Source organism: Coffea arabica, chromosome 11c (assembly GCF_036785885.1).
Source record: "Coffea arabica cultivar ET-39 chromosome 11c, Coffea Arabica ET-39 HiFi, whole genome shotgun sequence".
NCBI lineage: Eukaryota > Viridiplantae > Streptophyta > Magnoliopsida > Gentianales > Rubiaceae > Coffea > Coffea arabica.
The window spans coordinates 27,316,458-27,388,546 of NC_092330.1; the positions used below are offsets into that span (position 1 = coordinate 27,316,458).

The window sequence follows — 72,089 nt, forward strand, 5'->3', positions numbered from 1 at the left end:
CCTTCTTTCTTCTTCATCACTGGACAGTCACTTGCATAGTGTCCAGGCTGTCCACATTCGTAGCATTTGTCCAATTGTTTCTTGTTGAATTCTTGTTTTCCTTTGTACCTTGCGTTTGAAGACTGATTCTGGAATTGATTGCTAGGTCCTCCCCTTCTAAACTTCCTTTTATTCAAGATTCTCTTGAAGCTTTTTGTGATGAGAGCAAGATCGTTGTCATCACAATCCGAGTCTTCATCATCCAACAGAGCTTGATCATCTTCACTTTGAGTTGCCTTTAGAGCTATGTTTCTCTTTGCTCTAGCGTCCTCTTCCTCCTGCACTTTAGTTTTCAACTTCAACTCATAAGAAGTTAGTGAGTTAATGAGAGATTCAATAGGCACAGAATTTAAATCCTTAGCCTCCTCTATTGCAGTTACTTTATTTTCCCATTCTTTGCCCAATGCATTGAGAATTTTCCTGTTCTTCTCTCCCAAGGTGTACTCTTTGCCCAACACCTCGAGATCTTTGATCAAGTCATTGAACCTGCAATACATTTTGTCAATATCCTCAAGAGGTTCAATTTTAAATGATTCATACTTTGTGACCAAGATAGCTTTTTTCTGTTCTCTCACGTTGTCACCACCCTCATGGGTTTCTCTTAACTTATCCCACATTTCTTTGGCCGATTTACAGCCTTTTACTCTAATTGATTCATTTGAATCTAAGGCACTATAAAGAACATTCATGGCTTTGGCATTCAATGTGAGATTAGTCCTATCTTGAGCATTCATTTCAGCTCTCGTTTTTTGCCGAAACAAACCTGTATCTGTATCAAGAAAGTTAGCTTCATGCGGTCCTTCACTCACAATAAACCATAACTCAATATCAATAGATTGTAAAAAAATAATTATCCTTTCTTTCCAGCTAACATAATTGGAGCCACTAAACATGGGAGGCCTAATAACAGATTGCCCCTCAACAAACATAGCATGACTGGTTGTCATCTTTACTCCAAAGCCGATTGAGCTTAATCTCAAGGAGACCAAGCTCTGATACCAATTGTAAGGCCCAAAACAACCAATGCAAAGATCATAAACGAAACAATAAGTAAATAAAAAGGAAAGGATTGCAAACCAATTAACTACCCAACTCCTCTTGAGCTTGTAGATTAATTGAAACAAGCTACTTCAAGTTGATGAATTACAATCACTCTTGTGTACAAAGGAAGGTTCACCTCCTCCTTGCCCCAAGCAGCACTCGGTCAAACCAGGACGTTTTACTATCCCTCAGGACAACCCTCACAGAGCTACACTCATGAAAGATTCACTCACAAATGAAAAGCTTACAATGAACCTCACACCACTAAGACTACAAATATTTTTTTTGGAGTATTTTCTCACTAAAATCTCTCTAGATCTTTTGTATCTTCAGTGTGCCAAAGTTGTTTGAAGTATCTGACCAACCACTATTTATATAGGACCAAGAAAGAGCCTCATTAAAGCTTCCAACGGATAGAAAGTAGCTGAACAGTCAACTAGCCGTTGGTAGTGTCGGACGTCCGATAGCACTGTTTTATGCGTCCGACAGCAGGTAGTGAGTTTGAGAAATTTTCTTCAATTCTTTCGGACGTCCGATAGGCTGGTTTTCTGCGTCCGAAGATATGATGTAAAACTGAGAATTTTTCTTCAATTCCTTAGGACGTCCGATAGGCTGGTTTTCTGCGTCCGAAGATACTCAATGGTTGTCGGACGTCCGATGCAGTCTTTTTGAGCGTCCGACAGCTTCAGCATACTTTGTCTTCTTCCAATTACACTTGTTCATGGAATCAAATAATTTCATAACTGAAAATATATCTTGAAGAAATATTAGTATCATCCATTTGTTTTGTAAACATCAAAAGATAGGGATCAAGATCAACAGTTTTTCTACTTAATCTAATTGGCTTAAATATCCTAAGTGATTATTTATGTTAGTTATTTCATTAACAAAGTTTAGTTCTTCATCTGAACAATCTGTTTCCAAGTCTTCTATATATATAATGCTATATATACTTTTGGAATCAGACATGTATTCATCTATATTTAAGATATCTTCATTAACACATTCTACTAATACTGTTTGTTTATTATAGATGTTATTTTTCTACGGCAATCTCTTGCTAAATGATTTGGTTGACAACAAGTATAGCATTCTAGTTTATTCTTATGTAATCTTTTTTTGTCAAAATTCCTAACATGTCTTTGTTTAAATATGGCTTTTTGACAGAAGATTTTTCTAAGATAATATTTCTTTTTTAAAAATTTTCTTTTTAGACTTTTTATATTGGTTTCTAACCTTTTTTATTTCTATATTGTTTTGGTGTATATATAGTACTACAAAAACTATATTTTCCTTTAAGCTATTTTTGAATTTTTACAAATGAGCATTTATCCACAAGATTGGCTACTATTAACTTTATACAAGTTGCTACGTTTTTTGCATATACTGTATTCTATTCTATTTTTTAATAAGTATTATATATTTATTTTCATAATTCTCCTGGGAGTTTTAAAAATAACTTTTCTAAGATTAATTCTTCATAAAAACATCCTACTAGTGTTGTATAATAATAAAAATCTTGTTAGAAGGCTTTTATATATCTCCATTTTTTAATTGTTAATTGTTCTAATTTCCTAATTGCATCCTCTTGTTGCATTCTAGTTCCACAATTAGGACTTTGAATTGTTAATATAAATTATATTTTATTAGTAAAGTTATGAGAATTAGCTCCTATTACTATATCTTTTACTACTTCCTCAGGAAATTTCTCTTTATATTTTTTCCATGCTCCTCTAGCAGTTTCTCCTAAGTATGTTTCTAAATATGTATACATTTCTTGTGCTGTATGTTCAAACCCTTGTTGTATATAATGTTGAACTACTTTATATTTCGGTACATCTATTACACTATCCCATAGCTGTGAATCATGGGCTGCCAAATTTAACACTCTACCATTATCTATTAAATTATTATCTATTAAATTTTTACTGTCTATAACTTCTAATGGTTGTCTTTTGTCTCTAACCATTAAATTTTTTTCATTATCTCTATAGTCATTATACGTTACTCTAGGAATATTGCCAGGTGAATAATTTCTAATTTCTGAAGATGGAAGGTTACCAGTATTTGAACTACTATCCATGTATTCTATTTGTTTGTCAATTTTTTCAATATTAATTTTTGCTCGTACCCTTATATTCCTATCTTCATTACAATATAAATATTCATTATCCTCTATTTGTCCCTTTTGTTCTAATTCAAATTCTAACAATATTAATCCCTTTTCTGTTAATGTTAATTCTAATTCTCTTGGATATATAATCCTATTTTCTATATTTGTTAATTCTATATAAACATTTTCTATGTGTGCTTCTAATTATTCATTATCTTCTGTGCCAGTATTTATCTTGGAATAATTTAGGAATCTGAAATTAGTTTCTCCTTTTTATTTTGATATACTATACTATATCTCAGTATTAAAAGCCTACTTTTTTCTAAAAATTTACTAAGATTTCACTCTTCTCATATCTAGAAAGATTGTACTTTTTTCACATTGTTTGCATGGTCTAGAAGATAAGCAGTATAATAGTTTGGTTGATTTCATTATAAGTTTGGGAGAAATTTACATTAGAAAAAGTACAAGTTCTCATAGAAGTGCAACGTTCAAAGTAAGAAAATATAGTGAGATAGTAAGGGGAAAATGTAGAATGGTAATAAATTATAAAAGATTTAATCATAATACATTAGAAGATAGTTATAATATTCCAAATACAGATCAATTAATAAATAGAATACAAGAATATTATATATTTAGCAAATTTGACTGTAAATCAGGATTCTGACAAATTAGAATCCTTCCGGATAGCATAGAATGGACAACATTTAGTTGTCCTTTGGGATATTTTGAATGGTTGATAATGTCATTTTGGACTAAAAAATGCATCATCAGTATTTCAATGTAAAATGGATAATATTTTTGAAAAAATATAGATAATTTGTTCTAGTATACATAGATGATATGTAAAGAACACATTAATCATTTTAAAATAGTATTATTAGAATTTTTAAAACATGGTATAATAATAAGTTGCAAAAAGGCCTTGTTTTTTAAAACTAACATAGAATTTTTAAAACTGAAATAAAATAAGGTAGAATAAAATTACAATCACATATTAGTAAAAAGGTTTTAGAATTTCCAGATAAAATAGAATCATCATCACATTACCTTGATACAGAATATAGGGATGATGCACTAGATGACGATTTGGGAGATGAAAAATATGTCAATCTTATAAATGCTATAGAAGGATAAAAAGGAACTAACTTTTGTCAGCCATCTCAAAAAAGGTGACGAGACATAAAGAGATGTTTTTGGGATTTGTCAAAAAACTTGTAAATACTTAGTTTATAAAAAGTCCAAAAAAATTATAGAATATTTCTTAAGTCCAAAGATTCATATTTGGACTTCCCATCTATAAATACTATTGTGCCAGACCTATTGGACACAATGGTAGAAACTAGCATTCTGAAAACTATTCAAGGAAAATAAAAATTTTCTTCATTCAAAAATTTTTTTATCCACTTCTAAATAACCAACCTTGGACTTTTGCTAAAGAGAGAGTGGAAGTTTTAGTAACCCAACGAAAAGAATCAAAGCACCTATCCAGCCGTTCAACCATGAAGAAGAGGCATTAAGGCACTAAGGGGAAGAGGTGTGAGGCAACTCCGGTGAATTAACCCAGTAACATAATATGTTTCAAAGAACATTTCACTAGAATTGGAACATCTTTATTGTTGACCACGATCTTTGAGTCGGCAAACTACTTCTTTTTATTCCACAGTCTCACAATTCATTTGTTGTACTTATATTCAATTGAAAAGGAGCAGACAAAAAAGTACTCATGGCATTTTAGTTTTTGGATCTGAGATAGTAGCGGTATGTTGATGTTTAAATGTTTAGTTAGATCCAATCACATCCTTCAAATGCTGGCATTTTCTATGGATATTTTAAGATACAAAGCAATATGATTAGGACCTTTTTGTTAAAAAGCAATGCCTCTTTTCATTGCCTATAATGTGTTTGTGATAGGTGATACTTCATGGATTAGGCATGCATTCACAAAAGATACTATTTTATTGTACTTTGGGTTTATAATGTTTTCATTAGACTTTCTTTCTACATTTTAGCAATTCTAATTCTAACCACCCGTTTGGTTGGGAGGTTTTGCACTCCTCAATGGAATATAAGGGTAGTGATTCCTTTTGGTTCTGTGTTTGGTACATCACTAAGGGATTCTTGGTTATCTACTTTTGGGTCATTCAAACCCCAAAAGCCATTCCCTCATAAATTTGGTACTATCACCTCCATTACCCACCTTCTAGAAGAAGTTGAAAAACAAAACCAAATTCAACTTAGAAAAATCAAAGAAGAGTCACTACTTTTCCACCTCCTTCCACTGCTATCTCCTCCTCCATCCCCACCCAACTCTTACCACCACATTCCTCCTTTATTCCTTGAAACTCTTTCCTTCTACCACCTCCTCTCGTCTGTCTCTTTCTCCCATTCTACTTCATCTCCTTTTCTTCCCCAAGCTTTCTCATCTTTTAATCTCCACCTCAATCTTGATTCATGGGGCATTATGGTTCTTGGCACATTGAGATTGGGGGTATTTCGATTATGGTGTTTTGAGTTTCTTTTACACAAAAGTTGACGAATTCATCATGGCTTATGGTCGAGTTAGGGATTTTGATAAAAATTTGATTGTTATGAACAAAATCCAAATTTAGAAACCCAAGAAGAAAATTTGGTGCTCTATTTTACTGTCGTAATAGCGGTTGGCCTTTAGGGGTTGAAGATTGGTTGTTAGCTTTAGTGTCTTAGTGAGTATAGATGAAAGATGGATGAAGAAGAAACAGGAGAGATGAGATGCAAGGAAAAAGGGAAAAAAGCGAAAAAGAGGAAAAAAAAAAAAAAAAATTGATTCCCATCCCACCACCAATACCAAGTACAAGCTTTTACAAAAGGAATTTTGATAAATCTATTATCATTGAGGGGTCTTCCATAATGATTGTCATTGCCATTACATAGTGGAACCAAACGGATGGTAGATGTTTTGCTATAATAACTTTTATTGATAACACATATATATTATATAAGGGATTAGTAAAGATTTTTTTACACAAGTAGGTTTAATGTACGTCACATTATCACTGTCCAAATTTTAAATTTACTTTTGTCCATGTGTCATTTTTTTGCACCAACAATTGTGTTTGGATAGGAGATTATTTAAAATATTATTTGAAATAATTTCTGTAGCACTTTTTGTGATGTGATGAATGTGAAATAAAAAAGTAATTAGGAAGATAAAAATGTGTGTTGGAAATTATATTTGTGATGTAAACAAATAAATTTTGACCATTATTTGACTATCCAAACACGCTCATTAATGTATATAAGATTAGTTCATAATATAAATGATTATGCACAGATACACACAAATATAAAGTACATATTAGAAATGAAGGTAAATGGACACAAAAACAAGAACAAGAGAAGAGCTCCAGCATAATTTCTGTTTTTTTTGTAATAAAAAGTTTGAGTAGGTTCGGTTTCAGTTACCACCAGGAATTAGGGTATGCTTTTGGACTGATCATAGGTTGTTTAAAGAGGTTTATACATATTGCTTATCAATACAACTCTTACTTAGATAACAGAATCTTTTGTGACAAACCGTTCTTCCTAATTGAGCCAAGTTGCGTTGAGCCCGTTGGCAATGTGTTTGCTTGGGTACCATGTATGGTTGGTTGCCTGCGGCCTCTACAAACGGTCAATTCTCTAGTAATTGTATATATGGTCATTCCCTTGTACAAAATTTCGTTTCAACATTTCTTTGTATTCTGTAGAATGATTACTTGGTCATCTACTGAATGAGAATACTACACGGAAAGAAGAAGAAGAATCTCCAAATTATCTTATCTACCAGAAATGAAGAATTCTCCTGTAGAGTCAACGTCATCATCGTCGTCTACAGCTGATAATCTTCTTCTGGAAGACTTCGGGCAGAAGGTGGATCTGACCCGCAGAATTCGCGAGGTTTTGTTGAATTACCCGGAGGGAACGACGGTGTTGAAGGAACTTATACAGAACGCCGACGATGCCGGAGCTACTAAGGTCTCTTTGTGCCTCGATCGCCGTTCGCACGGCACCCAATCCTTGCTCTCGGATAAGCTTGCGCAGTGGCAGGGCCCTGCATTGCTTGCTTACAACGACGCCGTTTTCTCCGAGGATGATTTTGTTAGTATTTCCAGGATTGGGGGGAGTTCTAAACATGGACAGGCTTGGAAAACTGGTCGCTTTGGGTAATTTCTATGGTTCTACATTTTTCTAGCAGTTCTTAGTAGCTATATTTCGTTTTATGTTATTGCATTTAATTTTTTTTTGGTATCCTGTAGTGGTTTAGTACATATTATCACTATTTTACTGCATGATTATCTTGACTTAATGATTTGATGCCGGAAAATGTGTAAAATTTAGTTAAATATTTTAAGTAGTTGTTGTTAGTTGAATGTATTTGTATGGTAATGTGTTAGATTGAGATAGGAGAGAAATTGAGTAGAGTACTAGTTGATTGAGTGTAAGCTTACATAAAAAATTGGCTATAAACCGCGTCTCAATGTTTCATTTTGCCCGTTTTTAAGACTTTTATTTTACAGCACTTTTTTTGATGAAAAAAGTAAAAAAGTTTACTGCAGGCGGTGCTCTCTTTAGTCATCCGAACGGCCCTGTATGGCATAGATCTCTCTTTCCGGCCATGTTTATCCACATTTTTTAAGTTTGTGAATGAATTTACCTTCATTGATTTAATGCACATTTTTCTTTTCTTTTTGCTCCTTGTTTCCTTCTTTTTATTCTTCTCAACCAATGTGCTCCCAAGAAACCTAAGACTACACAATCCTCTACTCCCACTACTTGTGCTACTTGCCACTACTCTTACCAGCAGCTCTTCTCAATGAAATCACAATACTCAACTCACTTGTTTTGTTTCTTTTCTTTTTTTTGGGCATGAAATTTTCTGTAAACCATCAGATAAACAAAAGATTAACCACAAATGTGCAACAGCAATCATCATTGGAACTAGTGCCCTGAAGAACTAATGTTCTTAAAAAACAGATAACAAGGGGAAGAAGTACCTTTAGGAAAATGAGAGGACATTTGTCCTCATGATATTAAAGTTTGGGTGTGTTAAAAAGCAGTAAGGTTCAAGGATTTAGTAATATTGACAAAGTTCTGATTTAAATATTTTAGGGGCAAATTCAATCTTGGACCTAATTGCATGAAATTCAACATAATTTACCCTGTACATTACCAAATTGAGTTTATTGGTTGAATTTTTGAGTTGAGATGAAGTTTAATGTAATTTATCCTCCATTTTGAAGGATAAAATGCTCTTCTAGTTTGTCTAACACTCGTTTCTTTGCATAAATCATTCCATGTTGGAAAAGATCAAGCTTTAGACTTGATAATTCTAGTTAGAGCAGATTAGAGAAAGTATATAAAGCTGTTATGCTATCCTATCCTGACTGCTGATCATCTGCACTTAGCACAACTCCTATAGTAATTTTGACTGTTTTATTGAATTGTGATGAACTGTTTGGGATAAAGTTTAGGCTTCCAACCTCTATCTATCAGCCCTCTGAAGATCAGTAAGGAGATCTGTGCCCATATTAATATAGTTATCCATTGAAGTATTCTCTTTTCAATGTGATCTTCTTTATCGTACAGTAAAAAAGTATGTTTAATCCTTTGATCTATTCCTTCCTTTTTGGCTTGTGAATTTATTATATAGCTTGGATCAAGGATGCTCTGACATGCTGTTGGCTATGTTTGAAGAACTAATAGGGTGTAGTTCAAGAATTGAAAGTTGATATAGGTGCCAGTATAATTCTTAGTGGTAGAAGTTTCGAGGATCAGTAACAGGAAAGTGCAGAATTAGAACTTTAAAAAGAGAAAGCAAGAAGGAACAGGAAGAGAAGAATGGAAAGCATGACCTTGAGAAATCTTGTCTGAATTTCCTTCGAATGATTTCAAAGAAAGCCCAGCATATTCAAATCTCAGCTCAACATAAATTCTTTCATGCCATCCTTTTCATATATTTATTCCAACTGATTGGTATATAAGAAACAGAGTTACAGGTTAAGAAATTTAATTGCTGGATGAATATTTATACCTAAGCAAACCTAACAACTAAGAAAGCTAAAAGTTGAAAGATTTAGAAACGGAATTGGGCTTGATCTTGCAAAATTAGTTTAGGCAGCCAAATCTGACTAACTCCTAAATTTTGACTGAACTGGATAATTAAACCTCATGGTACTCGGGCACTTTACACAATCCTGAAGCACCCAATTTTACAGGATATGACATGGTAGGTGGAATGGGCTATGTGTCAAGATAATCTGGTCAAACATTAGTCGTGTCAATGTTTTGACTTAAGCTGGGACTTTGGGACTTTACTAAATCGCTGCCAAGAACTACTTTATAGCGTAAGTGTTTATTTGAGACATTATAGTTTTAAACTTCAAATAGTAAAGGACATTACAATGCTGCAAGTATGGCATGGTATGTCATAGGCGATTAGCTTTTTGGTCAATGAAATACTTAATTTAGCCATGATGAATGAGATATTACAATATGCACATAAGATGTTTCTTCTGTAAGCGTATTGATTGAAATGTACTTTGCATCATATTCTAGTGCATGTTCTAAAACCTTTTCCCTGTCTTAGTATCTTCCAGGTTAGAGACGGCAATGTAATACCTTGAGATATGCATGAAAATGATAGTCACACAATATTTTAGCACTTGGTGAAAATACAATAATGCCTTATAGCCCTAAAAACCTTACAAGATAAGTCTCAAATGTTATTAAATTCTGAAACCTATTGGGTTTGGAAGTATTGAATGCCCATTTTCTTGTCTAAGCCTTACAATATATTAGATGTATATATCCACATATTATGCCCTAATATTTTTCAGGAGAATATGCAGGACTTATTTCTGTTCTCTCCTGACCATAAATGGCCCCAAAATGTTTGGAAAATTTTTAACTATTTCTTATTTTTTAATAAAAAATGGAACTTTTCTTAGATGTTCATAAAAAAAATGGAAATTTGAAGTTTAGTTACCATTTATTATTGTACTGTAACTTCTCCCCATAATACTTCTCCTCAAGTTGGATTGTATTTATTATAAGCTCCTGAATTGTAACAAATGCATTTTACTTGTGAACCTCCCAGTCTGTTACAAAAAAATCAGCTTGTTGATCTATAGATCTTACATGGTATCAAAATTGAACTTTGGTTATTTAAGTTATTTAACTCATCAACTCCCATTCAAGGTCCATATATGACTCACTTTTTTGCTTGCTTGCTTTAGTTTCATAGGCACACGAAGCCTTTTCCTAATTAATGTGTTCTTGTCAATTCCATATCGTGTGTCAGGTGGGTGTCAAGGGACTAAAGCCTGCATTGGTTTTTTGAAGGATTCCATTCAAGTAAATAAAATTTTGGGCCTGTTGTTGCTAATTGGTTTTGAGTTTGATGACTAGGTTCCATCTTAAACTATTGTGAACCTTTAAAAGTGGAATTTTTTTTGGGGGGAGACCTAAAGTAGATCATTACGTCTTACAATTTATTTTACTTTGTTTCAACTATTCAATAGATTTTTCTTTCATAAGTGTAGCAAATGCCTAGTTTGATTTGTGGATGTGGACCCGTCTAATTGTTTTTGTGCCTGTGAACAGTGTCGTTGGGGAATGACTCCATTGTATTTGAAATTTCTCAAACAACTGGTCCCCAGTCCCCACCTCTTTCAAAGGTTTTGTAGTTCTGAAAGTGTTCGCTTGTAATATAGGATACATTTTGTTAACGAAATGATTCAATACACCAAATTTTGGCAAATTTTGGCAAATGTACCCATTTGCTTTCAACAGCAATTTTGCTTTAAGATCTTGCCATCCTGCATTTCTGACCTGAATATAATTTTTTTTGTAAATTTCATGTATTTTTTCTCCTAGAGTTTATGGTTTGTGCCTATTTTGCTGCTGCTTCATTATATGATTATAACGTGAAAAATTCATTGATTTTGGAAGTCAACATATTTGTTCCCCATTTTTTTGTTCAATTCCAAATGTTTGGCAATTTTTGATTTCAGTTTTGTCATTGTTTTTTATCAACTTATATTGCAGCCCTGAAAAGCATCAGAGTTGTTCTATTTTGTGTTTGCAGCTACCTGAGATTTTAGTGGTTGTTTTCTGATATGGAAGAGTTTTCTTGTAGCACCTATGGGTGTTTGACTCACAGATGATGCTTTCTCTTCCAGGGTTGGCTTCAATTCGGTGTACCATCTCACTGACTTGCCCTCTTTTATAAGTGGCAAATATGTGGTAATATTTGATCCTCAAGGAGTTTACCTCCCAAATATCTCCGCTGCAAATCCTGGAAAGAGAATTGAGTTTGTTAGTTCTTCAGCCATCTTCATGTACAAAGACCAGTTTTCTCCATATTGTGGTTATGGTTGCGATATGAAAAACCCTTTCCGTGGAACTTTTTTTCGTTTCCCTTTGAGAAATGCTGATCAGGCAGCCAATAGTAAGCTCTCCAAGCAATCATACAGTGAAGATGACATCAGTTTGATGTTTGATCAACTATATGAGGAAGGAGTCTTCTCACTACTTTTTCTTAAAAGTATACTGTCAATAGAAATGTGTGTTTGGGATGATGACATGCCTGAGCCTAGGAAGATATATTCTTGCTCCATCAACTCAGTGACAAAAGATATAATTTGGCACCGCCAGGCACTACTGAGACTGTCAAATCCAACAGACTCCCACGACTCTGAAATGGATGCATTTTCACTGGAGTTCTTAAGTGAGGCAATGCAGGGGAATCATTCTGACAAGAGAACTGACACTTACCATATAGTGCAAACAATGGCATCAACATCCAGTAGGATAGGTTCTTTTGCTGCAACTGCAGCAAAGGATTTTGACATTCACCTGTTGCCTTGGGCATCTGTTGCTGCATGTGTTTCAGATGATTCATCTAATGTAACTTCTTGTTCTTATGCTTAGATTGTCCTTGCTTCCTTGAATTACCATTCCTTTTCTGGTTTTGATAAGTGCTCATCCTGAGAATGTGCCCTACCTCTGCCATATCCCATGCTTTGAGTATTTCCTTATAAATAAAGAGAAGGAAATATGAATGAATTTAGAGTTTTTTAATCAGATGAGCTTTCACTTTAATGTCAATGCCTTTTTTCTTCTTTTCATATGATATATAGAAACATATCTTGTTAATTTTTCAAGTTTTACTATTTTGTGAACACTTGCCTGCCTCTTGGAATATCTTGACTGTGTATAAAGTGCAAATTACTGAATCAAGTTTGATGTAGTGCTTATACTAATGGAATCATGCATTGGTTCTTGCATTAAAGGATCATAATTTTTGATCAAAGGCAGGCTATACTGGTAGCTGATCTATTTGACACATAAGTTATACTATGTAGTTAGGTATGCTTATGCGGATACTATGTGTGCATCCAGTGTGACAGGAGGAATGCCTTTCTGCATCTGTGACTTGCAATCTCGACAGTGGTTAATTTTTATTTCTCTTTCCCCATTTCCTGTAACCCTTCCGCCCCCAAAGGAGAAAAAAGAGACATTTTTCTGTTGCTCTCATGATTTTTGATGTTCTTTTGACTTTGTATCTCTCAGGATAATGTTTCTAAAGTGGGCCAGGCATTCTGTTTCCTCCCTTTACCTGTCAAAACTGGATTAAATGTGCAAATTAATGGATACTTTGAGGTGTCGTCTAATCGTCGTGGGATTTGGTATGGAGCTGACATGGACAGGTCTGGGAGAATACGTTCGGTCTGGAATAGGCTTCTCTTAGAGGATGTTATAGCTCCTACTTTTTCTTATTTATTGCTTGGTGTGCGGCACTTACTTGGGCCAACAAACTCGTATTACTCATTGTGGCCAACTGGTTCTTTCCAAGAGCCATGGAATATTTTAGTTGAGTGCATTTATAGAAGTATCAGTGACTCTCCTGTGATGTACTCAGAGGTTCAAGGAGGGACATGGATTTCACCAGCTGGAGCTTTTCTTCATGATGTGGAATTTTCAAGTAAAAGTAAGCAAATCAGCGAGGCTCTTGTACAGCTAGGAATGCCTGTGGTTCAGTTGCCAAATAGCCTATTCAATATGTTCTTAAATTCTGCTTCTGGCGTACAGCATAGAGTGGTTACTCCTGATTCAGTACGCAACTTTCTTAGAGGTAGAAGTTCTACAAGTGTAATCGACAGATCCTCTAACCTTATGTTGTTGGAGTATTGCCTTGAGGACCTGGTTGATGATGATGTTGGTAAACATGCACTAAACTTGCCTCTGCTTCCTTTGGCAAATGGTGACTTTGGATCATTGTCCGAAGCTTCAAAGGGTATCTCTTACTTTATTTGCAATGACTTGGAACATTTGCTGCTTCAACAAATCTCAGAAAGATTGATTGATAAGAATATCCCTCCCAACATATTGAGCAGATTGTTAGCTATTGCAAGGGTTTCTGGAGCAAATATAAAAGTATTCAATCTGAATGAGTTTCTTTTATTATTTTGTAAATTTGTGCCTGCTGGATGGAAATATCAAATGGAAGTCCATTGGGATCCAAGTACAAACTCCAATCATCCAGCTACATCATGGTTTGTGCTGTTGTGGCGCTATCTTAAGGATCAATGTGAAAAGTTGTCCTTATTTGGTGAGTGGCCAATCTTGCCATCACTTTCTGGGCATTTGTATCGACCATGTAGGGAGATAAAATTATTGTGTGTAGACAAATTGTCTGAGAAGATGCAAAATCTCCTCGTTAAGATAGGATGTAAGATACTAAACAGCAATTATGGCATTGATCATCCTGATTTATTTCACTATATGTATGATGCTGATGGAGTTGGTGTTTTGAAGTCTATATTTGATGTGTTTACTTCAAGTGACAGCATTGAACAAGTATTCCTCCAGTGTTTGACAGCAGAAGAGAGAGATGAACTACGCCATTTTCTTCTGGATCCAAAATGGTACATTGGTAACTTTATGGATGATTCTGACATATTGGATTGCAAGAGGTTGCCTATATACAGTATGCATGGTCAAGGATCCACTGAAAATCTTCAGTATTCAAACCTGCTGAATCCTCAAAAGTACTTGCCCCCTTTGGATTGTCCTGAGAACCTCCTTTCTAATGAATTTGTCTCTAGTTTGTCAAGTACCGAAGAGGAGGTGCTGAATAGATATCATGGTATTCAAAGAATGAGCAAGGCACAGTTTTATAGCCAACACGTGCTAAACAGGGTAAGGGAGTTGGAAACTGATGTGCGTGACAGCATTATGCTTTCAATTCTCAAACAGCTGCCTCAATTGGGTGTAGAAGATGCATCTTTTAGGGAACATCTTAGCAATTTGGAATTCCTTCCTACATCTAGTGGTTCTTTGCGAAGTCCATCCGTGTTGTATGATCCCAGGAATGAAGAGTTATATGCTTTATTGGATGACTCTGAGAGCTTTCCATGTGGTGTTTTTCAGGAATCAGATGTTTTAGATATGCTGCAAAGTTTGGGTCTTAAGACAACTATTTCTACTGAGACGATATTACGAAGTGCTAGGCAAATTGAACGGTCAATGCATAGCAGTCCACAAAGTGCTCATTCAAAAGGTAAAGTGCTTCTTTCATATCTAGAAGTGCATGCCATGAAATGGTTACCTGAGTCGACCAAGAATGACCAACGAACCGTAAATAGAATTTTGTCAAGAGCTACAAGTGCATTTAAACATCGTCATGCCACATCTGACTTTGAAAAATTCTGGAATGATCTCCGAATGATTTGCTGGTGCCCAGTTCTTGTCTCTTCTCCATATCAGTCTTTACCATGGCCTGCTGTCTCATCTATGGTTGCCCCTCCTAAGCTTGTAAGGCTTTACTCAGATTTGTGGCTTGTTTCTGCTAGCATGCGGATATTGGATGGAGAGTGCTCTTCCTCAGCATTATCACAATATCTTGGTTGGTCTTCTCCACCTGGGGGAAGTGTAATTGCTGCACAATTGCTTGAGCTTGGGAAAAATAATGAACTTGTTACTGATCTGGTGCTTCGGCAGGAATTGGCCTTGGCAATGCCTAGAATATCCTCAATATTAAGTGGCATGATTGGTTCAGAGGAAATGGACATTGTAAAGGCTATTCTAGAAGGTAGCCGATGGGTTTGGGTTGGAGATGGCTTTGCGACCTTGGATGAGGTTGTGCTTGATGGTCCTCTTCATTTGGCTCCTTATATACGAATAATTCCTTGTGACTTGGCTGTTTTCAGGGACCTATTTTTGGAGCTTGGCATTCGAGAATTCTTGAACCCCAGTGATTATGCTCATATTTTGTTTAGGATGGCCACTAGGAAGGAGTCCTCCCCTCTTGATCCCCAGGAGATAAGGGCTGCCATTCTCATAGCGCAACATCTGGCTGATAGTCAGTCTTATGATGATCATATTAAGATCTATCTTCCGGATATGTCATGCAGACTTTTTAATGCTGCAGATTTGGTCTATAATGATGCTCCATGGTTACTGGACTCAGAGGATTCTGAGAGATCTATGGGTAACACAACAAATATGTCTTTACATGTAAAACAAATTGTTCAAAAGTTTGTGCATAGGAGCATATCTAATGATGTAGCAGAGAGGCTTGGTGTGCGCTCTCTTCGGAGAATGGTGCTTGCAGAGAGTGCTGACTCTATGAATTTGAGTTTGTCTGGTGCTGCTGAAGCATTCGGGCAGCATGAAGCGCTAACAACCAGGCTTAGACATATACTGGAAATGTATGCTGATGGGCCTGGTATTTTGTTTGAGCTGGTTCAGAATGCAGAAGATGCAAGAGCTTCCCAAGTGACTTTTTTGTTGGATAAAACTCAATATGCAACTTCATCTGTTCTTTCTCCTGAAATGGCTGATTGGCAGGGCCCTGCTTTGTATTGTTTCAATGACTCTGTTTTCAGTCCTCAAGATTTGTATGCAATTTCACGTATTGGTCAAGAGAGTAAGCTGGAGAAGCCATTTGCAATTGGAAGGTTTGGACTTGGATTTAATTGTGTTTATCACTTTACAGATGTTCCATCTTTTGTTTCAGGGGAAAATATTGTCATGTTTGATCCTCATGCCTGTAATTTACCTGGAATTTCTCCTTCGCACCCTGGGCTGCGGATTAAGTTTGTTGGTAGAAGGGTTTTGGAACAATTTCCTGATCAATTTTCTCCATTTCTACATTTTGGTTGTGATTTGAAGCAATCATTTCCCGGCACTCTGTTCCGCTTTCCTCTGAGGAGTGCTACCATGGCTTCCAGAAGCCAAATAAAGAAAGAAGACTACACGCCAAATGATGTATTGTCGCTCTTTTCTTCTTTCTCAGAAGTTGTTTCTGAGACTTTGGTTTTTCTACGCAATGTGAAGACAATATCCATTTTTGTCAGAGAAGGGTCTGGTACTGAAATGCAATTACTGCATTGTGTTCGCAAGCATCATGTGAGTGAGTCTGACGCTGAAAGCAGTCAAATTTTTAATGTTATGTATGGAAATCAGCAAAACTTATTTGATAGAGGTCAGTTCCTTGACAAATTGAGCAAGTCCATAGGAGCTGAGTTGCCATGGAAGTATCAGAAGATTGTCATTTCAGAACAGAGCACATCTTCTCGAAAGTCACATTTGTGGCTAACTTGTGAATGCTTGGCTAGTATTCATGGAAATAATAACTCTTCAACCTCTGATATGAAGTTTCATAAGTATGTTCCCTGGGCTTGTGTTGCTTCTCATTTGAAAAGTGTAAACATTGAGAGAGAGTTGAGTGAAAATGCCATAGATCCTGGTGAGATTTTTCACATTACTCCTGACTTAATTCAGGTACCAATAAGTACAACACAGGACAGAAAAATTTTTGATGGTCGTGCCTTCTGTTTCTTGCCACTTCCAATAAATACTGGTCTTCCTGTGCATGTCAATGCATATTTTGAATTGTCTTCAAATAGAAGGGACATATGGTTTGGAAATGACATGGCAGGGGGTGGAAAGAAACGGTCTGATTGGAACATGCATCTCCTTGAAGATGTGGCGGCCCCAGCTTATGGTCGGTTACTTGAAATAGTTGCACAAGAAATTGGCCCTTGTGATTTGTATTTTTCATTTTGGCCAACAGCGGTAGGAGTTGAACCTTGGGGACTACTGGTCCGGCGGCTTTATGACTTTATTTCAGAATTTGAACTTCGTGTATTATATACAAGGGCCAGGGCCAGAGGGGGGCAATGGATCACAACAAAGCAAGCTATTTTTCCTGATTATTCTTTTGAGAAAGCAAGTGAACTTGTGGATGTCTTGTCAGATGCTGGATTACCTGTGGTAATGATGCCTAAGGTACTCGTCGAGAAATTTATGGAGATCTCCTCATCTTTGCATTTTCTTACACCCCAATTACTGCGGAGATTGTTAATTCGGAGGAAACGTGAATTCAGGGATAGAAGTGCAATGACCTTGGCCCTTGAATACTGCTTGCTGGATCTTAAATCCCCCATTCAATCTGATGATTTCTATGGTCTACCACTAATACCTCTTTCTGATGGGTCATTTACAAAATTAGAGAAGAGGGGACTAAGTGAACGAATTTTCTTTGCACAAGGTGCTGGGTATGACCTTCTGAAGGATTCAGTGCCTCATCAACTTGTTGACTGCAACATTCCTGATTTCCTCCATAAGAAGTTCTGTGATATAGCTGAGAGTGAGGATTTTAATATTTCTTTTTTGACATGCCCGTTGCTTGAGAAACTATTTCTGAGATTACTTCCTGCAGATTGGCAGCATGCTAGACAGGTGATTTGGATTCCTGGATCTGAAGGTCATCCTAGCCTGCAATGGATGGGCCATCTATGGAACTATCTGAAGTCATTTTGTGATGACCTCTCTTTGTTTTATAAGTGGCCCATCTTGCCAGTTGAAAATAATCATCTCTTGCAGCTTGTTAAGAATTCTAGTGTAATCAAAGATGGTGGGTGGAGTGAGAACATGTGCACTTTGCTGCTCAGAGTAGGTTGCTTGATATTGAGGCGTGACCTCCTGATAGAACATAGAGAGCTGAATGATTATGTGCAGCCTCCAACTGCAGTAGGCATCTTAAGTGCTTTCGTAGCAGTTGCTGGTGATCCATCTAATGTTGAGGCACTGTTTAATGGTGCATCAGAGGGGGAACTGCATGAACTCAGGAGTTACGTTCTTCAGTCTAAGTGGTTCTGTGAAGATGTGTTGGATAGCACTCATATAAATATCATTAAGGACATTCCTATGTTTGAGTCATACAAGACTAGAAAGCTTATATCCCTGAACAAATCTTTCAAATGGCTTAAACCAGATGGTGTTCATGAGGATCTTTTGGGTGAAGGTTTTGTGAGAATGGATTCAGATAAAGAAAAAATTATTTTGAAAAAGTATCTGGAGGTCACAGAGCCTTCAAAAGTAGATTTCTACAAGGAATATGTATTCCATCACATGCCAGAATTTTCCCGTGATGGATATCTTCCAGCCATTTTACATGATATAGGATATATGCTTGTAGATGACAAGTCCTTCCAAGAAGCTCTTTCAAAGATAGCATTTGTTCTAGCATATGATGGATCTTGGAAGGAGCCATTCAGGTGGATGTCTATTTATTGCTTTGTTGTTGAGGAATTCAAATTTATATTTCAGTATGTACACACACTGGTTATCGTTGGTGTTGCCCATTTCTCCCTTTAACTTGGAAGATGTTGCTCTTCATGAAGTTACGGGCCCATGGAAGAAGCATTTCTGTAGTGACCCATGTTTGCTCCTGCTGAACTAGGCTAAGAAAGACAGAATGAAGCCTGTCTTAGGAAGGTTTTTGGGGTAAACTTAGAAGTCTGCTAATATTCTGCATATACTGTTTGGCTTTTTGTTTCCTTTGGGACTTGGTGTGAGGATAGCATGGCTCACTCATATGATCACTGTTGCTGCCAGATTGGGGAAATGAAAACTTTCAAAATGTCCAGGAGGCCACTAAAAATACTGGGACCTTCCACAAAAAAAAAGTAAATTAATAAATAAAATGAAAACGAAAAATAGAATAAAATAATGGGATTTAATGACTTAAATGTTTTGAAATTTGGGGGTGCAAAAGCATATTGGTGCTATATGATTTCATTTCTGCATTTTTGGGTTTCTGATGAAGCATAAAGATATGGTGATGTAAGTCTGACTTTTTTTTCACCCAACACATGCATCTTTTTTAAATCTATTGCAGCAACTTAAAGAGATTGAAGAAGGTATCCAGTGATAGCATGAATTAGGAAGAGTTCTGTTTCTTTCTATTTGCATGAGAACCATTTTTGTTGGGTGCACTCACCCACCTGGCAATATTTTTTGTGATTTAAACTAGGTTATTGCTTGAATATGCTGTGAAATCATTGTTACCTATCTGATTAAGTGGGTGGAGGTGTGGAGTGTAAGTCGTGACTTGTGAGCAACCCTTTTTCATGAATTGGCTTTGTCATTTCTGACAAATAGGACTGTTTAGTTGACCTGTTTAATAATTTAAGCATCATCAGTAGTGAATACTTTATTAAAAAAGTCTGGGTCTATTTGGATTGAGATTTTTTCCCTAAAAATTTTTCGTTGCATCATAAACATGTTTTCCAACTACCTTTTTTATCTCACATACATCACATCCTAAAAAGTGCTAGAGTATTATTCCCAAACAATTTTTCCGATAACCCTTCAATCCAAGCAGACCCTCAGTCTCAAAAGATAAAATTTTCATGCATGTGAATGTGCAAATATGTTCTGATGTTTGGATATATTACATTTTGCAGGCTTTATGATCCTCGTGTTCCATATCTAAAAGTATTGCTGCATAGAGGTGCTTTCTTCCCATCGGACCAGTTTTCCCACCCTGAAACATTGGAGATTCTGATAAAACTTGGACTCAGGCAAACTTTAAGCTTTACAGGTATGCTCGACTGTGCCACGTCTATTTCCATGTTGCACAGTTCAGGAGACAAAGAAACAACTGTATGTGCTAGGAGGCTTTTGCGTTGCTTAGATACTGTGGCACAGAAGCTCTCATCTGCAGAAGAGGAAGGCACTTTTGGGGAATGTGAAATGCATATGGAAAGTCAGGATATCAGTTACATTGGTGGTGAGGGAGAGAAATCTTTGCCAGATGATTCTGACAATCTTGTTGGAGATTCTATGGACATCAATATGCCTCTCAGTAACTTGAATGAAGACATGCCTAGGGAAAAGTTTTGGTCTGAATTGAAGTCCATAAGTTGGTGTCCTGTGCTTGATAAGCCTCCTGTACGAGGACTTCCATGGTTAGCAGCTGAGGAAAAAATAGCAACTCCAACTGCTGTGAGACCAAAATCCCAGATGTGGCTGTCTTCATCTAAGATGTTTATCCTTGATGGTGAATGTTCTGTTTACCTACAAGATAGACTTGGTTGGATGGATCGCTTGGATGTAGCAACTCTGTCTGCCCAATTAGTTGGGCTGTCAAAGTCTTTTTCTCTGCTCAAGTTGCATTCAAATGTTGAACCTAATTTTGACGCAGAACTGCAGAAACATGTAATGGCAATTTATTCTCAATTGCAAGAGTATGTTGGGACTGGTGAGCTAAGTTGTCTCAAGTCGTCATTAGATGGAATTTGCTGGGTGTGGATTGGAGATGATTTTGTTTCATCTACTTCACTTGCGTTTGATTCCCCTGTGAAATATAGTCCATACTTGTACGTTGTACCAACTGAGTTATCTGAGTTTAGGGATTTGCTTTTGGCATTAGGTGTCAGACTTAGTTTTGATGTTTCTGACTATTTTCTTGTTATAGAAGGCTTAAAAAATGACGTGAAAGGTTTTCCTCTTTCAACTGATCAACTGAGATTCGTCCAATGTGTACTCGAAGCTATTGCAGACTGTTATTTGGATACTCTTCAATGTGAGGCGTCTACTGATTTATTCATTCCAGATTCTTTTGGGGTTCTTGTAAGTTCTGGAGAGCTTGTTTACAATGATGCTCCATGGATGGAGAATACCAGTCTTGGTGGGAAACATCTTGTACATCCATGTATCAGCCATGAATTGTGTAGCAGATTGGGCATTCAATCACTTCGTTGCATTTCTTTAGTTGGCGACGACATGACAAAAGATTTGCCATGCATGGATTATTCTAGAATATGTGAGCTTCTAGAGTTGTATGGAAGTAAAGATTTCCTTCTGTTTGACCTCCTTGAGATGGCAGATTGCTGCAAAGCGAAAAAGCTTCACCTAATTTTTGACAAGAGGGAACATCCACGTCTATCCCTGTTGCAGCACAATTTAGGTAATAAACTATCTTTTTTTTAAAATATATATATATACATATATATATATATATATATATATATATATATATATATATATTGGAATAGATATGTAATGATCAGGATTGTGAAAGATGGAATTAAGTCTTTCAGGCTGATTATGTTCTTGGTTAAACTAGGATAGACCTGGAGAGCTATAAAAATCTTTTGGCTTATAATTCCATGAAGTTTTAATCAGAGTGGTTATAGATCTCATACTCCCCATGGAAAAGATAGCTTTCATCATATTGCTACAAATCATATTCTTATTTTCTTTTTCGTCTTCAAATTATGTCATCTACCATTTGAACAAGAGTTAACTACTCAGTGCTTTGGTAGTACATCTTTCACCCATTTTTGGAAATAATGGACCAACTAATGTTGACAAATAGTTGGAAAGCTATATGCATGTCAAAACACCTGTACATCTTTCACTAATTTGTGTCCATTTCCTTTCTTGTGATGTTTATAGGTTCTGGCTGTGAAATCAAAGAAATTTTGAATTTCTTCACATTAAATAAGTAGGTTGATGGAGTGAAGTTAATTTAGCATGAAATAGAGTTTTAGAAGTTTAGATTGAATGTACTTCATAAGCTGTTAGGTCTCCTAATGTGAAGGTGGAGCAAGAGTGTTTTTATAGAGAAAGCAAGCTGCATGGGTCCTGAACCCAGGAATATTACCTGCAGTTCTCTAGTGGATGGGGTAGGATATAGGTTCATCAGGAAGAGGGAATTTTTTTCTTTAGGCATTTTTCACTTAGGTTCATTGAGTAGCTTTACTGCATCAGGTTTCCTGCTGCTTCAAACTTGCTCGTTGGACTGTTATTTGCAGGTGAATTTCAAGGTCCTGCTCTGCTAGCCATTCTGGAAGGGGCCAGCTTAAGCAGAGATGAAGTGGCTAGCCTCCAGTTTCTTCCGCCATGGAGTCTGCGTGGTGATACACTGAATTATGGCTTAGGATTGCTTAGCTGCTTTGCAATAAGTGATCTCCCATCAGTTGTTTCTGATGGCTGCTTGTACATGCTTGATCCTCGAGGTTTAGCTTTTGCGATTCCTTCAAATCATGCACCTGCTGCAAAAGCTTTCTCTCTTAAAGGTGATCAGCTTCCACATCTTTTCTTCTTGATAATGTATGTGCCTGGTTGGTCATGGTACTATTTGTAATCATAGGAAGTTTTGAATTCCCAGTCTCTGCAGCATTGATGTCGATAGGGAAGTCTATTGAAGTGGATTTCTTATCATTAGTTATTGATGCCTAGATGACGTTATTTAAGGATGATAGGTACGACCAAATGCTGATTAACTAAATATATGCTTATGTTGGATTAACTGAAATGCTTAATGGTGTTTCTTTAGGTTTTGGTGTTCCTTGTTAATGCACCCACCTTTTCAGATGTTAAAGGATGTGTTGGTTCTGTGAAGTATAGTTTCTTGTGTAAATATTTGAGTTACACTTTCTAATTACTTGAATTCCTTGATTTGCAAGGTAAAAAAATAAAGGATATAGAATGCATTGGGGTTTCCATCTCTTTGCCTATAATCAGCAACACACTCTCATATCTATGCTATTTGTATTTTTGAACTAAAATATATTTGTTAGATTGAAAAATCAAGGTAAAAAAATATAGAATGCATTGGTGTTTCCATCTCTTTGCCTATAATCAGCAACACACTCTCATATCTGTGCTATTTGTATTTTTGAACTAAAATATATTTGTTAGATTGAAAATTGTTTTACTTCTTTTTTAGATTGAGAGTGTGTTGCATATGAAGGAATGTAGGAAAATAGAAATGTAGTAAAATAAAGGAAGCTAAAACACTTGCTTGTGCACACATTGCAGATAGTCCTTTTTCAGAAGGCATCTCTGAATGGAGGTGCTTCAATGATGGAGATCTAGACCAGGACATCTAGACCCATTTAAACAAATTTCAACTATGACATGGACTCGATGAATACTGCAATAAAGCATATGAAAATCACATTTCTCTGTTAGATTTCTTTCATATACATTCCCTATTTTTAATCAGCAGTGTGTCACACAGCTAATTAATCAGTTGAATTGTATACCAACGTTCAATCTTAATTTAGACAAAGAAAAACAAATTTCTTTGATTAAACTCAATAATTTTATGCAAGTACATATGCCTCGTATTATCTCCTTAATACGTTTATCTGACTGAAACACAATGAAATCTGTTATATCATTTCTGGAAAAGGAAGTAAAAGGAAGTTTAAACCTGAATACTTGTTCTTGTGGGGCCTTTTAGAGTGTCCATTATTAAAGTGGTGCAAAGTGATTCATTTGTAGTTAAGCCTTTATCTCATTTCAACATAATATTGGAGTTTTCCAACCAAACCTCTCTTCATAGGACCTAATTGATGCCTGCATTTGTGGTATAGTATTGCAGGAAATTACCAACTATTATATCAAATGTTAAGACAAGATAGTGACATATGAAATCAGCATAGTAGTAATGATTATCTATTCTTTCAACCCCTATCATGAAATGTTGTTATGAATTATTTCCACAAGCATAATGTACACTTTTCATCGTTCATTGTTTCTCTTTAATTTGGTTGTGTCTTTTCAAGCTTTTAGTTAATATTTGGCTTAGCTGCTGTGGAAAAAGTTTGTAAAGCACTATATGGAAGTAGGGAAAGCATGAACTCTTTATTACATTATACGACTTTTAGTAAGAGCAGATCCTTATGCTGCCAATTATCCAGCAGAAATCTAGCAACCTAAATGTAAAATGTATTAAGTCCAAATGTTTTGTCACAATTAAAAACTTTTTTTAGAGTTATAAAAAGGAGCAGGATCTACAAATCAACTGGAAAATGTTATCTTGTAAGTTGTGATAAAAGAATACAAGGAGAATACAAATTAGTTGTATGTAAAGCTGGCAAGTTGGCTGTCGAGATTTAAGAAAGCTGTAGATCTAATTTTTACCAGGCTATTTTTAAGCTGTTGAGTATTAAGAGAGAGAGAGAGAGAGAGAGAGAGAGAGAGAGAGAGAGTCCAACAAATGCAGAGGCAAAAAGAGGCTCTTTTGGAGTGTGGAGGGTTGTTTGGGATGTGTGTGATTAAAATTGTTTTCTGAACTCCTTCAAATTAGTCAAATGGTCTACAATCAGAGTGAATGAATGAGACTGGGGATTTCTGTGTGCATCCTAATGGATAAGGTTGAGGTCTGATGGATAGATCATCTGTTTTGGGCTTCTGCCCTTATGTTTGGCAAGCGTCATCATCTTTAGAGGCTGTCAGTAAGTGGAGAATTCTGTGGTGTAAGATAGCATACCTTAGTATTGGGGTAAAGTAAAATGCTTCATTGAGATTGCTTATGCAAGCCAGTGCAGACCTTACTATTTTGGTAAAATAAAATGCTTGATCAAGATTGCTTATATAAGCATCTACACTTCCTTAAAAGGGGTAATGCTGCAGCTGTCAAATTAACTTGCCCCTCTTGGTTTACAGCAGCAAGGGTTGGATGGTAGTTTTAATTGACCTATAGGATCTTTGACACTGTATTGTATTTTTATGATGATTAACATATAGGGATATCGATGCGTTATTGGGGCCAAACCTTGATGATGAATATTTCTGAATATTGTGGGTTAACAATACCAAGTTTCTAATGAAGCAGGTTGGAAGTATTGCAACAGCAAATTGAAAAATCTGCATAAGGAAAAAAGCATTATTTTGAATAAACTGAATAACAATCATGAAATTTTTCTTTAATTTTTGTTATATATATATATTTTATTTCCACTTACCATCATCTTACTTTCCCATGGACATCTTATTCTTTTTCTTGTACCCACTTCTTTTACATGATGGGAACAGATATTCATGTTTTCTATCTGTGACAAGTCTGCTAAATTTATATTTGGTTCCAGGCACCAATTTGACAGAGAGATTTCATGATCAATTTAGTGCTTTGCTGTTTGGCCAAAGCATGTCATGGTCGGTATCTAATTCAACAATCATACGCCTGCCTCTTTCATCAGAATATATGGAAGAGGGAACTGAATGTGCTTCGAGGAAGATATCACTGTTATTCGACAAATTTGTGGAGCATTGTTCGAGGACTATCCTGTTTTTAAACTCCATAATGCAGGTTTGTAGATATCAATGTTTCAGGTTAAGATACTATTTCCCAGCTTTTGATTTTCATGTGGAACAGTATATTTCTTTTCTTAGGCTTTTAGTTGTCTGAGTGGGAAAAGTTTTGTAGCATAGTGATAGAAGTTGAGGCCAAGTATTCAAATAAGAAAAAATTTGCTGGTTGCATTGGATTCATAGAAGGTTTTGATCTTTGTGTTTTGGCTTTAATTTATAATTACTGCCTTTCAGACTTGTTCGAACTAGGGAGCATAAGAAGCAAGGGAAATTACACGGTGTTTACCTCTTCCATTTTCTGAGTTCTTATAGTCTCTTCATAGTATACTGAAAAGCATTTCACCATGAAAAGACAAAACATCACAAATATAATATGATCTACTCCCTCCGTCCCAAAATAAGGGACGTTTTTGGGGATTCTAACTTATTATGCACAGTTCAATCAATTTGAATGTGAGACATTTTTTTCCAATCGTGCCCCTTTGACCGATATCAAATCTTAATTGCTGTCTATGGTGATGTGAAAAGAATCTGTGGGTCCATGTAAAATGTAAGCTCTTTTTCATGCTGTTGCCAAGCACGCGCCTATTTATGGCCATCAAAATTTTTGGTGCTGTCCACGCACCTTTTTTTTGGATGTCTATTTATTGCTTTTGTGGGTTCCATCATACTTGTTTTTTATTTTATCAATGTCTCTTTTGAGGCTACAAATGGAATTGTCAACAGGTATCTTGGAAGGAAAACATCTAGTCACAGTATTATGAGTGACCAACTAGTATTTATAGGAGTACAAACCTAACAAACTATTTACAAGAATACCCTTACTAATTTATTATCTACAAGGATACTTATATTCTCTTAACACTCCCCCTCAAGTTGGAGCATATATATCATAAGTACCCAACTTGTTACAAATGTATTTCACCCTAGAACCCCCTAAACTCTTGGTAAACACATCAGCCAACTGATCTACAGACGGTACATGAGATGTCTTGATGACCCCGTCAAGCAATTTCTCTCGAATGAAATGACAATCAACTTCAATATGTTTTGTCCTTTCATGAAACACTGGATTAGACGCAATATGAACAGCCGCTTGATTATCACACACTAAATTCATAGGCTGTTTATGCTCAAACCCAAGTTCCAGTAACATGCTCTTCAACCAAACCAACTCACACACAGTGTGAGCCATAGCGCGGTATTCAGATTCTGCACTTGATCTGGATACAACTGTTTGCTTCTTACTCTTCCACGACACTAAATTACCACCAACAAACACACAATATCCTGTAGTCGATCTTCGATCTGAGGCAGAACCAACCCAATCTGCATCACTATATCCTTCAATATCAGTGTGTCCATGATTTTGATATAGCAACCCTTTTCCAGGAGCACTCTTAAGATACCTGAGAATCCGTATAACAACATCCCAATGACTAGTACGAGGGGTATCAAGAAATTGACTCAACACTCACTGCAAACGAAATGTCAGGTCTCGTTACAGTGAGATAATTTAATTTACCCACAAGTCTTTGATATTGTTTAGGATCATCAAGTAATGCACCTTGATCTCCTGCTAATTTCACATTGGGATCTATAGGAGTATCCACAGGTCGGCAACCTAACATCCCAACTTCACTCAACATATCGAGTACATATTTTCTTTGACATAAATAAATCCCATATTTAGACCGAGCTACCTCAATACCCAGAAAATACTGTAGATGACCTAAATCCTTTGTCTGAAAGTTTGCCTGCAGATTGGATTTAAGTTTCTGGATCCCCACAACATCATCACCTGTAATTACAATGTCATCCACATAAACAACTAATAAAATTTTACCAGCATTAGAATGCCGATAAAATACAGAGTGATCTACTCCACATCTTGTCAGACCGAACTCCATGACAACACTACTAAATCGGCCAAACCAAGCTCTCGGAGACTGTTTCAATCCATATAAGGATTTTTTCAAACGACAAACCAACCGCGAATTCTCCCCCTGAACAACAAATCCAGGAGGTTGTTCCATATATACCTCTTCTTCCAAATCGCCATGCAGAAATGCATTTTTCACATCCAATTGATGCAATGGCCAATTATAAGTTGCTGCCAAAGAGATAAGAAGACGAACAGAGGTAATCTTTGCAACAGGAGAAAATGTTTCTAAGTAGTCTACTCCATACACCTGAGTAAATCCTCTAGCTACCAGACGAACCTTCAATCTATCAATAGAACCATTAGGCTGCACTTTTATAGTGTACACCCATTTACAACCAACAACAGGCTTACCTGAAGGACGAGGGACAAGATCCCAAGTACCATTTTGTTCCAAAGCAGACATCTCTTCTTGCATAGCTAATCTCCAACCAGGATGATTAAGAGCATAGGTAATAGACTTAGGAATGGAAATAGAATCAAGGGAAGCAACAAAAGAAGAATATGACATAGAGAGACGAGAATAAGAAACAAAATTAGAAATAGGATGGGAAGTACAATGTCTCTTACCTTTGCGTAAAGCAATAGGAAGATCTAACTCAGAAGAGGGCGTCATACCTGGATTTGAAAATTGAGAGTTAATTGATGAAGTGCGTGGCATATCAGGAACTTTCTCAACCATGGAACGACGAAAGTAAACTTGAAGATGAGGGCGAGATAATCGAGCTATGGAATCTGGGGGACTAGATAACTCAGGTAATAAAGGGGAAGGGACTGGTAAAACAGGAGAGGAAAAAGAGGGACACTGGTCTAACTCACAAGACATACTTTGTTTGATAAAATATGGAGTGGATTCAAAGAAAGTAACATCAGCACAAGTAAAAAATCGATTTAAAACTGGACTGTAACATCTATACCCTTTTTGCGCTCGTGCGTATCCTAAGAAAATACACTTAATAGCACGAGAATCTAATTTATCCACCCCGGGAGCAAGCTGATGAACAAAGCACACACATCCAAAAATACGAGGAGGCAATTTAAACACAGGTTCATGAGGAAAAAGAATGGAGTGAGGTAATTGACCTCCAAGAATATTAGATGACATGCGATTAATTAAATAACATGCAGTTCGAACTGCATCACTCCAAAATTGTTTAGGCACATTCGTGTGCAACAACAATGTTCGAGCAATTTCGATTAAATGTCCAATTTTTCTTTCAGCAACTCCATTCTGTTGTGGAGTGTGAGGACAAGAGGACTGATGAATAATACCAGACTTAGTCATAAAGGTATTAAAAGGAGTGGAAAAATATTCTTTCGCATTATCACTTCGAAGTATACGTACAGGCACACCAAATTGATTCTTTATTTCTGTAACAAATGCACAAAAAATGGAATATAATTCTGAACGATCTTTCATTAAATAAAGCCCTGTAACTCTGGAAAAATCATCAACAAAAACTACAAAATATTTAAAACCTAACTTTGAAGTGACTCGACTAGGACCCCAAACATCAGAATGAACTAACAAAAATGGTTCAGAAACCCGTTTATTGACTTTAGGAGCAAAAGAAACACGATGATGCTTTCCTAGCTGACAAGACTCACATTCTAACGAAGATAATTGACTCAAAGTAGGAACCAACTTTTTCAAATTTTGTAAAGACGGATGACCTAAACGACAGTGAATTTCAAGAGGAGAAACAGTAGCAGGACATGCTATCGGACCATTGAAGTTGAGAAAGTAAAGACCATTATGCTCATGCCCTCCACCAATCGTCCTCTTTGTCTTCAAATCCTGAATGACAACAGAATCAGGAGAAAAAGTAACTGTGCACTGTAGAAATTTAGTGAGCTTACTAACAGACATTAAATTAAAGGGCAAATTGGGTACGTAAAGAACAGAAGACAGCGGAAGTGATGGATTAATTTCTACAGTGCCTAGTCCTTTAACTTTAGTGGTGGATCCATCAGCTAAAGTAACATGAGGAAAGGAAGTAGACTCTTGAAAATTAGAAAAAATTTTAGAGGTACCTGACATATGATCAGTAGCTCCGGAATCAATAATCCATGAGTCATTACCTTTTTGTGCTAAAGAAGCAGAGGGAAGAGATGCGTGATTTGTAGCTTGGTACCGTAGGAATTTAACATAATCTTTCTCAGATATAGTAACAGTTTTCTGGGATCCATGTGCTGAAAAACTTGATTCAACTTGGTCAGTGATAACCGTATTAACAAACCTTTCACCCATAGCGAATAGCACGTCAAACGAAAGAACAGGTCAAAACTTGAGCCGTGAACAGTAACGGCATGAACAGTAACGGCATGAACAGTGCCGTGAACAGTACGCGTGTACAGTGCTTTGCTAGATGTTTAACCCTAACCCTAGGACTTTTGCTCTGATACCATGTCAACAGGTATCTTGGAAGGAAAACATCTAGTCACAGTATTATGAGTGACCAACTAGTATTTATAGGAGTACAAACCTAACAAACCATTTACAAGAATACCCTTACTAATTTATTATCTACAAGGATACTTATATTCTCTTAACAGGAATGTTAGGGAAAAAAATTGTAGTGTGACTCAAATTTTGGGACATGAAAAAAGGTGAACTATGACAATAACAATGGGACGGAGGGAGTACTAAATATTACTTTGTAAAATGAATTTCATGGGCATCTGTCTTGATAAGAAACACATGCAGTTCAACTGATTTCTTCTTCCTTTGTCATTTTGTTTTGTTGTTGCAAACTTCTTTTCACTCACCCCAACGCTACCCTACCAGCTGGTTGGAGGACCAAAAGACTGTTAACAACCTATTGTCCATTCAAAAGGTGAAAAATTATGACTTGGTGCTGGATCATACCCCTATCTTACTGTTAATTGACAAGGTGGAAAGTCATCTGAAACAAATTAGTTGATGGTCACAAACTGTGATATTAATTTCTGTGGTAGTAATATTTTTCTTTAGAGGGCCAGTAATTTTTTATATGATTTTCTCAAGGTTTCTGTTAGCAGCATTGAAGTAGCAATATGCTTTTTGTAGGGGATCTGGACGATTAGTTGTGCTAATATGACCAAAAACATCAGGTTTGGATACAACGAGCAAGCTCTTCTATCCACACCTCTTTTACATCTTGAACCAATTTGCCAAATCGGACATTTCTGGTCCTCCTTACATGACAACATTTAGATCTAAAATCTGGCCAACCAAGAGCCAACACATTGGCATATATGAGACAAGAGGGAATAAACTTTTCAATCTTTTTTAGATGTTTACTTAAGTTTTCCCTGGCGTGAATTTCATTTTGGAGTTGAACTTCAGAGTGAGATCTTTATATCCTTTCTTCTGGATTTTAGGATTGTATGCCAATTGATTTTTCTACCACCTGATCTTTTTCATGTTATAAAATCTGTGGAGCATTTACTGAACTTCTAGCATTTGGGCTTGCCAAGTCTAATACTCTTAGCTTTACCTGGAAGGCTTTCAGTTTGCCTTTTCATTGCATATATTATGAGGAATTAAAATAGGTTTTGTCAGGTTTCATTGTCAACTTGGGAAGAAGGAAGCTTGGAATTATTTGAGGACTACTCAGTCAGCATTGATCCGTCCTGTGCCATTGTCAGAAATCCTTTCTCAGAGAAAAAGTGGAAAAAGTTTCAATTTTCAAGTTTATTTGGTAGCTCAAATTCAGCAACTAAGGTTGAAGTCATCGATTTGAATTTGTGCATCAAAGGAACTATAGCTGTTGATCGTTGGCTCGTTGTGCTTAGTCTTGGTTCTGGGCAAACAAGAAACATGGCACTTGATAGGTATGTCAAAATTTCATTTGGATTAGACAACTTGAATCTAATTCTTTTTAGGGTAAAATACAAAAAACCCCTTGTGGTTTGCAAAAGTCAAGCCATCCTCTCATCATTCAAAAATACCCAGAAGACCCTCTTATGGTTTTTTCGAATGTGGAAAATGGATGGAAACTGTTATATTGACAGAATCATCTGAAATTCCAATGTTATCCTCATTTGGTAACTTTTTGTTTAAATCAGAATTGATCACATGTATATTCTATCCTCTTTATTTTTTGTTATTTCTGTTTTGCCCTTTGCTTCCCCATTTTTTATCCTTTATCCCCGACTTTATGGTGGAGAAGGAGTAACTGAATTCATAATTAGATTGTGTCCTGCTAAATAAACTCCACGTAAAAAATTTGCATAGGAAACATAGAATAGAACATACGCTACTAGTAGTGGTTGGGACATTTGGAGTCATAGGGGGGAAGAAATCAGAATAAGGCCATTGGATCCAATGTCCCCAGCAACCAGATAAGATATCAAAAGTGGTGGTGATGCCGTTTTACTTGTAAATCTGCAGCCAGATCTCTAAACTCTAACATCTAGCCACCCTATGCCACAATTTAGCCATTGCACTCCAGATATACTTTCCAATTTTGTTGGTTCATGGCGGCCCATGGGTGGTGGATAGATCACAAGGTGATAAGAAGGAAAGATAAAAATAAGAGAAAAAAGGCATGCACAGGTTCTACTCAATTATGGGTGGTGATACATGTCAGGTAGCATTTAGAAAGAAAAAGGAAAAAAAAATTCCAAAGCTCCTGTTGTCTTTGTGTTTTGCATCTTTGATTATCAATGACCATGACGCTTACTGTTCTCTAGTACCCCATCAAAAACATAATGGAAAAAGAAAAAGAAAGGTACTCCAGTGTTGGAGTAATGAACAAGGAAGAAGAAAAGGAAGAGAGAGTAGTTTGGGTAACTTGGTATCACTCTGGTAAAACACAAGGGAGACAAAATAGGGATTTCATATTTATTAATAATTTATTAGGATAAGGGTATTTTTGGAAGAAAGTTTAAATTTTAAATAATAAAAAACCTGTATCAGTAGTTCTCGCACTTAAGGCACACCCCTGTTTGGGAGAGGGGGGGATGTTGAACTACGTTATGTCTGATGGTTTTCGTCCATTTTCCACATTATTCGAAACCACAAGGGGTTCTTCTGGGTATTTTCATATGATAGGTGGTGGCCAGACTTTTGTGCAAACCACAAGGGTTTTTGTGTATTTCACCCTTCTTTTTATGTAGCATCCCCAAGTTGTATGCCTTTTTGCAATTTGAGTTACACCACCATTCCTTGGGAGTATCCATTACAGCGTTGTATTGCTGGTGAATTGGCTAGAACTACACTACAAAAGAAAAATTATTAGAAATAGAAAAAAAAACTATATATTGCTACTTACATTCCCCTCTTTTGATGCCAATTTTTTTCTTCTTTTATTTTTATTTTTGTTTGTTTTACCATAAGTAAAACTACCATGAAATGTTGGAGCGATTGAATGGGTGGATTCCTGCCCTTTTAAAAAAGATAAAGAAGAACAAGTATATGCACTAAGCATTTTATGAATCCAACAAAATCTCCAACTGGATTTATGTGGTGCTTGTGACTAGGTAATCATGTGTCAATGCATACTAGGGAATTACATGTACGGACTGCTACTTTACTTCTTTCTATTTTCCTAGGCTCCTTCTTTACTTAATTGATTGATGCTGATAAAAATAGGTCCAGATTTCTCACCATATGTATGAACTTGGGTATAAGCTAACAAAAATAAATGTGCATGTCAATGGAGTTATTCCCTTTTTATTTTTCTTTTAGCCAGGTTGCCAGTTGCATGAGTTTCAGCACTTTGTTTTATAATTAATTGTTGTTGTATGTTGAGGAATCTCAAAATTGAGAGCAATGATCTAAATCATGTTTTTAGCTCCCTAAATAGTTGCTTTCTATGTTCTTGGTGCTCCATGGAATTTTTTTTTTTTGGGATGTCTTTCACAAATGTGTTTTATTGCATCATCAGATATGGTTGGTGATTATTACTAGTAGAGCCACATGGAAGTGTAAGTGTTTGCCTTACCTCAACTTCAAAAGAAATTGTTAAACCATGCTTGAATGATCCGTCATGCATTCCAATATTTGCCCAGTTAATTTGGTGCTTCAAAAGTTTCTTCTTTCTTATCGTTGAACTAAATCTAATAATGCTCTGCAGTCATACCTTGCATGGAAAGTTGAACTTGCTCAGTATTATATATCAGACTTTGTTGCTTATGAATAAGAACAAGCATAAAGTTTTAATCTAAATTCATTTTGATAGGCAAATTGTTTGAATTTTATGAAGACCACTACCCTTGACAGACCAAATATCTTGGCCGCTTAACTGGGCATTGTAATTTCTTATGTTGCTATAGCTGCTGATGAAGTTTAGCACTGTATTAAAGTTCAGGCTACTAACATTTACTTAGCATCAGCTAGCACATAGCACAATGCACTGGAATTTTGCTGGTTAGTGATCATACATGCGCACTTATTTGCAGCCAATAAAGCTACCCCAAAATTGTCAGTTATAAACAAAAACAAGGGCTACATCTGCAATAATTTGTACTTTTCTCCTTGTCCTCCCTGAAATATAACTGTTGGCCTCATTGATGAATAAGAATTTGAATACATGATGATGATGAGGAGGAGAGTTAAAAGGAAGCTGTTGAGTGTTATAAGTTCAATGATGATGAATATGGAGATTAGAGATAAATAAGATGACTAGTACTACTTATGGATGCTGGATACATGTCAGTTCCTAACCTTAGAATGATTTTATATCTATCTTGTGGTTGTGGGGGTAAATTTGTCTTCTCTTTTATGTTTAAAAAATTGTACGCTAATTGGTACATTCTTAGATTACAAGAATATAGTGCTTTTATTGCTGAATACTTTGTCCATCCCACTAAAGTTGTCAGCTTGGTGGGTGGCATAGAGTTCAGGATTTTAGAGAATCTGTTCCGCTTTACATTTTTGCTCTTTAGATTGTTATTGTGTTTGCAGAAAATGAAAAGTGGAGGTGAAATTTGAATTTTGGAATTTTTGGTGGGGGTAAGATTGGAAAGTTAGTGAACAAAAATTTGACATTTTAGGCAAGTGACAATGTTATTCAGGCAAGTGTCACAAGGTTTGTGGGAAAGATGGAGTACATATGGGACAAATTCAGGTTTTTATTTTTATTAAGTGTGCCTTGGTTTAGTATTGAGCTCAATGCTATGGTCTAGGGGCTATAGCCCCATGAAGACCTTCATGCTATGTTGCACTTTGTTTGACTGACAACTATGCTTGTCCCTACTTTTTCTCTCTTTCCCTTATTTTTGTCCGATTATTTGAGTGGGAAGCGAATCCTTGCTCTCTTGCCCAATTTATTTGCACTCTAATGCTTATTCGCTGTGTTATTTTATACTGTTTCAGCGTCATTTGAAAACTGCCGTGAATAATTGCTGGTCATTTCTTGCAGGCGGTATATGGCATACAACTTGACACCTGTTGGTGGAGTTGCAGCACACATCTCTCGAAATGGCCATCCTGCTCTGACTTGTTCTTTGAACTGTATTATGTCCCCACTTCCTCTGTCCACTCTCTTAAATATACCTGTTTCAATTCTTGGATATTTTTTGGTGCGTCACAATCAGGGCCGCTACCTATTCAAATACCAAGACACTAAAGCTTTTGAGTTGACTCACACTGATGCTGGAAGTCGACTTATTGAAGCTTGGAACAGGGAGCTCATGTCATGTGTTCGTGATTCTTATGTCAAGTTGGTCCTAGAAATGCAGAAGATAAGAAGAGAACCTTCCACTTCTATTCTTGGTTCAAGTTTGGCCCTGGCAGTTGGTCGCACTTTGAATGCCTATGGGGATCAAATCTATTCATTCTGGCCTAGATCAAATGTGAACACAGCCATTGTTGAAAGTGATTCAGCTTCTGTAGAATTTCCCAAAGCAGATTGGGAATGTTTGATTGAGCAAGTAATAAAGCCATTTTATGTACGCCTGATTGATCTTCCTGTGTGGCAGCTTTTCTCTGGGAATCTTGTCAAGGCTGAAGAAGGAATGTTTCTTTCACAACCTGGATCTGGTGTGGGTGGTAGCTTGGTACCAGCAACTGTTTGCGCATTTGTAAAAGAACATTATCCAGTCTTTTCAGTTCCATGGGAATTGGTGACAGAAATACAGGCAGTGGGTATTACAGTGCGAGAGATCAGGCCTAAAATGGTGAGAGAGCTTCTTCGTGCTTCCTCGACATCCACTCTGTTGCGCTCGGTTAATACTATCATTGATGTCCTTGACTATTGCTTATCTGATATCCAGCTTTTAGAATCATCTGAGTCTTGTGATCAGAGTTCATTTGCAGGCATCAATAGCATCAGTTCTGCTTCTGCTACCACTGAAGGTGAAGATAGCAGATCTTTTTCTTCATCCAACCGAAATATGCGCAGTCTTTATAAAACATCTAATTCAAGCACAAGCAGTTCAGGAGATGCTCTTGAGATGATGACTAGTCTTGGAAAGGCATTGTTTGATTTTGGCCGTGGAGTTGTTGAAGATATTGGTAGGACAGGTGGCCCCTTATCTGAAAGGAACAATTTTACTGGCGGTAGAATATTTCGTGTTCCTGATGATGGGGAATACAAGTATCGATCTGTAGCTGCTGAACTCAGAGGCTTGCCCTGTCCAACTGCAACAAACAATTTAATTAGAATAGGAGTTACTGAAGTTTGGGTGGGAAACAAGGAGCAACAACTATTAATGAGTTCATTGGCAGCCAAATTTATCCATGCAAATGTACTAGAGAGAACAATTTTGTTGAATATTTTCTCCAATTACACTCTTCAATCATTTTTAAAGCTGCAGAGTTTCTCATTTTCCCTACTAGCAAGTAACATGCGATATCTTTTTCATGAAAACTGGGTCAATCATGTAACCGGCTCAAACATGGCACCCTGGTTCTCGTGGGAAAACATTGCAAGCTCTGGTACAGAGTGGGGCCCTTCTCCTGAATGGATTAGACTGTTCTGGAAAACTTTTAGTGGTTCACTGGAAGACCTTCCTCTTTTCTCTGACTGGCCTCTTATTCCTGCTTTTCTTGGTCGACCAGTTCTTTGTCGTGTAAGAGAGCGTCATATTGTCTTCATTCCACCCCTAGTAGCTGGTTCTAATTCTGTTGATGCTAGTGATGAGATGAGCTTAACTGAAAGTAGCACATCAGGGTTATCGCTTGATACAGATCTGGCTAATCCCTATACTTTAGCTTTTGAACATTTTGAGAAAAAGTATCCTTGGTTATCATTATTGCTGAACCAGTGCAATATTCCTGTATTTGATGCTACTTTCATGGATTGTGCTGCTCCATCCGACTGTTTACCTGGACCTGACCAATCATTGGGTAAGGTTGTTGCATCCAAACTTCTTGTAGCTAAACAAGCTGGCTATTTTCCGGAAATTACTTCCTTTCTGGCTTCAGACCGTGATGAGCTTTTCAGCTTATTTGCTTCTGAGTTCTCTGATAATGGATCAGATTATGGAAGAGAAGAGCTTGAAGTATTACGTGAGCTACCTATATATAAAACTGCTGCTGGAACGTATGCTAGATTGGTAACCCAAGATTTTTGTATGATTCCTTCAAATACATTCCTAAAGCCGCATGATGAACGATGTTTATTTCACACCACAGATTCTAGTGGGGGTGCTTTATTGCGAGCTCTTGGAGTGCCCGAGCTGCATGATCGACAGATTTTTGTAAAATTTGGATTACCAGGGTTTGAACGAAAATCAGAGTCTGAACAGGAGGATATTTTAATATACCTTTATATGAATTGGCAAGATCTCCAACAAGATCCTTCTATCATCGAAGCTCTTAAGGAGGCTAATTTTGTTAAGACGGCAGACGAACTTTCAGTGCACCTGTCTAAGCCCAAAGATCTTTTTGATCCTGGTGATGTTTTACTGACATCTATTTTTTCTGGGGTCAGAGGCAAATTTCCAGGGGAAAGATTTATTTCAGATGGATGGCTTCGCATTTTGAGGAAAGTAGGACTTAGAACTTCAACTGAAGCTGAGATAATTCTTGAATGTGCAAAAAGGGTGGAGTTTCTTGGAGGTGAATGCATGAAAATTACGGGAGATTTTGATGACCTTGAGACAGATATTTCGAATGGGCAAAATGAAGTCTCTTTTGAAATTTGGTTAATGGCTGAAAGTCTAGCCAAAGCTGTATTCTCAAACTTTGCAGTCCTTTATAGCAACAATTTCTGTAATCTCCTAGGTAATATTACTTGTATTCCTGCTGAAAAGGGATTTCCAATCATAGGTGGAAAGACAAGCGGCAAAAGAGTGCTCTGTTCATATAGTAAAGCTATTGTGATGAAAGATTGGCCACTTGCTTGGAGCTGTGCTCCCATACTTTCTAGGCAGAGTGTTGTTCCACCTGACTATTCCTGGGCTGCACTCCATTTGAGGAGTCCTCCATCTTTCCAGACAGTATTGAGGCACCTTCAGGTAATGGTGCCATGTGCTTGTTACTACATATGGTAAAATGGATAAACAGAAATATTTACTTAACAGTGGATAAGATTATTCCAAACCAATTAATCTACTAAATAAATGGATCTAAATTAGTAGGATTTTGTAATCCATCCATTTATCCATTTGTTCTCCCAAGTCCTTAAGCTATTTGTCCTCCCCAGGCCATACACTCACCCAGACTCATTCAGTGGTACAGACGCATATTTGCCACTCATCTTTAGCACATACACAGTGACTCTCAGAAAGATATGCAAAAGAAATAGTCAGGAATTAAATCCAGACAAGGGCATACTTTAATTCACCTGTACCAGCTTTGGGTCCTGTGTCTCAATAACAACTCACTTGCTGGTCCTATTCCTGACCTTGCCCAACTTGTCAACCTCAAATGGACTCTTAATTGACAAGAAATACTTTTCCTCCTTTCCTCTCTTTACTGGTCCAGTTTCATACTTATTTTGGTAATTATGTTTACACGATTGGCATGATAATTTATTTAAATCTACCAGCTTTACTCGGTTAATATGGTTATCCTTGTAATGACATTAAGATTTTAGTCATCCAAATCCATTTAAACTTCGTTTATTTGAATGGATAAGTTGATGTGAATTCAAATTGCTGCTGTTACCTTAGTCTCATGATATCTTTCATTACTTTATGGGATATGTTGGTTCTTTTTGACTTCTGCTTCAGGCCATTGGGAAAAATAATGGTGAAGACACACTTGCTCATTGGTCAGCTGCACCTGGTTCGAAGACTATTGATGAAGCTTCATTTGAGGTTTTGAAATATTTGGAAAATGCCTGGGATTCTCTATCTTCTTCAGGTATTACCTATTACTTTTGTTAGCCTGAACCAAGCTTATACCTTTTGTATTATGGTGCTTAAGAAAACAGTTCATGATATTGGATAGAGGGCTCTCGCTCATTTTTTATTTCCTTTTCTAGTTTTTATATATCATCAAGCAATCTTTGATCAATATGCTTAATTAGGTTTTCTAGCTTCTCTCTCTTTTTCATTTTATGTGTGATTTCTCAGTCCCTTTTATAGTTGTTTTCACGTTCCAATATTGGAATACTTTACGTCTGTCTCTTATGACTGCCTTGCATTGTAGAAGGTTTATTCATCTAAAGCATGTGCAAAGCAGTCAAAACCTCTTTGTTCAGCACTAAAGACCTCAGGAAAATATTAAAGGAAAGAAGAAGAAGAAGAGGACGACTTTACATTTTGATCCCTAGTGATCAGGAGTCTCAGTCCTGGACTCCTCACAGCTTCTGCACATGCTAATTGGGTCATATGACCAACCCTTTTTTTTTTTTTTTTTTTTTTTATCTATAAGAAAATAAACAATTAAGAAAAGGAAAGCCCATCTTCCTCAGAAAAATGGGGTATACTTAAAGTTTTCACTAGTGCAGTGTACTAAAAGTTTTGCCTTATAATTATAAGTGACTGAAGAGTAATAAGTAATCAAGAAAGTGCTAGCTATCATTAGATTTTGCAGTTAGCCTCTTGCTGTTGGGTTGGCTTTGTTCTTCAGGCATCACATTTTATTTGGACAGAAAGAATCGGAAACAAGAAAAGAAATAGAGATTTGTTTGGGAGTTTAAGTAGGAGAAAGAGGAAATGAAAGAGAGAGATTGAGAAAGCTTTTTGGCAGGCTTACATCTTTCCTATCATTTCCTCTCAAAAGTGAGAAGAAATAGGGAGAAAGTCAGAGTTTCCTTAACAAAATGCGTTACAATGTCGTATTTGATCTACTGTCGAACATCTAGATATTGAAATTTGAAGGGCAAAATTGTAAAGAGACCTACTACTAATCTTTTCTCTTTTTTCTCAAAATTCCCAAACACATAATAAAGTTGCAAATTTTCTCTTCTTTACTTTCTTTTATAATTGAACAAAAAGAAAACTAAATTGTTCTGTTATCTCTTTTGTTCTAGGCTCTGTACACCATTTATACAAATGGAATTTGACTTTTGTCAATTCCATGATATCTGTAATCTCCTAAAAATTAGGAGCTAATTTATTCTATCTTAAAATACATTAGGAGTAAATTATTCTATCCTAAAATAGAGCAGAAATCATGGGATATATATAGAATTTATAGCTGTACAGAAAAGATATTCTAGATTTTTAACACTCCCCCTCAAGATGGTGAATAGATATTTTCCATTCCCATCTTGCATGTAATGTCTTCTAAGTTGGAAGTTGGCATTCCCTTAATTAAGACATCTGCCAATTGATTATTTGATGCTATATATGGAGTGCAAATCATGCCGCTGTCCAGCTTTTCTTTAATAAAATGTCTATCTACTTCGATGTGCTTTGTGCGATCATGTTGCACTGGATTGTGTGCAATGCTGATGGCAGACATTTGTCGCAATAGAGTTTCATAGGTCCTTCCCACTTGATTTTAAGGTCATCAAGTATTATTTTGAGCCATAGCAATTCACAAACTCCACGAGCCATAGCTCTAAACTCTGCTTCTGCACTTGATCTTGCAACAATCGATTGCTTCTTACTCCTCCATGTCACTCGGTTCCCACCAAGAAATGTACAATATCCTGAAGTTGATCTACGATCTACACCAGAACCTGCATAATCAGCATCAGTATATGCCTCCATAATCAGCATCAATATATGCCTCTATGAGCAATCCTTCATTTTTCTTGAACAAAATTCCTCTACCCGGTGTCCCTTTGAGATAGGATATAATTCTGTTGACAGCCTGCAAGTGTTTCTCTCTTGGTTCATGCATAAATTGGCTTACTACACTTACGGCAAATGCTATGTCCGGCCTTGTATGGGACAAGTATATCAGTTTCCCAACCAACCGCTGATATCTTCCCTTATCTACTGTACTATCATCTTTCTCTTCATTCAATCTCAAGTTAGGCTCAATGGGTGTGCTTGCTGCCTTGCATCCAAGATTGCCTGTTTCTTTAAGCAAGTCTAAGACATACTTTTGTTGGGAAACAAAGATGTCTTTACTTGAGTATGTCACCTCAATGCCTAAAAAATACTTCAGGTTCCCTAGTTCTTTAATTTCAAACTCCTTTGCTAAGCACTTTTTGAGTGTTTCTCTTTCAATTGGATCATTTCCGGTGATGTTGATGTCATCTACATAGACAAGTAGAGCTGTAACACCTCCTTTTGAATGTTTTATGAACAAGGTATGATCTCCTTGACTTTGTTTGTATTGCATTGCTAGCATCACTTTAGTAAATCTTCCGAACCAAGCCCTTGGCGATTGTTTTCATCCATATAAAGCTTTCTTTAACCTGCACACTTTCTTTTCAAAAAACATTTCATTGAAACCCAGTGGAGGTTCCATGTACACCTCTTCTTCTAAATCCTCATGTAAGAATGCATTCTTAACATCAAATTGCTGTAAACACCAGCCAAAGTTAGCGGCTAAAGACAAAAGAACACGCACAGTATTCATTTTTGCAACGGGTGCAAAGGTCTCTTGGTAATCTATCCCATATGTCTGTGTATATCTTTTTGCGACCAACCGAGCTTTATGCCTTTCTAATGAATCATCAGCTCTATATTTCAAAGTAAACACCTATTTACACCCCACTGTTTTCTTTCCTTTAGGCAGGTTTACAATTTCTCAAGTCTTATTTCTCTCTAGGGCATTCATCTCCTCTTTCATAGCTTGTAGCCAGTTCTTATTTCTAAGTGTCTCTTGTAGTGTTTGTGGGATTGAAATGGAGTTGGTGGTAAGAAAAGTTTTATGTTGTGGAGGGTGTCTATGGAAAGACACGAAATTTGAGATTGGATGCTTAGTGCATTCTCGTGTTCCTTTTCAAACAGCAATAGGCAGGTCTAAATCATTAAATTCACAAGGAGCAGAGTCAGATTGAACAAAGGAACAGAATTTTCAGTACCTGATTGTGGTTTAGATTCTTGGATTTGCACAGGTTCAGAAATATGAACTTTCTTTCTTGAGTAGACCTTGAGTGGTGTAGTTGGAGTTAAATCAATTTTTTTCTCAGCTCCAAGATCAGGTTCAATTTCTTTACTGGCATGTTCAACTTCAAATTTAGGTTCAGGTTCACTGCTAGCATGTTCTCCTTTGGAATTTGGTGTATTACAGGTTTGAAAGACTTCAAGTTTAGTGTAGGACTTTGAAGATTAAGGAGAAATTCCTTATCTTCCCAAGAACTCTCCCCCCGGAGACGAGGATTGTTACTTTGAGAGTAAGGTTTTCAACAAATGTAACATCCATGGAGGTAAAAAATTTTTTTGAAGGTAGATGATAACACTTGTATCCTTTCTTTATGTTTAAGTATCCCACAAAAATACATTTTAAAGCTCTTGGATCAAGTTTCCCTCTTTGGTGTGCATGAACATGTACAAAAGCAACACAACCAAACACTTTTGGTGACAATGTGCAAGAGACATTAAAATCGGGGTAAAAAAACAGAAAGAGCAGCAATGGGACTCTGACTATTTAGTACTTTGGAAGGTACTCTATTTATCAAATGTGCAGGAGTTAAAACAGTCTCCCCCCAAATGGTTTTTGGAACTTTATATTGAAACAAAATTGCTCGAGTCACATTGAGTAAATGTATATTTTTCCATTCAGCAATCCCATTTGGTTGGGGTGTGTCTGCACAAGATGACTCATGTATTATACCCTCTTTTTGGAAAAAAAATGAGAGAATTTGATTTAAATAGTCTCTTGCATTGTCAGATCTTACTCTTTTAATCAAACTTCCAAATTGTGTACAAGCCATTTTATGAAACATTGTAAAAATACTACTTACTTCTGATTTTTCTTTCATAAGAAATAACCAAGTAGTTCTAGTACAATCATCAATGAATGTGACAAACCATTTTGCTCTAGAAATACTAGAAACTCTACAAGGCTCCCAAATATCAATATGTATCAAAGAGAAAGGTCTAGTAGATCTTGTATTACTCAATGGAAATGATAGTCTATGATGTTTAGCAATTTCACATGTATCACAATGAAAACTACTAACATCTTCATTCTTAAAAAGTGAAGGAAACATGCTTTTAAGTAAAATAAAAGATGGATGACCAAGACTGAAATGATGAAGCCAAATTTCAGATTTATTATTTGAGGAGCAGGTGAGGGATAACTGATTATTGTTCTTCTTGTTGCCACTCATTTCCTCAAGGTAATAAAGCCCATCATTCGCCTTAGCAAGTCCAATCGTCCTCCCCGTAACCAAATCCTGAAAAACACAGTGAGTAGAATAGAGAGTTACTTTACAGTTCAGATCTTTGGTAATTTGATGGATGGATATGAGATTGGAGGACAATTTTGGGACATGTAACACATTATTTAGGGACAACGGATTTGATAGATTTGCTGCCCCTTGGCCTGCAATAGTTATAGGAGATCCATCCGCAACAGTAATTTTTCTATTTCCAGGACATGGGTTGTATGTTATAAATCTGATTGGGCTGTGAGACATATGGTCAGTAGCTCCTGAGTCGATGACCCAAGAGCCTAGAGAAGACATGTTTTAGGCACTTAAAGCATAAGAGTTAAGGTACTTACCTGATTGAGCCAATGAACACGTACTAGAGGACTTTTCAAGGGAATTTAGAAGGTTTCTTAGCTTTTCGATTTCTTCTTTCTTGAATTCTCCTATACCAACCTGGTTGGATTCTCCATCAGTTAAGTGGGCTTTTCCTCCTTTGAATCCTCCTTTTTGACTAAGGACTTGTTCCTTCCCATGGAGTTTGAAGCAATCATCTCGCGTATGGTGTGGTTTTTTGCAGTATGTGCACCAAATTGTGTCTTTATTTGACTCTGTACGCCCATTACCTATCTTTGCTTATTGTTTGACTTTGTAGAAATCATTGCCGAGCCTTCTAATGTTTTAGGCTCCAACATGACTTCTCGCCTATTCTCTTCAGCTCGGAACAATGATATTGTTTCATTCAGAGATGATAATCTTTCCTTCCCCAATATCTGGACTCTGACCTGATCAAATTCCGCATTCAGACCTGCAAGGAAGTCATAAACTCTATCCTTTTCGATAAAGTTTTTCAAGGTGGCTATATCTTCACTACACAACATCTGAACACACCGATATTGGTCCAGTTCCTGCCATAGATTTTGCAGAAGATTGGCATATTGAGTAACAGAAAGGTTGCCTTGTGTAGTGGCTGATATGTTTGTTTTGATCTCATAGATTAGGGCAGCATCTCCTGCCTTTGAATAGGTCTGTTGAATAGTAGTTTATATATCTTTAGCTGTTGGTAGGAACATGCAAGTATCGCTTATTTCAGGTAACATGGAGTTCCACAGCCATGACGTGACCATAGAATCCTCTTCATCCCAAGCAGCGAATTTAGGATCTCCCTTTTTCGGTACAGTTCCAAGCAAGTGGCTGATTTTGCCCTTTTCTTTGAGAAATGTTTGAACAAATAGTGACCACTTCAAATAGTTTTTTCCGTTGAGCCTATAGGCTGCCTGGATACTCTGCAAATCTCCGGCCTTTGAATAGGTCTGTCGAATAGTAGTCCATATATCTTTAACTGTTGGTAGGAACATGCAAGTATCGCTTATTTCAGGTAACATGGAGTTCCACAGCCATGACATGACCATAGAATCCTCTTCATCCCAAGCAGCGAATTTAGGATCTCCCTTTTTCGATCCAGTTCCAAGCAAGTGGCTGATTTTGCCCTTTCCTTTGAGAAATGTTTGAAAAAATTGCGACTACTTCAAATTGTTTTTTCGGTTGAGCCTGTAGGCTGCCTGGATACTCTACAAATCCCCTGTTTGCGGAATATTTGAGGGCTCTTCTGATTTGGTATTGGAGTTGATTTCTGATGTTTTAGTTTCAGACATGTTGGAGGTTTCAAAGAAAAATTGGCAATGAAGGCCTAATGAAAAAATCAGCAATGAAGGCTGGAAATTGCACTTGGCAATAAAGACTTGAAAAGAAGAAAGCACTCAGCAATGAAGGCTGACAAGAAGAGGTCCCAAGAGCAAAAGCTTTGATACCATGAACAAAATGAAAACTGAATTGTTCTGTTATCTCTTTTGTTCTAGGCTTTGTACAACATTTATACAAATGGAATTTGACTTTTGTCAATTTCATGAAATCTGTAATCTCCTAAAAATTAGGAGCTAATTTATTCTATCCTAAAATACAATAGGAGTAAATTATTTTATCCTAAAATAGAGCAGAAATCATGGGATATACATAGAATTTATAGCTGTACAGAAAAGATATTCTAGATTTTCAACAATAATTTAAAGTTTCCTCGAGTTTTCCTTTCTGTCCTAGAACTCTGAACTCAGCATTACTCTGGTCAAAGCTACATTATTGTTGTAGATGAATTTTGCTTTCAAATCCTGCATAAACTCAATATGCGTAACCAATAGGACATTCAGGAAGACTAATTTGATAAAACTAGATAGTATTTTCAGATGGGAAAGTGAAGGACATCTCTTTCTTCCAGCTAGCAGAAGAAAAAGATAAGCTAGCAAGAAGTAAGAAAAGAAAAAAAATTTTTGAGCTGGGGTTAAACAGAATCAAATAAATTAATCACAAGTGTGATTAGGTTGCTTGATTGCAGCACCCACTAATTGACTCTAAAACCCTTTTTAAGCATGACCATTTTAGAGACCTCAAAAAATTATATTAATGAGAATATTTTAAACTGGAAAAATGAATGCTATGAAGACAAGGAATCGAGCATAGTTAGTTAATGTGTGCATCACCTTTTGGAAAAGTATAAGAAGTCTATTGGGACTAAAACCTGGTGAAATTTTCAGTAGGAGTGTCTAGTAAAGTTGTGGATATGTCTTAACAAAAAATAGCAGGTCTTATCTTTTCCTTATAACCATATCCTTTCTCATATCTGTATCAAATATTAGACTCGGTTGAGATTAAATAGCACACTATAGGTCTGGTGATAGGCTTTGGTTTAGGCTTTGTACATAATTTTGGTGATGTCTTTGTGTGCTTCTTATGGCTTTACAAAAGATGTAGTAGTTCTAGGGTCTGAGAAGAACTGGAGCTTGGACAGTAACTTTATGTTGATGACGACCTTAACTATATCAAGTACATCTTTTAATCTTCATTTTTTTTTGGTCAGACATTTCAGAATTACGGAAAGTAGCATTCATTCCAGCGGCAAATGGCACACGTTTAGTGACAGCTGGTGCCCTTTTTGCACGACTGACAATTAATCTTTCCCCATTTGCATTTGAACTTCCTGCACTATATCTTCCATTTGTAAAGATATTGAAGGACTTGGGACTTCAGGACACATTCTCTATTGCTGCTGCAAGGGATCTTCTTATAAATCTTCAAAAGGCTTGTGGTTATCAACGACTGAATCCAAATGAATTCCGTGCTGTGATGGAAATTTTGTATTTTGTTTGTGATGAGGCAGTCTCATCAGAAGCGTGTAACTGGGGATCTGAGGCTATTGTGCCTGATGATGGCTGCAGACTTGTTCATGCAAAGTCATGTGTTTATGTTGATTCTCATAGTTCCCATTTTCTCAAATACATTGATGTTTCCAGGCTGCGATTTGTTCACAGTGACCTCCCTGAAGGAATATGTATGGCCTTGGCCATTAAAAAGCTTTCAGATGTGGTTGTTGAGGTATAACAATTTTTTTGAATTCACATATTGTTGAGTTACTTTAAGTTTGCATGTTTACTCTAGTGTCTGTAGTTCAAATATGTGCTGGGAAAAAGCTTTTTCTCTCTAATGGTGTATTCTTTCATCTCGTTTTAGGAACTAGATACCAGGGAAGATCTACAGACTTTGCAGTGTATTCAATCACTGCAACTAGAAGAAGTAAAACACAGGTTATTGAGTAAATCATTTCAAGCTGCCTTGTGGACCATCGTTGGTAGCATTGCAAGTGAAGTTCCTGCTTTCAACCCCGTTCTTCAGAATGTACAGAGGTCCCTTAAAATGGTTGCAGAAAATTTGAAGTTTGTTAAATGCTTGTACACTCAGTTTTTGCTCCTTCCAAAGCGCTTAGATATTACTCATGTTAGTGAGGAATCAATGGTTCCAGAGTGGCAGGAAAGATCACTGCATCGGGCCCTTTATTTTGTTGACAAGTTTGAAACTAGTGTCTTAGTTGCCGAACCACCAGATTATGTCTCTGTTGTTGATGTCATTGGAATTGTTGTTAGCCGGGTTCTAGACTCCTCAATTTCACTGCCTATTGGATCTCTGTTTCTGTGTCCTGAGGGCTCTGAGATGATACTAGCCACAGCCTTGAAACTTTGCTCTCAAAAAAAAGTGGCTGAGCAAGGAAATGGAACAGATGAGTTGATGGGGAATGATATACTGCCCCAAGATGCACTTCAAGTGCAACTTCTCCCGTTAAGGCCTTTCTATAGGGGCGAAGTAGTGGTATGGCGATCTCAAAATCGAGAAAAATTAAAGTATGGCAGGGTTGCTGAGGATGTAAAACCTTCAGCAGGTCAAGCACTTTACAGACTTAAGGTGGAAACATCTCCAGGGATAACTGAACTTCTTCTTTCTTCACACGTTTTCTCATTCAGAAGTGTTTCAGTCAGCAGCGATGCTTCTTCAGTAACTAATCTGGACGATCACCACACTGAAATTGAGAGTGGCATTGTTGGATCTAGCAGAGCCATTGCGAGATCTCATGGGGTATGAGCCTTCTTGTTTGCAAATTACATTTGTGTTCCTTGATATGATAGAGCAGCCCACTAAAGCTAAAGAGGATGATAGTAGTGGATCAACATAGCTAATCTAATTTATGAATTGCACTTAAATATGCCTCTTTGCATCAAGGAGTATAAAGAGTTAAGCATAGTAAAGTTTAAAATGAATCATAGGCACTGTTCATTTATTCACCAAACCTTCTGCTAATGTCATTTGTTGTGGCTAGACTAAAGCATGGTTTCAGATCAATGCCAAACAATTCACCTTACTAAAGCTAAAATTTACTAAGAGAAGGTGAAGTGCTAACCAAAGGTTTTGCTATCCCTGTTCTAGTTCTTTTCTACAGTATTAATCCCATCTTCTTGTACTGAATTAAATTGAAGTTCCATCAATTTATAGGCATGAAGCCACTGTGGCCAAATTCTTTTCATGGCAAGATGCTGCTGGACACTGTATACAAGTCCACTTCTTACTAACGAACAGTAGATATAATTCTTGGTCACTTGATATGGTCTAATAAAAGCATTTTTATTGGTTTCAAGGCCAAGTGAATTTCTTTTTTTCAACGCTAACATGGTGAGATTTCTATTTTGGTCTTGGAAAATTCCGTCACTGCCTTAGGAGTTAAAGAAAAGATATATTAAGTTGTTTTAACTTTTATTGGATAATTTTAAGTTTTTGTAGAACTATAACACTAATGTAATTGGTGTGAATTGAAATTTGTTGTAGAACACGACATTATAATTTGTTGTAGAACACAACATTGGAGAGTGAAGGCACTCAAAATGAAATTTAGACGATCTGTTAAAGTCACACCCTGGTTGTGAATAGAAATCTGCCATACCCTCAGTTATCTAAGATATGGACATTGTTATGGATTAGAGCTAATATAGGCTCCATACTTCATTTATGGCTAACTGAGCTTCAATTGATCAAGTTATTTGCTGGTCATGCCAAACCTTGTGAAAACACACGGGATCGAATATGTATAACAATATTTGTAAATGAACTTAAAAGGACCAAAGAAAAGACAGATGACCGCATTTACAGATTTTTTCTACTGTTATCTTCGTTGCCACTTTAAAAATTGAGTAGAAAGCATGGGAGGAAAAAAGACCATTCCACATGCTTTCAAGAATCATACCTATATTCTGTTTGTGTAACAACAATTTCTGCATATAATTGTATTTGCAAAGTTTGATTGTAAATTATGAGTGCTCTTGATACATTTTACCATTTGTCTCTCTCTTTCTTTCTTTCTGTCCCAAGAGGTTATGTAGTGATCTCCTGTATTAAGTGTTTGGGAGAGTCATATTTTCAATGTCTGATGTTGAAATTGTTTAATGTGACTGGGGTGGCTGCATCAGTAGTTGTTTGGACTTTTATAATCGTTTAGTCATGGTCTATCAATTGGATCATATGCTTATTGATTTTCCCCCCCTGATCATCTACTATTAACTCTTTTACCTTGACCATACAAGTTGATAAATGCTTCTGCCGTGTGCAACAGCAACCAGTTCAAGATCTCCAGCATGGCCGAGTCTCAGCTGCAGAAGTTGTCCAGGCTGTTCATGAGATGCTATCTGCAGCTGGAATTAATATGGATGTGGAGAAGCAATCACTACTGCAGATGACAATGACACTGCAAGAGCAATTAAAGGAATCGCAGGCAGCACTTTTGCTTGAGCAGGTTGGTATCTTGAGACTTTAATCAAACAACTCAAAAAATCAGCCTTCCCTTTCCTTTCCCCTCTGTCCCAGCATAATACTCAAACCATAACTAGGGCAGTATGCAACAGAATAATCTTCATCTTTGCATCTTTATTTTGGGTTTCATAGGCTGGTTCTTGAAAGGTGAAGAGTTGCTTCAAGGTGGCTCTAATATCTCATGTGTTATCGCCTATTTCTAAGATTCTTTAATGGGCTATGTGTCCTATGATTGTGTAGGATGGGGAACATATTGTGATGTTATCAATTTAAGGATTATGCTTCTCCTATTGTCTTGTGCAGTCTATTGAAGGATTAATTACATCTAAGCCCCTTAAAATATATGATTATTTATCAAAATTAAATGACATTTTGTAATTAACTCCACTTCTAATTAGGTTAAATAGATAATCCAAATAAAAATGAGGACTTAAATTGCAGCCCAACCATGCCCTTGCCCATTCTCAACCATCGGTTGGCCCAATATCTCCTCTGTTTGAGTATTTCTATCAGTACCACCATCAATTCCTTACCTGGTCAATAAGATCGGCAAACTCAAATCTTTTGCTAATCTTCCTTCCTTCAGTTGACCTTCTCTTCTAGCAACCAGCAGCAACTTCATATTACCTTCTCCCGCCCCCCACCCGGGGGCAAAAGCCCGTACCCCATCCCCAAATCTCCTCAAATCACCAGCCACGTTCTTCTACATTTAATTGCTTCCATCTCATGAGTGTGTGTGACCACCACATTCTGTTCCGTCTGCAGGGTGCTTTGTCTGTGATGTGTTACATTGTACATGGATGTGCAAGTATGAGTGTTATGTCTATGTGCATCATCAGAGGAGGTGGTGCCTTGGGGATCTGTACAGTTCATTGTCAATCTTGATAAAAAGAACACATGAAATGTACAAATCTAATTTGAAATGACTCTCCTTAAGTCTAACTCCCTCTTGGACCAAGGCAAAGGGAAGGGTTTCATTTATATGTTATGATTTGTCAGATGGTTTAGCGTAGAGACATAGCTTTTCTTCCACCATGCGCATGAAAGATCATCCATATCGAACTCTGGTGGTGGTTTTTAGATACTTGGTTACTTTTTCTTTTAGCAGTAATTCATTCAGAAATAAAACAGAATTATAACTATGTATTACATGTATGAGTTTCACATATTGTCTTTTGTCCTTTCAACATTGCTAAGTGGTGATTTTCTGGATGTTTTACTGGCATATGTGCAGGGAATTGACTTCTTGTTACTTGGTGGTTTTAGACATATTTTCTTTCAGGATTTCCTTCCTAATTTTGTCCTCTCTACTAGTAAAACTTCTTTGTGGGAAAAAAATTAATTATTGAATCTTGAATGTTAACTTAATACTAAAGTAGAATCTCTCTGATGTATCTCTAGTGACCCATTATTATTTGTGTTTTGAGTATTTTCTTAAATTTGCTAGTTTTCAAAAAGTTATTATGGCCAAAAGGAATTGTTGTAATTAATTATTTGCTGTAGTAGTTGGGAGTTTTCTTTCCTTGTTTAATTATTTGTGGAACGTCTATATGTTTTTGACCAAGTTTACCTGAATGATTCTCTGAAATCCACTAAGAATGGACTTCAATGGTTTTAAGATATATTAATTTTCTCCATAGTATTTGATTTCTAGGATATGTAGAAGTCTTTTGTGTTTGGACTATTTACAATAAATTTTAGGGAATTTCAAAGGATGCTAATAGCTATGGTCTATGACTCAGCAGTGCCTACTCTTTATCCTGCATTCAGCCAAATTTCCTAGCATCCCCATTTTGCCAAAGTTTGTATTCCTCTAGTGTATTCTACTAAATCCACCAAGGACCCCGTATTTTTGGCCTTTCTGAATGCTGAATTTGGAAGCTTCCTCAGTGCTTATGGGAGAAGAAAGAAAAAATGACTGAGAAAGCATCAAATCTTGTTAGAAAGCATGTGACTGAATGTAGCATAACAAAAATTGTCGCCCTAGATAGATAAGATTCATCCAGTTGACCACAATGGGTATAAGCAAGGACTTCTAATCTTTTTATAGAGTAATGGACAATTAAAAAACTTTTTTTTTGCTTATGCTTATGCTAAACTCTGAATTTTGTAGTTAAATAGATGTTATTCTTAGATGCGATTCCTTGCAATTATTTCAACTGTGTACTTTGCATATCCAATCTACTATCCAATATCACAAATTGCATCCATCAAAGGCATTGAGCTGCCACTGCTTTGTGTCTTATATCCAAATGTACCTTGTTTTAGCACAATTTGTCATAGGCTGTAGTGAACAAACAGCAGTTATGATTGTCCCTTGCTATATTGACAGACCTATTAACAAGCAACAAAAAAGGCTTATATTCCCCTCCCCACGGTGCCCACCTCTAGGGTCAAAAAAAGAAAGAATGCTAAGATGTGTTATAATTTCGGGAAAGGAAAACGTCTTCAGATTTTTGTTGTCTTGCTCGCAATAGTTGTTGAAAGTTTTTTAAAAAGAAAAGAAATAAATAAAAAACTCTGCTTTTCTTTATTTTCCCACACACCAAATATGCTTACAAGGTAGGCATTTATAGGACAACCCTCTTATAGTTCTGCCACAACTTAAGGTAATAGAACCATGATTTTAGGGATTACATAATCAACTCATATCCTATCTTCTATTCAAACTTGATTGATCATAAGCAATAAAATCCCATAATCATGGGAGATAATCTCTCATAATCATGGGAGATAATATTTCATAATCATAGGAGATAATATCTCCTATAATCATGAGAGATAATCATGGGATTTAATATCTCCCATAATCATAGGAGATAATATCTTCGACACCCCCCCCCCCCCCCTAAAGTTGGTGCATATATATTTATCATGCCCAACTTGCTTGTAAGAAGTTCAAAATTTGGTCTAAAGAGTCCTTTGGTGAGAATGTCAGCTATCTGCTGAGCTGATGGAACGAATGGCATGCAGATAATTCCTCCTTCAAGTTTCTTTTTTATGAAGTGGCGGTCAATCTCAATATGTTTGGTTCTATCATGTTGTACAGGATTGTGAGCTATGCTAATTGCTGCCTGGTTATCACAATAGAGCCTCATTGGAAGTTCAATAGGTCTTTTCAGCTCCTCTAAAACTCTCTTCAGCCATAACATCTCACACACACCATGAGCCATAGCTCGGTACTCTGCCTTTGCACTACTACAAGCTACTACCCTTTGTTTCTTACTTCTCCAAGTAACCAAATTGCCCCATACAAAGGTACAATACCCCAAGGTTGATCTTCTATCAATGACTGATCCTGCCCAATCAGCATCTGTATAAGCTTCAATGGTCTTTCGATCTCCCCTTTTAAAGAACAATCCTTTTCCTGGAGTACTTTTTAAGTACCTCGGAATTCGATATACTGCATCAAGGTGCTTTTCATATGCAGAATGCATAAACTGGCTCACAACACTCTCTGAAAAGGCTATATCAGGACGATTATGAGCCAAGTAAATTAGCTTGCCTACTAACTTTTGGTATCGAGCAGTATCAACTGGTGTTCCATCTTTTATATCTGTTAACTTGTGATTCGGATCCATAAGAGTGTCTGCAGGTCGACATCCACTCATCCCTGTTTCCTTTAAAAGATCCAAAACATACTTGCGTTGGGACACAACTATGCCTTTCTTGGACCGAGCTACCTCCATCCCTAAGAAATATTGTAGTGTTCCCAAATCTTTGATTTCAAAGCTAGAAGCAAGACTTTTCTTCAACCACTTCATCTCAATTAAGTCATCTCCTGTGAGAATGATATCATCCACGTACACAATGAGTACTGCTATCTTCCCGTCCTTGGAGTGTTTAACAAATATGGTGTGATCACTCTGAGTTTGGGTATAGTCTTGATCTTTTACCAACCTAGTAAATTTGTCAAACCAGGCCCTAGGAGATTGTTTGAAACCATATAACGATTTTTTTAGCTTGCAAACTCTAGACTGAAACTTTCCTTCAAATCCAGGGGGAGAATCCATGTACACCTCTTCCTCCAGACCTCCATTTAAAAATGCATTCTTGACATCAAGTTGTTGGAGTGGCCAATCAAGGTTTACTGCTATTGAGGGAAGCACTCTAATAGTGTTTAATTTTGTCCCTGGAGCAAAAGTTTCAAGATAATCAATGCCGTAGGTTTGAGTGAACCCTTTAGCCACCAATCGAGCTTTGTACCGTTCCAATGTCCCATTGGAATTATACTTGATGGTAAAGACCCATTTACACCCTACTGTCTTTTTCCCTTGTGGCAGGTTTGTTACTTCCCATGTTTGATTCTTCTCAAAAGCATACATCTCCTCTTCAATAGCCTTTCTCCACTCTGGAACTTGTAATGCTTCCTGTGCATTTTTTGGAATTTTCACAGCAGAAAGTTGTGAAGTAAATGTCAAGAAAGTAGGGACAGTTAGTCATGGGGTGTTTTTGGTACAAGATTCGAAGTGCAATAGGAAGACCCAAATCAGCCATCTTTGAATCAGAGGAAACTTTATCTGAGGACTCAAATACATCAAATTCTGCCCTAGGTTCGGATTCTTTGTTGTGAAGAGAAGGGGGAGCTTTATCTTTTCCTCGATGATTTTTCCTGACATAGGTTTTCAAGTTTTTTTCAGTTACATTCCCATCTCTTTCACTAAGAGAATTCGACTCTGTTATTGGCACTAAAGACGAGATCCTCTTCTAATCCTTGATCAATTTTTTCAAGTTTTTCAAAATCCTTTTGACGGGCAAATTGAAGAGTATCATTTGATTTTTCTGGATTATTATCTTGAAAAGGTTCTTGTTGAGGAAATTGTGCTGTAGATTCTTCTAAAAAATCAGAAAAATCGATTCTCCTATCAGCAAAATTTTGATCAGGAATTTGATTTTCAATACGAAAAAATCATCATCTTCTACAAGTTCTTCTACATGCCGAGTCCCCCCCAGAAGAGGATCTCCAAAAAAAGGTTTATCTTCAAAAAATGTTACATCCATAGTTACAAACATTTTTTTCGAAATGGGATCAAAGCATTTATACCCCTTTTGCGTGGGTGCATATCCAACAAAAATGCACTTTTTTGCTTGAGGGTCTAACTTACTTCGACCTTGTTCATGATTGTGAACAAAGGCTATGCACCCAAACACCTTTAATGAGACTTCATATGTTAATCGAGAAATGGGATAAAGTGTTTTGAAAAAATTCAGAGTTTGGAAATTCAAGGTTCTTGAGGGCATTTTGTTTATGAGATATGTAGCAGTTAAAATTGCTTCGCCCCATAGATATTTAGGAACATTTCTTGAAAAAAGTAATGTCCTCGCCACTTCTAAAAGATGTTTTTTTTCTTTCAGCTACCCCATTTTGTTGTGGGGGTATCATTGCAGGAGGTTTGATGCACAATTCCTTTTTCAAGAAAAAACCTTCCCAAAATTTTATTGAAATGTTCTTTTCCATTGTCACTCCGAACAATTTTGATTTTTTCTTGAAATTGGGTCAAAACTATGCTGTAGAAATTTTAAAACACAGTTGCAACCTCTGATTTCTCTCTTAACATATACACCCAACAAACTCTTGTGTGATCATCGATGAATGTAACAAACCATTGTTTTCCAGACGGAGTTGAAATTCTAGAGGGACCCCAAATATCAGTATGTAATAGAAGAAACGGTTTTGATGGTTGATAAGGATGTATAGAAAATGTAGACCAATGATGTTTAGCCAATTCGCAGATTTCACATTGAAAGGAAGATGAATCTTTATTCTTAAACAAATCTGGCAATAAATATTTCATGTAATAAAAACTAGGATGTCCTAGTCTAAAGTGCAATAACATAATCTCTTTATTACTAGTAATAGAGACAGACCTGTAACATGTGTTTTTGATTGGTGTTGACAAATTTGATTCATCTTCAAGGAAGTAAAGTCTCCATTTTCTCTAGCACATCCAATCATCCTCCCCGTGGTCAGTTCCTGAAACTCACAAAAAGAGGGGAAAAAATTAATCCGACACTTGAGATCCCTAGTTAATTTACTTATGGACAGCAAATTGCATGATAAATTTGGAACATGAACTCTATGAAGTGTGAGAGTAGGAGAGATGACAACGGAACTTATGCCAACTATGACGGATAATGCTCCGTCAGCAACCTTGACTCTTTTATTGGCTGCACATGGACTGTAGGTAGAAAATAATTGTGACTAACTGGTCATATGGTCAGTGGCCCCAGAATCAAACCCATACAATCCGTGGACAAGATGCATTTGATGTTTTACATGAAAGAGCAACAGTAAAAAGATTACCATTTTTAGCAAAAGAACAGAAAGGAGTGAAGCTTTTTGGTTTAGTGACTGAAAATTGTGGAGACTTAAAGAGTTTGTACAGTTGGTTTAATTGTTCCTTTGTGAAGGCCAGTGTCTCAGAGTCAGTTTATTGCTTTTGAGAATCCTCATTCACAGTCTGCAATACCTTGCTATCACCTCCATTTTTCTTCTTGAAATTCGATGGTTTCCCATGTAATTTCCAGCACGTGTCCTTTGTGTGCCACGACTTTTTATAGTGTTCACACCAAGGCTTCCTTCGTTTATCTCCGTTCAAATCTGTTCCCTTAGAAACCAATGCTGAAGTCTTAACTTCACACTCTGCCTTGGACTTTAGCATCACCTTACGCCTTGATTCTTCTCTTCTGACCTCAGAAAATACTTCACGAATGGAGGGAAGAGGCTTCCTGCCCAAAATACGACCTCGCACCTCATCAAGTTCTTGATTTAGTCCAGCCAGGAAGACATAGACTCAGTCATTCTCCTCCCATTTCTTGTATCGAACACTGTCTGCACGGCAGTCCCATTCATCCTCATAACAAAGATCCAATTCCTGCCATAAAGTTACCATCTGATTGTGTAATAGGTTGTAACATCTCTATCTTCTTGTCTTGATTTTCACAATTTCGTCTTGAGATGGAAAATTTGAGACGAATTCTCTATATCGGAATACATATCCCGGACAGCGTCCCACACATCTTTGGCTGTGGGCAAAAATAAGTGTGGCTTTCTTATCGCTGGTTCCATAGAGTTTATCAACCAAGCAATAACTAGAGAGTTCTCTGAATGCCATCTCTTCAAATTGGGATCTTCAGTAGCTGGTTGTTGAATTTCTCCAGTAAGGTGGCCGAGTTTACCTCTGCCATCAATAGCCAGTTTTACGAATTGAGCCCATTCCAGATAATTGGAACCATTTAATTTATGAACGGTTATTTATAGGGAAGGAGAATTTGAAGCAGAGTAATCTGTAGTTTGGATAACTACTGAAGACGAGGATGAGTCTTCTCTTGTGTGAGCAGTAGATCCAGTTATGGCTGCTCGGTAGTTCATGGCAGGAATTCGTACAGAGCCGGAGCTCTGATACCATGAAAGTTTTTTAAAAAGAAAAGGAAATAAATAAAAAACTCTGCTTTTCTTTATTTTCCCACACACCAAATATGCTTACAAGGTAGGCATTTATAGGACAACCCTATTATAGTTCTGCCACAACTTAAGGTAATAGAACCATGATTTTAGGGATTACATAATCAACTCATATCCTATCTTCTATTCAAACTTGATTGATCATAAGCAATAAAATCCTATAATCATGGGAGATAATATCTCCCATAATCATAGGAGATAATATCTCCCATAATCATAGGAGATAATATCTTCGACAGTTGTGACAGATGCCTTAAAAAAATTAAAAAATATTTGTGACAGATGAAAATGCATACAAGAGAAGAATTACAATTTGATTTTTCTAGTTAAAGTGATGTTATACTTAGATGTTATTCCTGCAATTATTGCAAATGGATACTTTGTATTTCCAGACTACTAATAAATATCAACAAATTGCATCTGCCAGTGCCTTGATCTGCCACTGCCTTGTGGCTTATATCCAAATGTGGCTTGTTTTAGAACAATTTTTCATAGGTTCTAGTGCACCCTTCTAGTAACATTATTTGCTGTTGAACAAAGAACGGGATATGATTGTCCCTTGCTATATTTACAGTTCTATTAACAAGGAACAAAAAGGACTTATGTTGTTCTCCACCCCACCCCAAAAAAAGGACTCTTAAAGATGGGTTATATTTTGGGAAACGAAGACGTCTTCAGATATTTTGTCTTGCTTACAATAGCTGTGACAGATGAAAATGCATACAGGTGAAGGATTACAATTTGAGGAGTGGAAGATTTCATCACATCTTGCTGGTTTTGTTCCACCTTTATTTTTCTCCCTCTCTGGTTGTTAACAAGTTCTCACTGCTTTCTTGGTGTGTTTAACATGTAAAGCATTGGTACTCTTAATCTAGTTTGTATAACAATACTTGCATATACTGATGCGCTTCGATTTGAATAAGCTCCAGACGAGGGCAAGTAGGATGAAATATCTTGTCTTTGTCAATTTATGGCATGAAATTGAATGAAAAGGAAATGTTATTTCGTGACTTTGAGTTTTTTTATTTGTGACTGGCCGCTTTTATTTGTCTAATTATACAGGAAAAATGTGACATGGCTGCCAAAGAAGCTGATATAGCTAAAGCAGCATGGTTGTGCCGGGTATGCTTGAGCAATGAAGTAGATGTGACAATAATTCCATGCGGCCATGTGTTATGTCGAAGATGCTCTTCTGCTGTTAGAAGGTGTCCTTTCTGTCGCCTCCAGGTCTCGAAAACGATCAGAATCTTCCGTCCTTGAAAACACCAAGCACAAGATTTTGAGTTTTCGCAGTGAGAAGAAAATTTAATTCTTTACCATTTTGGTACCTGCTTCTTTCGGTGTGCTCATGATCGTCATTTGGTTCCTTTCCTTAACCTATAGCATTTGTAAAATTGTAGTATATTGGTTTCAGACATTCTGTACATAGTTGTACAGCTATTCTCATATTGGCTTGTATAGCAAATATTCATCTAAACATAGATTGATTTCTTGAAAGTTCACCAGTTATATAGGACATAATAGTAAACTATTTTGGTCAAAGGAACTTCCTTCAATTATTCAGTTAAAATGATTTCCTATTGATTGGAAAGCTTCAATATGGTCTTGTGCACGAAAAGGGGGTCGCGTACCCTAATACGGTGGTCTTGCAATCATACAAATCAATCTAACTCGCTGCTGGTGTTTTGTAAGTCCTGCTCAGTGCTGACTTTCAAGTCAAGACTATAGGGTTTGGTTGTAGGTAGGCAAATTGGAATTACAGTTTAACGTGACCGTTAAACTTTTCTTCTTCTTGTTATTTATTTATTTTATTATTATTGTTTTGTGAAGGCCGTATTAGTGGAGCATTTTTATATAGTAGACCTTCTGGAATCCAAGAAATGAACAGGAATTAGTTCGTAGTAACAAATATGGTGGTACACGTTTGCCTTGTAGATTGTTATTTGTCATTTTTATGTACCAACTCCTTGTTGGAAATTGTGGGATAGTTGTTTGAATATTTTTTTTGAAAGATCGTTAAATTTTCCCTTCACAAAAGTTGAATTTTCCTAGAACTCTAACCAAGTTTAAAATTCTAAGCAGTGTTAGACTCAACATGATATGAATTGATTTTAATTTGATAAAAGTTAATTTCCTTCTTTTGAACTATTTAAATTAGATTTGTAGAGAGTGTTTGATGGGTATTCCAAAACCAAAATAAGCAGGTTGGTAATTAGAGATAAAATCCCGTAGAGTTATCTGATTGAACTTGGTAAAAGATTTAAATATATGGGTTTGGATTTAGTAAGAGGGATTTTGGAGAATATTTGACCTGCTGTCATTCTTACACTATCTTGTCTCAAATTGCTTTATCACTTGTCCAACTTTTAAATGTATCAAAATGAGCACACGGCCAAAAAAAAGTCACTCAACTATTTAAGATTACACCATTTAGTCACTAAGCCTTTTTTTTTTTGCCAAAAAGGTCAATGAGCTAGAAAAATTGTACTCCCTCCGTCCCATTGCTAATGTCATGTTTCCACTTTTTTGTTGTCCCAAAATAAGAGTCTCATGGCAAAAGTCAAACAACTTTCACTGCTACTTTCCTTTTATACCCTTAGTAATAATGACAAGATTCCATCAATTAATAATAAACAATTGCATATGGCCCACCACAACACATGCACACTTTCACCTAGGGCTGCAAACGAGTCGAGTCGAGTCGAGTTTTGAGCTAATCGAGCCGAGTCTCGACTAAATTTTACCAAACTCGAGCTCGAGCTCGACGAGTTGGCAATTTTCGAGCTCGAGCTCGACTCGAATCAAGTCGAGCCGAGCTCGAGCTTTAAAAAAAAAAAATTATTTTATTTTTAAAAAAAATAAATAAAATAATATTTTTTTCTGAATAAATAATAAAATATTAAAGATATATCCGTAATTTCACTATGAAAATAAAAAATAAAATATATATATAATATACGTAATTTTATTATTAAATAAAAATAAAAATAAAAAATATATATATACTCAAGCTCGCGAGCTAACGAGCTTAATATTCTGAGCTCGAGTTCGAGCTCGAGCTCGACTCGAGCCGCTCGCGAGCGACTCGATTCGTTTGCAACCCTACTTTCACCATTCCTGTAACCTTTTGCTTTTAGCTGGCTATTTCCGTATGTCAGACAATGGATAAAACTGGAAGAATATGAAAAGTGCAGTCCACCATTTTACTGTGCATAAAAAGTGCAACTCCTGGAAAACGTCCCAAATTTTGGGACGGAGGGAGTATCTTTTATGGTTGTGAATTTCAGAGGAAGAGAATAAATTCCCCATATTTTTATTCATCAATCGTAAGGGTATATATACAGGTATAGACATCCTATAATAGGAAGATATCCTATTACAATAAATCAGTCCTCTAATTCCTATAATTTAGGCTACAAACTAGCCTACATTTGTTAGCTATCTAATCCCTACAAATCAGCCTATATCAATCTGTGACAGCTATCTAATCCCTACAAATCAGCCTGCATATAATCTGTAACATCTAATCCCTACAAATCATCCTGCATATAATTTGTAACACTCCCCCTCAAGTTGGAGCATAGATATTAATCATGGCCAGCTTGTTACATAGATAATCAATCCGGACCCCGTTAAGAGCTTTTGTGAATATATCACCTAATTGTTCTCCAGTCTTCACATAACCTGTAGTGATCAAACCTTGTTGGATCTTTTCACGAACGAAATGACAATCAATCTCAATGTGTTTCGTTCGTTCATGAAAGACTGGATTGGAAGCAATGTGAAGTGCAGCTTGATTATCAGACCATAGCTTGGCAGGTACTGAGACCTTAATTCCTACTTCACTAAGGAGCTGATATACCCATATGACTTCACACACAGACTTGGCCATAGCTCTATATTCAGCTTCCGCACTGGATCGTGAGACGACATTCTGTTTCTTACTCTTCCATGAGACCAAATTTCCCCCAACAAAAACACAATATCCTGAAGTAGATCTCCTATCTTCCTTACACCCTGCCCAATCTGAATCTGAAAAACATTCAATCCTAGTATGACCATGATTGCCATATAGGATTCCACGTCCAGGAGCACATTTTAAATAGTGCAAAACTTGTTCGACTGCTTTCCAATGGTCAACAGTTGGTGAGGACATATATTGGCTTAACACACTCACTGAATAAGCAATATCAGGACGTGTCACAGTAAGATAATTCAACTTTTCGATTAGTCTTCTGTACCTCTCAGGATCTGCACACAATTCACCTTCTTTGGTTAATTGTAAATTAGGAACCATTGGGGTACTACATGGTTTAGCACCCAACTTTCCCGACTCCGACAGTAAATCAAGTACATACTTTCTCTGTGATAGAAAGATTCCCTTCTTACTCCTGCTAACTTCAACTCCCAAGAAATACTTTAACATCCCCAAGTCTTTGGTATAGAACTGAGTATGAAGAAAGGACTTTAGAGACGAAATTCCGCTAGAGTCGCTACCTGTGATTACAATATCATCCACATATACAACTAACAGAATAATACCTCCATTAGAGTGTCTATAGAAAATAGAATGATCTGACTTGCTTTTCTGCATCCCAAATTTCTCAATAGCTTGGCTAAATTTTCCAAACCAAGCCCGAGGACTCTGTTTCAAGCCATATAGAGATTTTTGCAGATGACAGACTTTCCCTTTCCCATACCCCCCTTGAGCAACAAAACCAGGTGGTTGCTCCATATATACCTCCTCCTGAAGATCACCATGAAGAAAGGCATTCTTGATGTCTAACTGATGCAGAGGCCAGTCATAAGCTGCAGCAAGGGAGATAAACAACCTGACCGAAGCAAGTTTAGCAACAGGAGAAAAAGTATCATGATAATCCACCCCATAAATTTGAGCATATCCTTTAGCAACAAGTCGAGCTTTCAATCGAGAAATGGAGCCATCAGAATTCATTTTGACAGTAAACACCCATTTACATCCAATGGCTTGTTTACCTGCAGGTAAGGTAACCAAAGTCCATGTACCATTGACATCTAGAGCATTCATTTCCTCAATCATAGCAGTCCGCCATCCGGGATGAGCTAATGCCTCTCGAACAGTCTTAGGTACAGAAACAGTGTCTAGGGATGTAAGAAAAGCACAAGAAGAGGAAGACAAATGATGGTAGGAAACAACTGAAGAGATTGGATAAGTACATGCACGTTTACCTTTTCTGTGAGCAATAGGGAGATCAAGATCATCGTTGGCAGCCGGATCTGATGACAAAGAGACTGGTTCATCAGGACATGATTCTGGAGACTCAAGGACCAAGTCAGAACTAGGCTGATGTGCCCGACGTGAGTAGGTATAGTTGATGGGAGGCTTAACCGGTGTAGAAGGAGGCGGACCCGAATTTGGTATGACACTATAGATTAACAAATCATCATCCTCCCCTGGACTCACAGAACTTGAAGAGCCTGAAGATGAAGATAAAGGTGTTTGTTCCAAAAAAGTAACATCAGCAGACACAAGATACTTACCAAGACTAGGACAATAACAACGATACCCTTTTTGCATGCGAGAATAACCCAGAAACATACACTTTAAGGACTTAGGATCAAGTTTTGTAAATTGAGGACGAACATCCCGAACAAAACAAGTACAACCGAATATCTTTGGTTCTATAGGAAACAACTGTTTATTTGGAAATAGAGTGTGGAAAGGAGTATTACCAGACAAAACAGAGGAAGGCATACGATTAATTAGAAAACAAGCAGTAGATAGAGCATCAGCCCAGAAATATTTAGGAACCTTCATTTGAAATAACAAAGCTCGAGCAGTTTCAACAAGGTGTCTATTCTTTCTCTCGGCAACCCCATTTTGAGAAGGGGTGTCAACACAAGAGGTCTGATGAAGAATACCCTGCTCAAGCATGTATTTCTGAAAACTGCTTGAAACATATTCTTTTGCATTATCACTTCGTAAAATTTGTACAGGTTTACCAAATTGGGTTCGAATTTCAGCACAAAAGGAAGAAAAGTGAAGAAATAGTTCTGAGCGACTTTGCATCAAATAAAGCCATGTCATTCTAGAATAATCATCCACAAAGGTAACAAAATATCTGAAACCAGTTTTAGAGGTAACTGGACAATGATCCCAAACATCAGAATGTACTAACTCGAAGGGAGCAGTAGTTCGCTTATTGATTCTAGGACTAGAACTAAGACGATGATGTTTAGCAAACTGACAAGACTCACAATCTAATGAAGTAATGTTTGAAAACTGAGGACAAAGTTTCTTCAACATAGAAAGCGAAGGATGACCCAATCGACAATGTGCTTCAAAAGGAGAGATTGTTCCAGCACAAGCTATAGACCCTGGTTTCGGTGTATCAAGAATGTAGAGACCGTCAGACTCATGTCCCTCACCAATAATCTTCTTCGTCATGAGATCCTGAAATGAACAATAACCAGGAAAAAATGAGACACAACAATTAAGAGCACGAGTAAGTTTGCTGACAGAAATCAGATTAAAAGATAGTTGTGGTAGACTCAGAACAGATGATAAATGGAGGGATGATGTGGGCTTAGTGGTTCCAGACCCAATAACACTGGATGTTGAACCATCGGCTAAAGTGACAGGAGTGATAGATTTATGTGGCTGAAAGTTAGAAAGTAAACTAGGATTACCTGTCATGTGATCAGTAGCACCAGAATCAATGACCCATTTTGGAGAAGAGGAAACAAGACATGCATTGGGTTTACCTGTCTCGACAGGAGCAGTAACATGACCGGATGGCTGTTTCACTGTTTCTTGAAACTGAGTCAATCTAGCATACTCATCCGCAGATATTGTAACATGCTTGTCAGAGGTCGCACAACTAGATGCAATATGGGCAGAGTGAGCCTTCTTATACTGCAGCTTCCGACAGTCTCGCTTGATATGACCTAGTTTATGACAGTAGTGACATACAATTTCTCCTTGCTCCTGTCCATGATTGCTAGTATTCTTATCAGAGTGGTTGGGCCCCGACCCCATGCTCTTACTGTTGCCATTACTCTTGTAGTGTTGTCTTCCTGAATCAGCTGTGGTAGTTCGGCTAAGAAGAACACTGTTAGGCTGAGTAGATAGAACAGGTAACGTATTCTCTGTACGGAGAACCCTTCGAAAAGCATCTTCTAGACTGGAAATTTCTGAACTGGAAAGAATTTGAGATGTAGCAGTCTCAAATTCAGACGGAAGACCGGCTAGAAAACTCATAACCGCCATCTTCTCTCGCTGATTTCGTTGTTCCTCCACATCACAACTGAAGGAAAGCAGCATATTGAGCTCTTCATATGTTTTCTTGAAGTCCATAAAATAACTGGTGAGAGACTTGTCTCCTTTATCTGCCCTGTAAAAATCCTTGCAAACATCATAGATACGAGAGAAATTTCCTTTTCCAGAATATAAGAACTGTAAATAGTTCATTAATTGTTTTACTGTCTTACAATGAGTAACCAGACCAACCACCTCACTATCAATAGAATTACGGATCTGTATATACAAGCGAGCATCCTCTCTCATCCAAGACAATTTAGAGGCATCCGTAGGTGGATCATCAGTCAGATGGCCATCCATAGAAATACTGAGCAGATATAATTCAATAGTATTGTTCCAATCAAGAAAATTAATTCCATTTAACTTATGTTCCGTGATTTTTGAAACCAGCGGAACTATATCAGAAACAACTCCAGGCTTTTTGTCAGACATAATTGCTAAGAAAATTCAACAAGATAACAAATTATCCACAAGAAAAACCTGTTGTAGCCAAGTCCCACACCTAAATCGATGTTGACCCACAAACAGGTATGCAAATAGCGTCGAGAGACAGAAGAGAGGTGCTGGGTTCTGACCAATCGGTACTACGTACCTCCCTGAGTTGGCGGTGTCTATAAAGGAACCTCTAAAGCCTGTACCTTGAATATGGCAGCAGCTTCCCTCACACCCAACAACCCAGAAAAAAAATTTATGAACAAACCTTGCTCTGATACCATGTGAATTTCAGAGGAAGAGAATAAATTCCCCATATTTTTATTCATCAATCGTAAGGGTATATATACAGGTATAGACATCCTATAATAGGAAGATATCCTATTACAATAAATCAGTCCTCTAATTCCTATAATTTAGGCTACAAACTAGCCTACATTTGTTAGCTATCTAATCCCTACAAATCAGCCTATATCAATCTGTGACAGCTATCTAATCCCTACAAATCAGCCTGCATATAATCTGTAACATCTAATCCCTACAAATCATCCTGCATATAATCTGTAACAATGGTCATTTTGTTGAATTTCAGTATTAAGATAGTCAAAAATACATTACACTTAGATTTTTAAAAGCAAAAATATTACACAAACTTTAGCACATACTTAAAAAAGATCAAGGGCATTTTTAGTTTTCAAACTTTGCTAATTCTTTTCAAATATGGATCAAAATTCCAAAGCATTATCAAAAGTTACAATCATAATTTAGAGAGAATTCGTAAAGTTTGAAAACTGAGAAGGTCCTCAGTCTTTTTCTCAATGCATGTGAAAGATTGTGAGACATTTTTGTCTTTGAAAACCTAAGCATATTACACGTGTGATTGCACTTCCAAGTATCTTAACACAAGAATTCAATGGAATGACCAAAAGGAGTACACTTTTACGAGTATGGGGACTTTTTCGACAAGAGAGAGTTTGGTGACCAAACGGTCAATCTTAAATAGTTTGGTTTTTTCATCAGATGACAACATCTAACCTAAGTCTACTTCTACTCCTACTCCTACTCTACCCTACACTAGGGGGAGGCCCAATGAGATCTAGAGAAACCGATGGGGACTGAATTGTGAGGAATCATGTTTTATTTTTTTAAAATAGTTATTTTATAATTATTTACCCTAGTATTAGTTAATTATATTTTAGTTGCAAGAATTTCTTTTAAATTTCGCTTTATCACGCGCAAGTTGAAAGTTCGCGTATTTCGCATCGAAACGACTAAGTGGAGATTTGAGAAATTTATATTAGACTAGTAAGAGTGAGTAATTACAATGTTAAAGGAATTATATTGGAGGATTAGTGCACTAGTACAACAAATCCGAGAGAAAACGGTGGTACAAAACCCGCGCACTACAACTATTCAAAGTTGAATTTTGCTCCTAACTTAAAGTAACTTTCCATCAATTTTCCCTCACAAGCTAAACACACAAAACCCTTCTCTCTCTCTCATCTTGCTCGGCCGAACACACCCAAGGAGGAAGGAGGAAGAAACTCCATTGTTCTAGCTTCATTTCACCCACAAAACTTCCACCAAATCGCAAACTACTTGGAGTAACACTTCATCTTGGAGCAAGGAGAAATCGTGTGGTTTTTCTTGAAGAATTGTTGGCGGAAAAATCTGGTTTCATCAAGGGTTTAGGAAGTAACCTTCATCTCCTTTAATCTTTCCAATTTCTTCAAGATTGAAAGTTAGTTTGCATGAGTTTACAACCCTAAGCAAGATAATAGGTTAGAGGACTTGAGGAAACCATTTACTTTGATTTAATCTCTAGGCTAGCAGTCTTTAGGAGGATTGTAGGTAGCTGCCTTCAGGATATGTTGCTTGGTTAATGTTGTTTGTGTGATGAATGAAAGGATTACGGTTAGAAAATGGAGAGAAAGTTGGAAAATTTTGGTTAGTGTGCTGGCTGAAAATTCTGTCCATGTTGTTCAGTGGTTATTTCGAAATTTTGATGCTTGGATGACTGTGAAATTGATGGATATTTGTTGTATATTGTGTGTGCAAAGTTCCTTTCAAAAATAGTTTCACTTGGTTGCCTAAAACTTGAGTTTTGGTAAGATTCAAATCTGAAAAATTGCATAGCAGAATACTCAGACAGTGCTCCTTTATCCGAACATAACTTCTTGTACAAAAGTCGAAATTGAGTGCTGTTTGTGGCATTCAAAATTAGACATTCATAGCTTTCAAACGGTATAAAAATCTCCTGCTAGTTCATTTTGAGTGAACTGTAGTGAGTCGGCAAAATTGGCTATTCTGTTTTGATTGTTTATACAAATGAAACTGGAAGCTATGTTTTGTGGCTTGATTTTGTCCCACTTGTGAAAAGATTTTGATGAGAACATTAGATTTCTTCTCAAATGGTCCTTGGAGAATCAGGTTCGTATCAGATTTTCAAAATGACGCCTTCTGATAAATTGTAGCCTTTGGAACTTAGTTTCCAACGCCACCAACCATTTGCAATTTGACTTTGTATGGAGTTAGATATGGCTTGATTTTGAAAATGTGACAAAGCTAGAAACTGGAAATTTTTCCCTTTCTTGTTGGCCGAGTGGTCAAATCTATTTTGGGATGTTATACCTCAAAAATTTTCATGTCAATTGCTTGTCAATTACTTATTAAATGTTTTGGAACCTTGGTTTCAAAAATGGAGTGAATTGAGGTTGATTTCATTGGACAAAACCTTTGGAAAGAAAGAAAGAGTGGGTTGGCAGATTTGCTTTGAAAATTTCACAAATTTTGGTCATTTTGTTAACTGCCTTCTCGTGTAAGTTTTTACCTAAATCTTGGTAGAGAAGTAGTTCATATATGGAAGTTTAAGTGTACCAAATTTGATGTAATTTCAATATCATTTCGATATCCGAATGATGTCCCAAAGATTGCTTTTCAAATCTGAAAATTTACCGATCAGTTTGCAAGATTCAGCTGACTTTGAACTGTTATATCTTGATGCTCCGAATTTAGTTCCATTTGTCGTGTTTGAAACCTTGTTTGGAACTCTTATTGTGTTACGAATTTCAAGGGCTGATTCACTTTCTGTGAATTTTACTGAATTTCCAAAGATTGCTGAAAAACCAAGACTGGTTCAAACCTGTCTTCTTGGAATTGAAACTTTGAGCTGAAAAATGAACGCTTTCTATTTGTAACCATGAAAAAGTGTCTTCTAGGACTTTTATTGCTTCGAACCTAGTTTCTGATGGTATAAAGTTTTCCATTTTTGGACATGCTAAACTCAAGATCTGATTTTCCAAAGATTGTCGCGCAAAACGGAAATTTTCCGAATTCTTAAGAAATGAGTTTTTGAGAACTTGTCACTCTCTCTCGATATCGATAGACCATTTTAAACTCGATTTCATGGAAGAGGCAAGTCTCTCTTGGGACTTTAAACCCTCACTTTTGAACCTCGATTTTCGAGAGATTTAAAGTTCTCTTTCATGACATTGTCTTAGTGTTGCACAAGTGTACATTCTTCCTTATTGGCAAGGGGTTTGTTAGTATTTGTGAGTGATAGTCAGTTATTATTTCTTCAGGTGCTCAAGAGGATCTTCAAGAGAATCTCGGAGCGGACGCCTAAAAGCTTATTTGCTCACTTACTCACTTTTTGACTTGGTGAGTGTCAAGTGCATGATGTATTGTGGAATACGTGAATTACTTCTTGTTAATCATGTGAATTAGAATTGCCGAGACGAGTGTGTATTTTATCGTACTCGTTCTTTTTAAGTGAAATTATGATCGAATTTCGCTATGTGAATTGATATTCGACTTGTGTGAAGTGATGTGGTTGTGAATCGTATTTGTGATTGTCGATTGGAGCGTTGTCTCGTCGACTTATATTCGTATTTGGGGGACGCCCAAACTCATAGGCTAACCTTATGACTCGAGCCGGCATGGGCTTGGTCGAGAAATTTGGTGAACCATGAGAAAATTCGTAAAGTTTGATCTATTTGAAAGATCTCGCTTGGCATACTCGAGTAGTATCGCCTTTCTAAATGATGAGCGGGTCCGGAACAGGGGGTGTAACAGTGAATGGGATTCACGAAGTAAGTAGTGTTCTACGGACTAAATATACCTACCCGATTGACGGAGTGTTATCACATGGAGGTATATGATCGAGATTCGGCAAAACAAGTGGAATCTAGCTCCTGAGAGCTCCTGTATCCTTATTGAGTGTGTTTTACTTTAAATTGTGAATTACTTGAACGTTATAACTTTATTTCTCGTGTAAGTACTATTGCTACTTGAACTATGTGTTTGCATGATTTTCTTGGCCTCACTGAACGTTAACTCATCCCATTAGTTTTGTTTTCCTTAACAGGTGCCGAAATGGAAAGAATTATGGAGAAGCCGACTTGATGGTCTTTTAATTAGAATTTTGAATGTAATTGGTTAGACAACTTTTGGAGATTGTATATTTTGGGGAATGTTGATGTACTTTTGGTAACTTGTGATGTAAGATTTGAGTGTTTATTAAGGAAGTGACCTTCTTTATATTTTTTACTTTTAGTATTAATTGATTATCCATAAGTTGAATTCGTCTCGTAGCGAGTCCTAGCGAGAGCTAGGCAAGCGTCTCGCCGATACCCTTGGGTTCGCCCTAGGGAGAAGTGGGAGCGTCACATGAATTACTATCGGACCAAATAGGTGAACTATGAATCCATATGGATTTAGAAGAAACCATTTATAGTGGTACATTAGGCTGTTGGTCACCATCAAAAACTTTAAATCTTGGTGGGATAGTAGGTCAATCTTAAATAGTTGAGTTATATTTTTTGCCATTCACTCTATCAAAAAACACTAGGTCCGTTTGGATTGGTTTTATTTGAGTTATTATTTTGGAAAAAAAATTTACCAATAATTTTTTACCCCAATTAAGTCAGTTAACTTATCTTGAGAAGTTAAACTTGCAGCAAAATTCTCAAAGCTTGTTTGGAATGCTAACAGAATATAAAACAACTTATTGGAGCAAACATACATCACATGGGACCTATAAATGTCAACACGTCTTATAAGCACACATCAACTAGACAAGTCATTTCACTATCCCTTCGGCTGGTTTCTAAAAACGTAGTAAAAGTAACAATAACATGAACTCCATGCAACGTACAACTAAATTTTTTTTTTCTATTCCATGCATTTTTAATTTCAATAAAACTAGCAAATACATCACAATCGAATAATTTTCATCCTATCAGTTGTTACATTCATTTATAGATGCAAGATCGAACCCTTAAACAACAAACTGACAAGTAAGCTTAATTGAAGCAAATCGAGAAACTATTGATGAATAGTTTCTGCATATTATATTGTCTTTTTGAAGTATTCATGTGTTGCAGCCTTTTAGAAATTATTGAATGCAAGCACCTGTTGAATAATTCATGAATAGTGTCCCCATAATCAAATGCATTTTCTTGTGGCTAATTTCTGCTACCAATAAACCACCACCATTTCTATGGTTTCATCATTTATCAGTCTTGGCCATTTTATTCAAATAGCATAGAACAACAACAATAGTTTGATGAGTAGCCAATTGCATGCTAATAAATAGATCAAATTCCTTTCCCGTCAATAATTTACCCAAGCCCATAGCTAATCTTTCCAAAATGGTGATCCAAACATTGCAGGTCATCACAAAAAAGAAGGATAAAAAAATCATATGAAAGAAAGCAATAAAGGAACTGGTAACTTTTTTTGCTTTTCATCCACATAACACACCAACGGTTACCTTTGCATTTGTTAGCGGAAGTGGTAAGGAATTTGAAAAAGTGGGTGGGCCCTTAGGAGATGAATAATAGTTCGAAATTTAATTCATGATACTAATTATAGATTATGTGTCCACATCACATCCAAATACCATTCCAAGATAACTTATTTTAAAACCAAATATAACAAATAAAACCATATATCCAAACAAACCCATTGGCTCCAATCACTAGTTGGAGACTTCTAGTCTTAAGAATCTTCTTCACTTTCTACAACAAATTTAAATGGAAAGAAAGGAACTAAATATATCATCTACGTCAAAAGTTACGCCGTCACATCACCATGTAGTTACATGACTAGTTACATTTCTTAAGCAACTATTCATGTATGTATGTGATGGCACTGATTCTAAATGCCGTCATATCACCATGTCAAACTGGTTGATTTTGTCATAATTCTAATAACTCAAGGTATGCATGTGCAAGATCAAGGGCGTTTAGAATTAATAGTGGCAATTGCATGGTACACTATAGAAGTAAACACTAACAGCAAATATAAACACTATAATAATAAATATAGACACTAGAAAAACGACAAGTAAAAGCACAATAAATCTTCTATTTCATTAAAATTTATGTCCACAAAAATTGTTACATGTTGTTATGTTGTGTATATGTTTGTTGTTCTAACGTCTATATTTGTTGTACTAGCATTAAAACCATATGATACAATTGCCACTAACAATTGCAAAGACTCTAGTCTGAGGAGGCACCAGCTTTAGACCACTTCCCAACTATAGCTAAAATTTATGCATGAGAGTCAAAGTAACATCATTGAACCGGTTCACAATGAGATCATTATATGTATGATGGAGTCTACATCATAAGCATAGCGCCCAAGTACTGATATTTAGACATAATAGGGAATTTACTTAAATAGCTGTTGAAAAGTTTTTGAAAGTAAAGTTCAGAAAGCAAGGTTGAAAACATCGAAGATGACAAAAAGTCGAGTACTTCATCTAAATAAAGAAAGCATTGGTTTCATAAAACTATTCGTTAGAAATTTATAACCCAAATTTAAAAGCATTACTTTTTTTTGGAAAATTATAACATCCTTTTGTAGTTGTTGAAGATGGCACAACACTTATTCAACCCAACTGGATTAATCTAAACCTCAAAATTGGGAACAAGAGAGTTATCAAAGCTAAAACAATCTCTATACTTTCCATTTTTTTCTATCGAAAACCACACTAATTATTGTCATTTAACAATTTTTGCATTTTCTTGTGACAAAATGGTCTAAAGATCCTTGCCATGTGCAACCCAACTAAGATTAATCTAATTTCTATTAATAGAGTGAATGAAAACTATAGAAAATATCATAAACAACATATTAGGTATTTTTTTAGCAAATAAACATTTAAACATATAATTTTAATATTAAACAAAGATATCGCACATCTGAAAATGAAATTAGTAAATTTTAAGGCCCAAATATCATATTAGTAAACATTTCACCATATTAATTTTAATATTAAACAAATACATCACACATCTAAAAATGAAATTAGTAATTTTTATGACCCAAATATCATATTCAAAATTTGGCAAAGAGAAAGTGTGATTCCCCATTAGATAACAATTGATAAGTGTCATATTTTGTGTTGCATATGTGTTTTATTCCATTTATCAAGTGAATATGTGTGAAAGTTGTTCATTTTAGGGTTTTTTCTTAAAGTTTTGTGGTTTAAGCATGGTTTGAGGTTAAAATGCAAAAACAATAGTACTAAATGGTATTTTATGTTT

At 36.6% G+C, this 72,089-nt stretch overlaps 1 protein-coding gene across 3 annotated transcripts; it reads left to right on the forward strand.

The window, feature by feature from the left end:
• The first annotated feature begins 6,547 nt into the window (after nt 1-6,547).
• On the forward strand, nt 6,548-58,343 carry LOC113716834 (uncharacterized). 3 transcript variants are annotated; one of them, XM_027241324.2, is made up of 13 exons: nt 6,552-7,380; nt 11,398-12,124; nt 12,791-18,783; nt 19,975-21,479; nt 22,330-22,593; nt 25,396-25,616; nt 31,105-31,376; nt 34,910-37,949; nt 38,667-38,799; nt 46,068-46,582; nt 46,718-47,614; nt 49,140-49,319; nt 57,864-58,343. In XM_027241324.2, exons 1-13 carry the CDS (start codon nt 7,007-7,009, stop codon nt 58,059-58,061), a joined length of 14,319 nt encoding a protein of 4,772 aa, XP_027097125.2. In that variant the 5' UTR covers nt 6,552-7,006; the 3' UTR covers nt 58,062-58,343. The 3 variants fall into 3 exon arrangements, with proteins under 3 accessions (XP_071926320.1, XP_071926321.1, XP_027097125.2); XM_072070219.1 differs by lacking the exons at nt 46,068-46,582; nt 46,718-47,614; nt 49,140-49,319; nt 57,864-58,343 and adding an exon at nt 44,802-45,701 and having other exon boundaries at nt 6,548-7,380; XM_072070220.1 differs by lacking the exons at nt 46,068-46,582; nt 46,718-47,614; nt 49,140-49,319; nt 57,864-58,343 and adding an exon at nt 44,808-45,701 and having other exon boundaries at nt 6,548-7,380.
• The last annotated feature ends 13,746 nt before the right edge of the window (nt 58,344-72,089 follow it).

What these genes read in the sequence shown, in the direction of transcription:
- LOC113716834 (XM_027241324.2), top strand. Translation starts at nt 7,007, where the DNA reads ATGAAGAATTCTCCTGTAGAGTCAACGTCATCATCGTCGTCTACAGCT. An exon ending in TGGAAAACTGGTCGCTTTGG is followed by an intron (nt 7,381 to 11,397) that starts GTAATTTCTATG and finishes TTTCTCTTCCAG; the next exon opens with GGTTGGCTTCAATTCGGTGT. An exon ending in AGAAACATGGCACTTGATAG is followed by an intron (nt 31,377 to 34,909) that starts GTATGTCAAAAT and finishes CATTTCTTGCAG; the next exon opens with GCGGTATATGGCATACAACT.